Source organism: Dipteris shenzhenensis, chromosome 7, assembly GCF_047967505.1.
Source record: "Dipteris shenzhenensis isolate YYH24624 ecotype China chromosome 7, Dip_SZ_1.0, whole genome shotgun sequence".
In the NCBI taxonomy this organism is placed as follows: domain Eukaryota; kingdom Viridiplantae; phylum Streptophyta; class Polypodiopsida; order Gleicheniales; family Dipteridaceae; genus Dipteris; species Dipteris shenzhenensis.
The window spans coordinates 55,588,042-55,660,130 of record NC_141602.1 but is presented as its reverse complement, the minus strand read 5'-3'; the positions used below and the strand labels follow the sequence as shown (position 1 = coordinate 55,660,130).

General features: G+C 43.9%; 1 protein-coding gene and 1 pseudogene across 3 annotated transcripts; both read right to left on the bottom strand.

The window, feature by feature from the left end:
• Positions 1-17,640: 17,640 nt before the first annotated feature.
• Positions 17,641-63,679, bottom strand: LOC147900534 (uncharacterized). 3 transcript variants are annotated; one of them, XM_087376929.1, is made up of 6 exons: positions 63,076-63,679; positions 62,794-62,987; positions 62,288-62,624; positions 47,080-47,187; positions 18,175-18,216; positions 17,641-18,022 (listed from the first exon to the last, which is right to left on the bottom strand). In XM_087376929.1, the coding sequence occupies exons 1-5, from the start codon at positions 63,166-63,168 to the stop codon at positions 18,175-18,177; spliced, it is 774 nt and encodes a 257-aa protein (XP_087233055.1). In that variant the 5' UTR covers positions 63,169-63,679; the 3' UTR covers positions 17,641-18,022. The 3 variants fall into 3 exon arrangements, with proteins under 3 accessions (XP_087233055.1, XP_087233057.1, XP_087233056.1); XM_087376930.1 differs by having other exon boundaries at positions 17,643-17,887; XM_087376931.1 differs by having other exon boundaries at positions 17,642-18,216; positions 63,076-63,255.
• LOC147900535 (uncharacterized) lies at positions 30,761-31,510 on the bottom strand (annotated as a pseudogene).
• Positions 63,680-72,089: the final 8,410 nt, after the last annotated feature.

Sequence of the window (72,089 nt, the reverse complement as noted above, 5' to 3'; positions counted from 1 at the left end):
CCTCTTTCTCTGCTCCTTTGCTCTGGTCCAACTGCCCTCTCCCTCCATTGTGGGACCTTTTCGATGAATTTCTTTTGTCCTATAGCCTACTGCAGGCCTGCCCCCTCTCTCTCTTCTCCTTTGCTCTGGTCACCAAGCTGCTCTCTCCCTCCATTTTTCAAAATTTGTGTTGCAGCACCTCCTACAGGTGGTCTTCTCTCTCCTACTCTTCTCACTATTTCTATGCCTCCTCTTGCTCTATCCCCTCATGATCTACCTCTTCCTTCTCTTTCCTCTCTTGATCTGCCCTCTCTTGCTCTATGTCCTCTTGCTTAGTTGCCATATCCTATAGGTTCTCTTTCCCTTCTGTAAGCACTTCTCCTTTTGGTACATGTGCTCTTTTCCCTCCTATAGGCACTTTTCCTTCTGGTATAGGTTCTCTTTTCCCTCCTACAGGCACTTTTCCTTCTACAGCAACTCTTTGCCCTCCTACAGGTGCTTTTTCCCTCTTTCTTTTCCTTCTTAGATAGGATACAACTGCTCTTTCCTCTCCTACAACTATTTTTTTCCCAACTGGCATGGTCTGGAACACAGTGACACAAGGTGGCAATGGTGTGAGCTCTATAGAGTATGTTCTAGAGGCATGGCCAAGAAGAAAGTGACACAAGCTGGCAATATTGTGAGCTCTAGTGTGTTCTAGAGGCATAGTCAGGAACAAAGTGACCAAAGTGACCAAAGCTGGCAATATTGTGAGCTCTAGTGTGTTCTAGAGGCATGGTCAGGAAGAAAGTGATAGAATTTGACAATATTGTGAGCTCTAGAACATGAAAAATGCATTGGATGACTTGAACTTACAATTTGACTAACTAGATAGTCATGGAAGGTTTTGCCAAGGGTCCACATAAGCTTCCCAAGAGGAAGGATGTATTTCTTAGGCTATGTACCTTCCTTGCCTATCTTCTTTACAAGATCTTATTTTAACATAGTAGTGGGAAGTAGTGGAATCTTTGATAGAACTGAAAATGTGATTTAGTGATACAAAATCAAATATTTCATTGACATAGCCAACCTAAAAGGTGGCTCCAAAGGCAAGATAAATAAAGAAAATGAAAATTTACAAGGTGATGTACTGGAAGATCAAAGTCTTTTGGATTAAATAAAAAATTACATTGACATAGCCAACCTACAAGATTCCTCCAAAGTGCAAGAAATTATATAGAAAACATATTGCCTAAGGGTCTTACCAGAGCTATGCTACAAGGCACATAAGTTGTCATATTGACCGCTAAGTTGCTTTGTAAATATTTTCTTTTCCATGTTTATCTACGTTGAAGTTGATGCATCTATAAAGACACATGGATTTCAATCAAGTAGATGAAGGAATTTAACAATTTGGGCCATTCCAATGTCCATTTTTGGCAAATGTTGAAGGAATTTGATTGTGGCACTGAAGATAAAGTTGGTCAGGACGTCATGGGGTGTCCAAAAATGCAAAAACCCACCATGGCACGAATTTGGCCATTTGGAGGGTGTCCAAATGGCCAAATTCGTGCCATGGTGGGTTTTTGCATTTTTGGACACCCCATGATGTCCCAACTAGATTTGCCTTCTCTGCTACGATTAAATTCCTTCTACATTTGCCAAAAATTGACATTGAAATGGCCAAAGTTGTCAAATTTCTTCATCTACCCCTTCAAAATCTATATTTCTTCGTAGTAAATCATGAAACGCATCAATCCTTTACAAGGTGATGTAGGTAAATATCAAATTTTAGTCTTTTAACACTCCATCTAATCAATGTGGTGCCATGGTCAAATCCCTTCTACATATGAAATCAGAATGGCCAAACTTAGCAAACAACATTTTATTGACTTGTAAGTTACATCAAAATGTGATATAACTTTTGTGTGCAAGATGATATAAAAAAAGATGCAATATTAAAAACAACGTAATTAAATTAGACATAACAAAAGATCCACCATTTGGCCATAGATACATGAAAAATTTTAGCTTTAGATAGAAGAATATTATTAGAAATAGGTGTTTGTATTTCAAATTGTATTACAAAGAGGCTTCATAGTCTATTTCTCTTCCTCATCAGCTCTAATACACCAATAATAGGGTCTTTGAGTCCTCGACTAAGTCCTTAGAAAGATTGCTATGCTATTTGGAATCTCACATTCAACTCATAAGTTCTTATAATCGCATGTACAACACATTGGAATGGATCATGTAGGTTGCCTTGGGTCAATACTGTGAATTCTCCATGGCTTCTTGTTCCAAATGGATAGATTCTCCATTCCTGCTTGCTATTGCACACATGAAGAAAAATCATTTTAGAAATTTAAATTTAAATGGATGTAATACATCATGTGAATTCTTCTTCTTCAATCAACTTTTCAGCTTCAAGACTTACATTAGCAGCATCACAAGCTCCAAGCATCTCCTTTGCATCACCATTCCCTTCAAGTCCTGCATCACACCCAAAACAACTTGCTCATGCATGACTTTGTGTCTTTTGATATGAAGAGTCCATATCATCCATGCCCACCATTCTCATATCATCCTCCATGAAGTTCTTGAAAGAACAACTAAGGGAACCTTAGCAAAAGCAATGCACCACTGTGGATAATCCAAAGTAAGAAATAACATTGAAACACTACAAAATTAACATTTTAGCTCATATTCTCCTCTTTAGAGCACCTCCTGAGGTTCAAGATGCTTCTTTTTTTGAAAAAAAAAATCATGGATCACATATTGATCCTGCAACTATACGGTCACATGGTAACATGCTTACATATTGGAAAAACTCTTTTATATATTATATCATTCTCCTCACATCACTTAATTTTTGTATTTGTGCATTTGGAAAAAAACTTATTATCATGTGTGACATATGCATAGCATTGATATTTTTATTAAATTATGTGCTTTGGTAATCATGGGATTTGTTTGGCAAGCAATGGTGCATATTTAATAGTCTACAGTAAAATTTCAAACTCTGTTGCCTGCTTATAAATGTGTCTAAATGCATGTCTATTTTACAATGTAGACATGCTATTAAACGCATGTATAATTGCACTGGTAGACGCATTAATAACTGGTCTAATAGACACACCCATATTTTTATTAAGTTTATGAGCGCTTATAGACACGCCTACTATTTTGCACATCTATCAAGCACGCCTATGGATGCATTGTGTTGTTCTGATACCTATAAGAAATTGTGCCAATGATGGGAGTTGAGGCCACTAAGCTTATTGTCCTTTGAAAAAACCCATTTCAAAAAATGCATGTGTCCCATTGGTGTCCAAAAAGAGGCAATGTCTGCCTTGACCATTGCTTCCTCTCTCTTGGAGGGGATCCTGTTAGATATCAATGCTCCACTCTCATGTAACTACGCGGGAACTAGCTAACTCTACTTGTAAGCCCCCCATATGAGGAGAAGGCATTTGAGTAGCTTGATTATTTGGTAGATCCTGGTTTGGATACCAAATGAGGGCCATGTGTGGCTTGATGGCTGAACGGCTTCAGATAGAGTTGGCACACCGCCAACTAGGCTACATGCAAGTGCGAGAAGGCATCCCATGACTAACTGCACTGAGGGTAGATGGAGCATTTCCCGAGGCAACCCACTCTCGGGTTGCAGGGCCCGTTTGGAGCCCAAATGATCCCAGATGGCTTTAGGCCGAACGGTTCTATCGTGTGATCAGTGGCCTATTTTGAGACTGACCCCTAGTCATCCATTTTGGGCGGACAGGGTCGGTCACCCAATTGGGTCTAACCGACTATGAGTGGTGGCTATATAAGAGCAAGCCTGTGAAGCCCATTATCATCACTGGCTACAACAACCCTGATTCCTTAGCATCTAGCCTCCGTCCTCTACTATTTCCAGCACTCCATCGAAGCTTCTCGCACAGGAGCGCACTACTGGGAGGTAGCACCATCTATTGTATCAGTTTTTTTGATTCTCCATACTATCTGCTTTTCTCTCTTGCATACAAGATCTTGTTATCTGTTGACAACAGAGGTTGTATTGTTTTCTTACATAATATCAGAGCTTGGACTCTAGCAAGAAGATTTGGTAGTGTGTTTCTATTTGCGAGCAAATTGTGAGAGATGGCCCAGCCCGTAGGATTGTGAATCCCACCGTTCGACGAAAGCGAAAAGTTAGACGGCACTAACTGTCCACTCTAGAAGTTCAAGATGAAGACCATCCTAAGTGCATACGAACTTTGGGATACTACTACTGGGGTAGACGTGAAGCCGGTTGCAAGACCAAATCTAGCCAATGCAGGACCACAACTGCGGATGAGATTCTCGCATGGACAAGAAGAAATGCAGATGCACTGTGTTCTATTGTCTGCAGTGTAAGTGATTCTGTCATGGTGTTAATTCAACATGTCACCACAGTGGAGGAGGCATGGATGGTCTTGAAAAATCAATACGAGACCATGAATCAGATGCGGATTCAAAATTTGGAGACTCAACTCACGAATGAGAAACTGTCTGAGTCTAAAGCGGCAGAGAAATTCATCACCAGGGTAAAGAATCTGCAACTCTGATTGGCATCACCATCATCAGAGAGAATCTAGCACGAAGGTGCATATGGATCCTCCCACCAAAGTACGACGGTCTTGTTATGGTGCTGAATATGTAGAACAAAAATCCGCCGCTCAACTTTGAGGATTTCAGTGCAATGCTTCTGGAGGAGGAGATGCATCAAAAGATGAGGACTGGAGAAGATTCAGCTTTTTATGCTGGATCAAAGAAAGGTAAGGGTAAGGACTCTACTAACCCATCTTCTTTTGATGATAAAAAGAGAAAGAAGAAGATCAAGTGCTTCTATTGCAACAAAGCAAGGCATAAGCAGAATGAGTGCTGGAAGAAGATTGTAGATGAGAAGAATGAAGTAAAGAAAGAGTCCAGCAGCAGCATGTAGGCAGTACCAGTAGAGCTGTTCATAGCAATTGAGGAGATTTGCACGGAGGCAATTCATGTACCTGTGGATGAACCTTGGATTATTGACAGTGGTGCATCACGCCACATGACCAGTCAGAAGGATTGGTATACCTCTCTACATCCAGTAGGGAATGACATCCTGGTAGCAGTCAACAATGATGCAAAATGTCCAGCAAAAGGAAAAGGTACGATTGCTCTCAAGTTAGATGGAGTTGTAAAACAGTTGTTCGATGTTCTTTATGTGCCAGATATCAAGAGGAACTTGTTGTCTATTTTTGTGATCACGAATTGGGACCTCAAAGTTCCATTCGATAAGAATGGTGCACAGATTTTGGATCTTCAAGGGAAGGTCGTTGGTAAAGGTACATAGCGCAACAACATCTATGAACTCTCAGCTTTCAGTGCTCGAGCGGATGTGAAGAACACTAAGCTATGGCATGAGAGGTTTGGTCATCTAGACCTTAGTTCTTTAAAGGAGATGCATAAAAGTGGAATGATTGCAGACCTACCAGAAATTATAGATCTGCCTGATGTATGTGAAGCTTGCATGATGGGCAAGCAGCATCAACATCCCTTTCCTAAAGAGGCCAGTAGGGCAAAGGCTCCTCGTTCACACGGATCTCTACGGAAAGATGGAGACAGAAGCTTTGGGTGGTTCCTACTACTTCATGACATTGATCGACGACTATAGTAGAAGGATATGGATATACTTCTTGAAGACTAAAGATGAGGCTTTTAGTAAGTTCAAAGAATGGCATGCAATGGTCGAGAAAGAAAAGGGGAGGAAGGTAAAGAAGTTGAGATGAGACAAAGGTAGAGAGTTCACATCACGTGAATTTGAAAGTTACTGCAAAAGTACCCCTATGGAGGTTGACGTGAAGCTTTCAAATGAGGATTCATCACCAACGTGGATGAAGCGAAGCATAGAAAGCTTGTGGGTAGTTTGATTTACTTATGCAACACGCGGCCGGACATCAGTTTTGCGACTGGTGTACTAAGCAGTTTTTCCAATAAGACCCAGGAGAACCATTGGAGGGCAGGGATGCGGGTGCTGAAATACATCAAAGGCACACTTGATTATGGCATCACCTATACCAAGGGCAACATCTTGATCGAATCGTGTGACTCAGATTGGGCAGGAGACATGGACTGTAGCAAATCAGTAACAGGTTACTATTTCTCACTTAGATTTGGAGCTATATCATGGGTCAGCAAGAAGCAACCAACAGTTGCTCTTTCTTCTACCGAGGCTGAGTACAAATCAGCATGCTTTGTTTCGTGGCAATGTGGTTGAGAAGGACTTTAGGGGACATGGGTGTAGTGCAGAATAAGCCTACGTAGTTATCATGTGATAATTAGAGTTGCATGGCGATTGCAAAGAACCCTGTGTTCCACGGTTACACAAAACACATTGAGATTCAATATCACTTTGTATGCGAGCTATCATGGATGGAGAGGTCGACTTGGTGTATTGTCTGACTACAGAGAATGCTACAGACATCTTCACGAAGGCTCTTAGAAGAGACTTGCTAGAGAGGCATCTTCATCGACTTGGCATTGGACCGAAAAAGTAAGTTTGCTTGCAGGTGGACATTGAGGGGGGGCATTAGATATCAATGCTCCACTCTCGTGTAACTACGCGAGAACCAACTAACTCTACTTATAAGCCCCCCATATGAGGAGAAGGCATTTGAGTAGGTCAGTTATCCAGTAGGTCCTAGTTTGGACACTAGATGGGGGCCATGTGTGGCCTAATGGCTCGACGGCTTCAGATAGAGTTGGCACACCGCCAACTAGGCTACATGCAAGTGCAGGAAGGCATCCCATGACTGATTGCACTGAGAGTAGACGGAGCATTTCCTGGGGCAGCCCATTCTCGAGTTGTGGGGCCCTTTAGAGCCCCAGATGATCCCGGATGGCTCTAGGCCGTACGATGATCATAGGTCAGTTGCTCTATTTTGTGCCATGGTTCCATGGTTCTGTCGTGTGGTCGGTGACCTATTTCGTGACCGACCCCTAGTCGACCATTTTGGGCTAGGTCGGTCACCCAATTAGGTCTAACCGACTACGAGTGGTGGCTATATAAGAGCAAGCCCGTGAAGCCCATTATCATCACTGGCTAGAGCAACCCTGATTCCTTAGCATCCAACCTCTGTCTTCTACTGTTTCCAACATGCCATCAAAGCTTCTCTCACAGGAGCGCATGGCTGGGACGTAGCACCATCTATTGTATCAGTTTTATAGTAATCAAATTTTCGATTCTCCATACTATCTACTTTTCTCTCTTGCATATGAGATCCTATTATCTGTTGAGCATAGACGTTGTATTGTTTTCTTACAGATCCATGGTGCTTTTAAGAGAACCACTTTTGGACCACACATTTCGTTCCACAAGTCCTGCATCCTCTCCATGGTTCGCAATTCTTCTCGCACTCCTCTTGTGTCTTTGTCACCAACCAACTATGCCCAAATTGAAGGCCCCACATTCTTGAAGATACTACATGGGATCCAAAAGATGATTGATTTGCAACTGATCCCAATATGGAAGTTTGTAAAATATTGATAGCCTCTTTATACAAAGAGGAGGCTCCTCTCCATTCTCCCTTCAAGAGGTAATCCAATCACTTGCATTCAAAAAGGGTGGTGATGGTGGATTAAGTTGACCTTCATGTGCAAGGTAGTCAAGCGGAAGGTACTATCGAGCATGACCTTCATAAACCATTTTCCTCATATGCTTGGAGTGTTTTGCAAGCTCATTGAGACTATCATCACAAATAGGACAAGCATGGCACCCACTTATAGCAAGTCCTAAATGACACATAAAAAGGTCATTATAAAGCATGCATTTATCACATCACAAAGCATAAAATGATCGCTAGGCATAATCAAATGTGCAAGCATGTATCTGAGCACTCCCAATATCCTAGAAAGTCATGCATGGTCCATATCAAAATTCTCCTGATGAGAATATCATGGGTATGCCTTAGAGCTCTCGAAATATCAAAGACATGTATGCCTCTCCATAGGTCTAGAGCTCCTCTATCAAAGGAACCATGTAGATGTCCATATTCTTAGCCTTGTATTTCCCTGGCACAGGTATGGTAAGCATGAGATGTCCCTTATTTATTGTTAGCCATGGTGGGATACTATAATTCACCAAGATTGTGGGCCATATTGACCACGATGTTGAGCATAACCCAAAAGGGTTCACACAATCCATTGAGATCCCAGGATGTAAGTTGCATGGCTCCCTTGCAAAGTCCGACTACACATTGTCTATGTGCTTCCAATCAGCATAATCTAGAGGAATCCTCTGAGTGCATTAGTGGACCGATGTGTAGCATGCCATGTCCTATATTTTGGCGATGATGGGAAAGTGTTTTAAGATCTTTATTGGTATCTTCTCACCCTACAAGTCCTCTCCATAACACTATGGCCCACACTTCAAACAACTAACCAAATTGCCATGCCCATGAAGAAAGAGGATACAATAGTTAGGACAAGCGATGTGGATGGTGTCATAATCCATAGGAACCATTGATAAAATATTTTTCGATTCATCTCTTGATGCAAGCATGGTATTTTGGGTAGGAAACGTCTTCTGGAGCAACCTATTGCAATTGACATACACAAGAAAGTTTAAGAATGAGATACTAGTAACCGATAAAACAATTAATATCCAAACATAAATGACATAAATTATGCACTAACCTCATTAAGGCCAAGACACTTGAGTTTGACCAACCATACTTTTCTTGCAAATTCAAGATCGAGAGGCAAGCCCATAATTCTAACATTTGAGCACCATCATATAAGAGTGTTGATTAAAGGGTGATTACAACTCCCAAACCACGGTCTCAAACTCGTACATTACGTGTACATGTGACATCGTGCCTCTAAAAATAGAAACCATCATGTCCACCATATCCTTCAAGGAGACTGTCCTCAGGCTCCAAGTGTGTAGGTGCACATTCTCCCTCATTTCCCTCCTCATCTTGTATAATGGCTTTGTATAAATAGAAGGTTAGTGCGTGCAATACACACGCAATATTAATCACATACTCAAACACCATTGACTTACCAGTGATCCACTAGCACCACCAACAAACTAGAAGTACTTCTGATGACTCCCCATATGCTTGTACATGGCATGACAATAAGATGCATTTCGCTTACAACATGTGCAAGGACAAGGCAACCTCTCCTTAAGCCACTCCATGCTCTTGGGAATCGGCCCCTCCTCTGATGTCACATGCGCGTATGCATGCGTGCCTGTGTGTGCGTATGTGATGCATGATATATATTCTTGTAAAAGAATTAAGTCACTCAAAAGAATTACAAAAGACTATTTTTATTCATTGATCTGATTCCAGAGCATGATATGTTTGGTTCAACAGTCTTGCATTGGATCAATGCATTTCTAGTAGGCTTGGTCATGTAAATTTCAATTTAGTTTGTGAGAAGAGATTTGGCAAATCTCTTGCATTGTATCAATGCCTTTTTGGCAGGATTGGACATGTAAATTTCAGTTCAATTTGTGACAAAATATTTGGTAAATCTCTTCCTCAAATAGTAAAACGCATACTAAACGTGAGTGCAATTTGGGCAGGTATCGTCTCTTATTTTTACCTATTGTGGTCGGAGTCACTCCTTTCTAATTAGGTAGAAAATCTCCATCCAATAGTCATCTTTGAAATGGATGTGGGTTTGCATTGAAATTTCCATTGTCATCTTTGGATTAGACATGGGTTCCAGGCTAAAAGAGAGGTGATGGTGAACACAATTTAACTTGAAAGGGTCTAACGAGGTGGAGATAGGAGGTAGCAAGTTGGAATATAGTGCCTATATAGCAAGACCAAGGTTGACATAGGAGGTAGCAAGTTGGAATATAGTACCTATATAGCAAGACCAAGGTGGTACTAGACGTTCCCAAATATTATCTGTTGCTTGTTGTGCAACAGCTATGGTGGATCGCATGCCCTCCCACCTCCTCTTTTTCTTCTCCTTCTTGTTTTTGGCTACCTCCCTTTCTATCCCCTCCTCCATCCCCTTTGATTCCTCCCATCTCTTCTGTGAAGCCACCAACAATACCCGTTTCATCCTCTCCTCCATCTTCCTCTCCAACGGTAACTTCTACCTCAACTGCCAGATGCTCAACAAACCTAGCAAATTCCACATATCCATCACCATCTCCACCCCCTTCCACCCTACCGTTCCCATCTAGATCACCAATTGTGACTGCCCCATTCCTTCTCCCTATCCTACCATTGGGCTTTCAAGCTCTTTGACTCCTCTTTGTCCCCCTTTCCCTCTTGATCCAAGGTAGAGAAACTTCTCGATGGTTATGGGCTTGTTCCTACAACTTCAACTCCATCCTCCGTAGTGGTGACTCATGTGACATCCCTGAAGTTCTTATGTAGTTCTACTCAGCTCACAATTGTCTCCATCTCAAGCTTCTAAAAGTATCAGGCTGAGCAGCCACTGTCATTGCTAATTCCAATGCCAATTTTGTCACTGTATCCCTGAGGGAGCTTCTCTCTGATTATGTTTGGGATCCTTTACTTCCTTTGCCTTCTTGCCCCTCTGGTGAGGAGGATGCCATAGCATTACCAAATGATCATCTCAGAGCCTCAATTAACTCCACCTTGAGATTTGATCCATAGGGTGATGTCATCCTCCATACCCTTAGGGTACACCCATCTAGAATAGTGATACCATCAATGCCATCGGCATCACCCTCACTTCGTGCTGCATGCCTAGTCCCATTTGCATCAACTTGGACCGCAATTTGGTGGGTAATCTATCTACTGGAGCTTCAAATTTCCACCCTCTCATATGGATGCTATCTTTGCCCCGTAACATCTCCGTGAGAGATGATTCCAACATTTCACCAAAGAAAATGAGAGAGATGGAAAGGCATTGCTGCTAGATAAGGCCATCAGAAAGTATTGAAAGCCTGCCAAATTTAGAGGGGATAACTCAAGATCTAGAATAACCTTGAACACAGCATACGATTCCATTTGCCAAATTGATGAAAAGGATGGATCTATAAAAAATTATCTTGGAAGGTGGTTTGTTGGGAAACTAGTGAAGATTTGGAAAAACATAATGACTTTACACAATCGATCATGGAGGTGGAATCATCAGAAGGAGCACAATGGAGATTAATCCCCCAATATGTAGAAACTACTATGGATACTGCACTTCCCCTCCTCCTCCAAAAGTTAAAAGAATGGCCGGAAGTATAAAAAATTACCTTGGAAATTTGATGAGCTATATTCAAACAGAATCACTCATCACCAGCTTCCTCATGGAGATTTCTAAAGCAAAACCTGATCAATGATAGAAAGATCCAGTGAAAGAGAGAGTTATTGTGAACAATCCTATTAGTTGTTCAATGACAGGAAGATCCACTGAAGCAAAATGCGGAGATTTCTTGGCAAAGTGATCAAGGCATTATCACTGGTAGATTTTCATGTCTGGTGATCAAGGAAAGCATCGAGGGTAGCTATCGTTGAAGTCAGAACTGCTCGTGAGCTTCCTAGTGGATTATGTGGATAGTCTCTCCGATCCAGCAAGATTAGACTTGATCCAGTAAAAGCCGCTCGATGAAAGACAGATCATGTCAATGACAAAACGATCGAGATGATGAAATTTTGCAAGCTTGATAATGATAGAAATTTGAGCATGACTTTGCTTCATTGCTTTCTTGGAGTCTTGGTTGGGCATTATCCTTGTAATCGAAGAGGAGGTGGATCCTTCTTCTTTCTTGTAACCGAAGGGGAGAGAGCAAAGGGGAGGCAGTAGTGGAGAGTAGCTGAGACCTAGCTACATTTCTAAGGTGCCACATGGCATAGCTATTTGATTGTCATGTAGCACCTCAAGAATTAAGTACAAATACAGATATAGACATAAGAAGTGTGTCTTCTATTATTGTTAGGGCATATAATTTTCAAGAACACATAGTCAAAGATACATGCAATTAATAAAATGAAGGAGCCAATGCTACCTTTAAGTAAGGTTTCTTTCTTGGGCAGTCTATAAACCCCTTGGCCATTGAAGACTGTCGAGGACATTTTTTGGCTACCCACATGTTAGGTAGCTTTGGGGTACCCGTTGCAAGTGTGTAGCCACCCTAAGGGTGGTTTCACACCATGCACCCAAACACCCTCCAAAATTGGAGAGGAGGGTATTCCTCGTACATGGCCCAATGCACTTATAGGGCTTGTTTTTCCCAAGTTGTTTTGGACTCTCCAGAGGCTACAAACACCGTGCTCCAAGACTGTTTTCTATACCCAGGACACAGGCAGATTTTCTTTAGTGCCCTCTCTTTAGGCTTCGACCTTGTAGAGGAGGATAGAAGGTGCTTTTGCTTTTCATCAGGTTTCTCAGGATAGCCTAGGTATACCATTTCCTTCTTCATGTGATTGAGGAGCACTTCAGTATGGTCATTGAGATCCCCCCCTCCCTGGGTTGCCCTTGATAGCTCTAGAGGAAACCAAGTTTGATGGGGTTCCTAGAGTTAGGATCCTTACAAAGTATCCTACAATTCAAATAATCATATCTTGCTTTAGTGCCCGGATGGATCTTTCTTTTGATAGAGTGGAGGTTGTAGGTAGACAGGACCAGTGCTTTTACCAAGAATTGCCTCAGGAAGAAGAGGAGGCCCAAAAACACTTCTGGTACAGTAGCTCCCCTTTGACCTTGACAGGGGGTGGGATAGATCATGTGCTTACTCCCCGACCTTGGTAGGGTGGTAGTACTGCTCCTCCATGATAGAGTGCCCCTTCGGTACCACCGCGTCCTCCCTCCAATGCCTCACATCCCCCATTGGCACTTGTAGCACTTTGATGGATTTTGGTTTGTACACAACCTCCAGACCTATTAGTTCAAGAGGCCGCCTTCCTTGAATCCACCTCCTTAGGAGCCTTGGAGTCTCCCATTCTAGTTGTTCCTAGTGTTGCACCTCATGTAGTCCAGGATGCTTCAGCTACAGTTGCAACCCCAGTTGCAGCTTCTCCCTCAGACCCAATGGTTGTCCCTCTCCCTGTCCCAGTGGTAGGTCATTCCAATGACCAAGCATTCACAGCTTCAAATAGAAGAAGAGGCAAAGGTAGATCATTCCAACGAAGTGGTGATCATTAACAACAAAATCAGCATCAAAGTCAGAATCAGCATCAGCATCATCCTCAACAACATTAGAATACAAAAAGGAAATTATTCCAACCGAGGAAGATTCCAAGGACGAGGGAATGCATCCACCAACGTGTCAAACATTCAACACAACTATTGTCATAAGTTTGGACATTATGAAAGAGATTGCCACAAGAAGCAATACGACCAAGGCGGTCAATCCAGGAGCAATCGAGGAGATTCCCACAGAAGAGAAAATCGTCGTGGTGGACATTCTAGTCACAGTCATTATACAAATGAACATGGGAATATGTTTCTTGCAAACGAGCAAATGTAAAAAACTGATACAGTGTATCTAGACAAGTGTATCTAGACATTGATTGCAATTCAAAAGAGGATTTCAACTATCAAGTCGACCAAGCAGATCAAGATCCTTGGTACATTGACAGTGGTGCATCATCTCATATGACAAAGCATCAAGAATGGTTCACAGATATAAAACCATTAGAAGTTCAGAAGAATGTCATCTACACGACAGATAATACATCGAATCCAGTTCAAGGGACATGCATTATCCCTATGACCAATTTCACTAGTACGAAAGGATTGGTAAAAGATGTACTCTATGTTCCAAACCTCAGCAAGAACCTCTTGTCATAGTAGGTCAAATGACGGAACACAACTACCGAGTCATCTTCAACGAAGACGAATACACTATCAGAGACTGATCCACAGGATCTTAGCTAGTAGAAAAAGGAGTTAAGGAAGGACTCTTGTTCATAATGCTAGCTACAGTACCAGATTTGCATGCCATGTCAGCTCAACCGCAATAGATGCCACTATCCACAAAATGACACAAGAGATATGGACATGTCAATTTCAAAAGCTTAATAGAGCTCAGGAATCAAAACTTGGCAATTGACATTCCAAAGCTACAATTTCTTGGAAAAGTTTGTGAAGCATACTGCTTCGGTAAACAAAAGCGAACCAACTTTAGTAGAAGTACCTTTCAAGCTAGAGGTATTATTGATTTGATTCGTACAAATATATGGGATTATGCCCAAACCCCTAGCATCAATGGTTCATTTTACTACTTGACTTTCATCAACGACTACAACAGATATTGTTAGGTCTACTTTTTAAAAGAGAAACCTGAAATCTTTTCCAAATTTCAAGAATTCAAAGCCATGGTAGAAACCAGACAGATAGAAAGATCAAAGTCATGATATTAGATAGAGGAGGTGAATACATGTCTTCAGCATTCATAAACTTTTGCAAAAGTCACGGCATTCAAAGACAATTCACTTATGCAGATACTCCTCAACAGAATGCAAGAGCTGAAAGAAAGAATGGTACTTTAGCAGACAGTGCTAGAGAAATGCTTAGTAAGAAGCTACTACAAACTACTTGCTTAATCAGCTTCTGACTGAACTGATATAGGGTATGACATCTTATGAAGCATTCACTGGATACAAGCCACACATTGGGCATCTCTTCATGTTTGGTTGCATAGCATATGCCCACATACATGACGACCATCACAGAAAATTGGATGCAAAGTCGTAAATGCATCATGGTTGGCTACAAAGAAGGCAGCAAAGCATACAAGTTGTATGATCCCATCAACCACAAGGTCATCATCTCTAGAGATGTAATCTTTGATGAGAAATCTGAATGGAAAACCTCAAATACATAGGAGATAGATGCACCGATTACACAATCATCTACAGAAAAGATTGATGAAAAGAGCAAGAATCGCTAGAGGCACCCCAAGCAGAGCCACAGCAACTCAGTCGGTCTACTAGGAAAAGCATAATACTAGCTTTGTCAATCTTACTTTGTACAAGAATAATACTTGGAAATTATGCGACCTTCCACCAAGAAAGAAGGCTATAGCAAACAAATGGGTATACAAAGTAAAGTACAATCCAAATGGAAGTATTGAAAGATACAAAGCCAAACTAGTTGCAAAAGAATTTACACAGCAATATGGTCGAGACTATGATGAGACTTATGCTCTAGTAATAACAAAGATGGATTCCATACAATTCTTGATATCACTGGCAACACTCAGCAGATGGAATGTATATCAGTCCGATGTCAAGAATGCTTTTCTCAATGGCTACCTAAACGAGGAAGTCTACATGCAACAACTAGCAGGTTATGTTGAACCAGGAAAAGAGAATAAGGTTTGCCATCTCAAGAAGAGTCTCTACGGCTTAAAGCAAGCACCCAGAAGTTGGTACAGTAGAATCGATAAGTATTTTGTTGATTTAGGATACATGAAATCTAATGCAGATCATACTCTCTACTACAAAGTTCAAGGAAAAGATATTACTATTGTACTTTTATACAAAGATGATCTGATTGTGACCAGAAGCAATGATAGCTTTCATCAAAAGCTAAAACAAGACTTATCTACAGAGTTCAACATAAAAGATCTTGAACGTATGCACTATTGTCTTGGAATTGAGTTCTAGAGAGATTCAGACAGCCCTTTCATGAGTCAACTGAAATATCTTGACAATCTCTTGAAGAAATTTGATATGGCAGATTGCAAGATTATAGCCACTCCCAAGGAACAGAGTTTGAAACTTACTAAAGATTCAAAAAAGCCTACAATCAATGACAAGTATTACATGTAGCTCATTGGATCTCTTAATGTACATAGCACTTACACATATAGAGTACTATAAAGAAAAGGGTTAGATGCCCTAACCCTAACCTTAAAAGAGTTTATATATATTCTACATTTTCAACTAAAACTAGTGTACAATAAGTCATTTCTGGTATGCTCTCTAGTTATGCCTTTTCTCCTCATCTCCACTCTTCTCCTTTGCCCTCTTCATATTTTTGTCATGTAAGCCTCTGGTTACTCATAGTAAGCATCTAGTAAGAGACTATGTGATGGAAAAGAGAGCATTACACATTCTGTATCGAGTCAATGAGTAAAATGGAATGACTTTCAAGTAGCCTAAGATAGAGCAAAGAGGTTTGTTTATGTTTGTAATTTTATGTAAATGTTTAGTTTCAAAAGTTGTGCTTTTTAGTTAACAATTATTTATTCATTTTATCATTAATATTACAAGAAAAGATTTAAGGTGGTTGTGTTATTTATAATATTATGCTATGTTTGTGAACAAAACAAATTATGACCTTGGTTGTTCATTGCAAGAAAATCATCACATAAAAGGAAGCATTATATTATACATTCTCCGAGGAGTAAAGAAAATTTGCAATGGTGGCTCTCAAAGAACCCAAGATAAAGCAATTACTTGGCTCAATATATAAATATCTCCCATTTTTTACTAATTCAATGAGTCACATTGAATGAGATAGTCATGGTTTCATCAATGGATATTTTAAAATTTAAAAATTGTGCTTAAGATTGACGAGCACATAGTTTACTCTCCCATATGTATGTCCTTTAATTTCTCATAATTTGCAAGTTTTGTCTCAGCTCATGATATATTTACCAAATCTTTATTGAATAAGTTTGAGAGACTTATCCCTTTTGTATTTCAAGGTATAATACATTTTACTTTGTTTTCAAATGCACAAGTTCCAGATAGTTTGGGATTTTATTTTTCACATGGAATCATATTTAAGTGTTTTATTAAGTATGGACACTACAAGCACAATTCATAAGCCGATACTCATACACCAATATTTTAAGATGCACAAAATGGGAACTCTCTAAACTATCTTCACAACATAGCAAGCATAATACCCGTCCCTATGACACCTACACAATCATGGTGGTTGAAATGTGAAACACACTTTCAACTTTGTCCTTCATCCTTCTATGCTATCCTCTGCGTTCCAAAACAATGGTGTTTTAGGTCACGAATGTCACTAACAATATTGATTTCTTGAGGGGATCTAATCCTTCAAGAGACATGAAAAATAGAGATCACTAAGTGTGTTTCTTATGTAAGGTGTCACATTCAAATGCAAAAAAGAGTCGCCCATCGAAAGTATTTAATATGAGTTAATGTGCATAGTATGTAAATATAATTTCATTTGATCACAAATTCCCATGCTCAATCTAACAAAAAAAAATCCATTGCTATACAAAAGAAGACATTCGAAATAATATAACCGTGTAACTCAAGTCTAAGGCTAGTAAATTGTATAAGAATGGAGACATTAGAGCTCCTAAAGCGTCTGAATGTGATTCCAGAGCTTGTAAATTCTCAACCAGATGAATTTTGTGCTTGTAGGATAAGAATCTTTTACATAGGACAAAACATCCATCGAACACAACATAAAAAGTCTTTGAAAATGAACCATTGCTGGTTGATAGAAATACAAAAAGGTTAATAAAAGTAACACCCGCATACAAGGAGTCTAAAAACGATGCTGTCATCTGGACAGGTTACAAAGCCTGACTAGAAACAACATGCTGCAGAAGAAAGAACTAACAGTCCCATTTGTTTAAGTTTATAAAAGCATAATATCACAAACAAAACGAATTGAAATTGAAAAATTGAGATATCCCTAGTCTGTCCAGGATCTTTTAATGTATAGCAAATACTAGACTTATCCCACAACATAAAACATTGATTCATGAATGGCAATACTGGAAGTAACAAAGCTATTAATCACGGATTTGTAAAGCGTAAGGGCAGCATCACTTCACAAAGCTATACAGACCCTTAGTGACTTTAATAAGCATGATTCAAAGGCGAAAGATTGGGAAACAAGGTTGTAGGAATACGGTGAACCAAATGATAATAATCATGATGCTTCTTCCCAGTTGAGAAAAATATGACTGTTACCTCTACAGCAGCAATATATTTATGCACCTTTGCTAGTCATCCCAGATTCCAACAACCAAGAAAGGGAAACCTGATCAGACTTACAAAATGGCTACATAAGGAAAAGGGAAAGTGAAAACTGGGATAACCCTTTTCTGCCATTCCTCTTTATTGATGGTCTACATGTTCTTTCACATTCCAAGTAGACCAAAAAATTAGCAGTGATGAGTCAAAAGACAAGGAATTTCTCTAAGCACAGCTTTAAACATGAACACACTACTATACACGTGAAGTTAAGGAAGAATTTACTGCTGCATGAAGTGCTCAGGAAGGTTCTCACCTACATTGTGGCTCTGTCTGCAGCTGGAAGCCCAACGTCATTCTGCACAGCACATCAGCATGCAAACAATGTAATCTCTTAATAAGGATGTCTCTTCGTCAATATTAACTTTCATGAAAGATGTCTGAGAAACACCAGCAATTTGTACTGAGAATCATGAAAGCTACAGCATAAGAACAGTGTCTATTGCAATGATTGGTGATGAATGTTTTGTGACGAGGGGAGGGAGGAAGAGAATAGAACGTAGAAGAGAGTAAGCAGTCAGATAGAGAGAACAATTACTGCGAGGGATCTTGACTAGGGAGCATGTATGGGAGAGGGGTTGTCAAGGTAACAATGGTAGGAGTAAATTATTCAAACGATCAATACGTACAATTAAAATGATCTGCTGACTCAAGCCTGAGATGAGGCACAACACTCAAGGAACTCCTCCAGCCATCAATTCGTGAATTTTTTACATCAAGAAGTCCTTTGGACAGTGATATTGTATAGAAGGGGAGCTAGTAGGGGTTAGATCGAAAGGGGTGAATGATAAAAGATGGGGGATACTCCTGTGCAATGCTCTAGCTGCCAGGAGCTCTCACTGTTTGATACGCCTTGCAACTCGGTGTAAATGTGTCACATGCACCCCTGCTCTTGGGTGCAAGGTGACACACTGGCTACATTGACGAGTGTGTTAGAGTTCCCTAATAGGATATTTTTGTCATATGCTGTGACCCCTTTGTGAGCCCTTGTCCAGGACAGTCAGGCACAAGCTACATAGGTCAGTCTCTCAGCCTTAGGTCAAGTCAAAATATCAGTCCTTGTTCACCGGTACCCACTAGAGAACAGTAGGGTAGTGTTTCCATCTTAGCATTCTAGGTAGGTCTAGGTACAGCCTAGGATAGGAGCCCTTCTGGACCCCTCAAGGCTGGAACATATGAAGAGGAATGAGCTAGGGAAGGGCTGCCTTTATAGGCTGCCTTGCACCCCATCCTAGGGAGGCATTTATGGGGCAAATAGCCCAACCAGCAGCCCAAAACAGCTGACCCAACGGCGTTCCAGACGTTCCAGATGTCGGAATGCCATTCCCCGGTAACTATGCTCCGGATCTGTGGGTGACTGAAAGAGAGGCAACAATGTATCAAAGACATCTGAGGAATCAACAGTAGATGTATTGGTGTCCCTCGATGTGTAGATGTTTGCAAACCTTGGACTCCACATGGACGAGTTGTCTCCTTTTGCATTCCAGCTAAGGTAAAGCTGATAATGACCTTGCCTGTGCTGGGCTGATACAACCTGTATCCCTTGCTCTGTGCGCTTTAACCAATGAATATGCATTTTACAGCTTTGTCTTCAAGCTTGTGCCTCAGCTGAGATGGCACATGAGCATAAGCCAATGACCCGAACACCCGCATATGAGAAATTTCAGGTTTGCGACTTTGCCATGCCTCGTAAGGTGTGATAGCATTCAATGCCTTTGTGGGTGCCCGATTGAGCACATAGTTGGAGCACATGACAGCATCCAACCAAAACTTATTTGACAAAGACTTAAGTCCCTTTGAGCATGCACCTGCCCATTTCCATCTCTGATCGATTTTTCCTCTCTACCAGCCCGTTCTGCTGCGGGGTATAAGGCACTATACATTGATGAAATAATACCCCAAGCTGCCAAAAAATCAGAGAATTCATGGGACATGTACTCTCCCCCCCTGTCAATGCGTAGAGTAAGGAGCTTGTGCCTTGATTCATTTTCAGCCATGGCAAGCCAATGTTTGAAGCATGGGAACACATCAGATTTGGCCTTCATGCCATAGATCCAAGCAAATCTGGTGTAGTCATCCACGAAGGTAGAAAAGTAAAGGTAGCCCCTAAGAGATGCTGTCCACATCGGCCCGCACACAGCACTATGCACAAGGTGAAGCTTCATGGATGCACCAACTGTCCCATCCTTTAGAAATGAGAAACAGTGCATATTGCCCAACAGGCATCCCTCACAAACACCTTTGACCAGTGCATGCATGGGTGGGAGAGCAACCACCATGTCCTTGTTGGAATGGTTACCTCCCCATCTGTAAGCCCCCATATGAGGAGAGCATGGGGGGGGTGAACCTAGGCAGAAAAGATAAGGGAGGGGGCTGCCACATGGGCAACACCTCACAGGGAAAGGACAGCACATCAGCCTGTCAAAGGCGCCTCAAGGGCTGCCTGTATGGGCTCGAACGGGCCCCGAATAATGGCAGACAGGTGGCACAACTGTACGGCTGCATGGCGGGGGTCTATGGGCAGGCATAAGGCCTGCAAACAGGCCTGCAATAGGCGCAGGAATGGGCAAAGGCAGCAGCCTAAAAGGGGCTGCCAAAGGCCCTTATAAAGGGCTGGTCAGACCAGCCAACCAGGTCGGCCAGCAAGCAGACTGGTCAGCCAGGATGAGGCTGGCTGGTCGGTCCATTCAAAGGGGGCCTTGTGCCCTATAAATGGAGCCAAGAGTCAGCAGATTGGAGCAGCAGTAAGACCTACCTTGGGCCTATCTTCTCGAGGTGAAGGAGGTACATCATAGCCTGCAGACAAAGCTGAGAAAAGATAACCTTGCCTCTAGGTCCTTTCTTCTTTGTATGATACGTAATTGTTCTGGTTGGAGGATCTCCTCCATCTCGTCCACCTCAGGTGGCTCTTCTTGAACTGGTTCTATGGGTTCTGGTCCTTGATACTTCTTTAGAAAACTCACATGAAAAGCGGTGTGAATCTTACAAGTCTCGAGCAGCTCTAGTCAAAAAGCGACTTCATTTATGGCCTCACTAACTCTGAATGGTCCATAATACCTAGGAGACAACTTGGGTATACTTTCTCTTTTCCTTTCATCTTTCTAAGTCGTGCTTTTTCAAACTTTAGTAAGACCCAATCTCCTTCTTCCGGTGCTCGTCTGCTACCTTCTTTTGCTTTTGTTGAGATCTTTCAATTACCTTCCGTACTTGAGAGAAAGTTGTATCTAAGTCTCAGACATACTGGTCAACTGCAAATACCTCGTCCTTTGTTCTAAGGATAGGTGGTAGAATCACCTTTCCATAAATAACTGTGAGAGCTTGCGACAGGCAAAAAGAAAGAAAGAAAGAAAGTCTATTAACGTCCATGGAAGACCAAGAAGTCTATGGGACAACATGAAAACCAATTAGTGCATCAGCTTAGGGAGGGTAGCTCCCATGAAGTGCATAAAGCAGCTCCATTTATTTAGAGCACCTACATTATGACTTGGAAAGAAACATAATCGGCCATACATTAATTTAGGACTGAGAGTCTTTTGGCTTGGATTTAAACTCTTAATGAGTGCTACGCCCTCACGGTACACTGCCCATTTTCCATCATTCCTTCCAGCCTTGACCTTAGCTAATTCCGCTGCCTTATTTTTCAATTGATCTCGTGTAAGTTCTTCAACTATCCATATCTTAGTTCAATTCAACTTCTAGGATTGTCGGAGAAGCTTGACTCGTACATCCCATGAGTTAAGCGTAATGATAGCATGACCTTTAGACTATAAGATACGAGTTGCTCTGGGTTCATCGTCATCATCAATATTAGGCATGGTTGCTTTGATATGTGCTAAGGTGTCGCTCAAAGAGTCCTCCTCTTTGCACCATCCTTTGTCGAGTCTCCCTATTCTAATCTTCAAAGCGTTGTCACACCTAGCTGCATGTTCTTTAATCTCTTCCTGAATGTCAGCCTTGTTAACCTTTGCATCAAACTCCACAATCACTTCCTTCTTTGCGGTCTGTACTTCAGTGTGAACTAGGTCTTTGACTGTGGAGACTAGCTGGGGGGTAGGGGGGGAAGCCTTGTAAGATTTTACAACCTCATCGATGATTGCCAACCTCATCGATGATTGCCTGCTTGCCAGGTCCTTCTAGAACCTGAATTCTAGCTACTACATCTGCCAATTGCATCTTTAACTCTCTTGAACCTACTCTTGTAGATAAAAAATATGTTCATGGTGTCCAATGATGGGTCCGTCCAGACCTCCTCGTAGGTATGTATGTGCATACAGAGAGGGTGTCATAGCTGCAACAGTGGCGTATCGGGACCTATTGCTTGAAATGATTGGGGCTGAGGGGGGCGACTTCAAGGAGAGGCTCGGATATTCCTTACTGGCCATATCTTCTGCTGCCCCCTGTCTGCGCTAACCCCCTAGCTAGGCTGGGGGTTCAGCCCAACTAGGGGTTAACCCTGGGTTGGGTTGACCTCTGTCAAGGTTCGGTTAGGTCAGAATTAGCCGAGATTAGGTTCACTGGTGCGGTGCTGCCTGAAGGTACGGAACGAAGAGAGAGAGAGAGTGCAGGTACAAGACGAGTTGATTCAGAGTAGTCACGTCAAATCTTAGATAAAATGAAAATACACAAGTACAAAGTACTTGTACCTAGACCTAGGACTAAGTGTCCAAGGTGTCACATAGGACCAAGTGTCCTATGTGGCCTAGAAGGCACTAACACTATAAGTGCCTACACTTATGCCTACAAGGCACATACCATGGCCTATAGGGCATCACTAGAACCACCAGAAGATGGCCTACAAACCCCCCTCCATGGGATGGGCTGAAGTACTTTGGAAACGTCTCAGAATACCTGGTAGTTTCTGGTCATGGTGGCACATGTTCATCCAAAAGGATATAGCCACCATGTACAAGGAATGTCAGATCATGTAACAAAGTAAACCAAGTGTAAAGCCTGTCGGAAGACTTCGAACTTGGGACAAGGAAGTGCCTTTGTAAACATATCTGCGATGTTGTCCTCTGTGGGAAGATAGGACAACTCTATGTCTCCTGCTGACAACCGCTCCCGAACATAATGATAGTGAACTTCAATATGCTTGGTACGCGCATGAAACACTGGGTTACGTGCAATGGCCAAAGCACTCTGGCTGTCAGTGTAGACAATAGTGGAGGATGTCTGGCAAATACCAAGATCTGTAAGTAACTGTCGAAGCCAAACACACTCTACTGTAGCGGTGAAAGCTGCCCTATACTCAGCCTCACAGCTAGACATGGCAACTGTCGGTTGCTTCTTGCTGAGCCAAGAAATACATGAATTGCCAAGCAAAAAACAATTGCCAGTATGTGACACTCTGGTGTCGGAACATCCTGCCCAATCACTATCCGTGTAAGCATGCATGGTAAGTGAACCCTAATCACCGTAGAAGAGGACTAAATCCTGAGTGCCTCTAAGATATCTGAAGACTCTCTTCACTGCCTGCCAATGCTGTGAACTGGGGAGCTGAGATACTGCATACTGCAAGTCAGGTCTGGTATGACATAAATAAATAAGGCATCCAACAGCCTACTGATAAAGAGTGATATGACATGGTGGGCTCCCATCATGAGCTGAGAATTTGAAGCCACGATCCACCGGAGTAGAAGAGGACTAAATCCTGAGTGCCTCTAAGATATCTGAAGACTCTCTTCACTGCCTACCAATGCTGTGAACTGGGGAGCTGAGATATTGCATACTACAAGTCAGGTCTGGTATGACATAAATAAATAAGGCATCCAACAGCCTACTGATAAAGAGTGATATGACATGGTGGGCTCCCATCATGAGCTGAGAATTTGAAGCCACGATCCACCGGAGTAGAGATTGGCTTGCAATCCTCAAACTGAAAACGATCAAGGAGCTCTCCAATATACTTGGACTGAGACATCACGATACCCCCCTCAACATGAGCAAACCGAATGCCCAAATAATAATGGAGCCCCAATGGCATGCTTGCCAGGTGGGAGATCTACTAATTCCCATGTGTCATTTTTGGCAATAGATTGTACCTGAGCTTTCATTGCATCCATCCACTCTTTGCTGTCAAAAGCATCTTTATGGCACAAAGGCTGATCTTGTTTGCTGTCCCTCAAGGTATCAAGAAGCCATCTGGGAACTTGCCTTTGCTGTCTATTGACAGCTCTTTCTTCAATGACTGCATCATGAGTGGTGGGATCATTTTGTGCCGGAAGAGAAACCTGCAAATCAGCATGAGGTTGAGGCTGATTATTGCTTAGTGGAGGGCCTGCAGGAGGCTCATGTTGCTGCTCAAAATCCTCCTCTGATGATGGCAGAGGTAACCAAGAGTCAAAGGCATCAAACATGTTAACATCTGGCTTTGCTTTGCAGTCCACAAGAGGAGAAGCTGAATGTTCAGCAAAGATCACATCTTTGCTGACAATAATCTTCCCAGTATTTGGTTGATATAACTGATACCCTCTGCTCTCTTGGCTGTAACCAATGAATATGCATTTGATTGCCTTGTCATCAAGCTTATGTCTCAGCTGAGATGGGACATGAACATATGCAAGAGACCCAAAAACTTTCATATGTGAAAGTGAAGGCTTCCTGCCTTTCCATGCTTCATAAGGTGTAATAGTCTTTAATGCCCGTGTAGGTGATCTATTCAGCACATAGTTGGCACACATTACTGCATCAAGCCAAAATTTATTAGGCAAAGACTTGGCCTCAAGCATGCATCTGGCCATCTCCATTGTGGACCTGTTTTTCCTTTCAGAAACAGGATTCTGCTAAGGAGTGTAAGGAGTAGTGCATGAGTGAATAATGCCCCGTGAGGATAGAAATGCATCAAACTCCTTTGACATATACTCACCCCCCCTATCTGTGTTGAGGGTGACAAGCTTGTTTCCTGATTCATTCTCAACCATATTCAGCCATCTTTGAGAGCGTAAGGAAACTTCAGATTTGGCCTTTAAAGGATATACCCAGTAATACCTTGTGAAATCATCAATGAGAGTCATGAAATACTTGTATCCTCCAATGGCATTTGTCCTCATTGGGCCACAGACATCACTGTGTACTAACTACAATTTCCTTTGTGAGAGTTTTGGACAATTCTTTTGAAAAGGAAATCGATGCATCTTACCCAAAAGACAACCTTCACACACATGTTTGGAAACTGTGTGAGTCTGAGATACATCATTTGCCATCTGTTGTGAATGTAGCTTTGAAAGAGCTCTATAATTGAGATGGCCCATTCTCTCATGCCAAAGATGAGTTTCAGCAAGCTGTGAATCTGAAATAGCCAATGCTTCAATAGAAAGTGCAGCTGAATGATGGTCAAGGTGATAAAGCCCTTTTTGCAAAGTGCCAGTGAGAACTATGGCATTGTCATTACGAAGATCATACACTAGGCATCTGTAGCCATCAAAAATTACTCTGAAACCTGAAGTAGCAATTGCTGAAATTGAAATCAAGTTGACTTCAATGCCAGGCACAAAAAGAACATTAGTCAGAGTGACAGGATGGCTGGAAATGGATGTGAGCTGCACATCTCCAACACCTTTTACAGCATACGAAGCATTATTGGCACATGTAACAGTCCCCCCTCGAGGTGCATCAGTAGAGAATGAAACAACTGTCTGCAAGATGTGACATGCTTGGAAGCACCACTATCAAAGTACCAGGATTGAGCATCATTAGCAGTAAAGAGTGCATCAGCTTTGGAGGGATCAAATGAGCAATGGACAGCCCATGCCCAATCATCCTCAAGAGCATGTGCATGTGAAGCATCTGCTGGCTCATGGGATTCAATGGCATGTGAGGCATTAACTGTCAATCTTGCTTTCTTTATTTCCGAAGCAATGCGCTTCCTGCATTCTGAAATGTCATGTCCAGGCTTGCGACAATAGTTGCATCTTTTCTTCTTTCCCTTATCTGCTGTATTTTTAGATGCATGGGAGGAATTGCAGCTGCTATGTGTAGAGGAATTGCAGCTGCTGTGCGCAGATTTTGGCTTGCCCATAGGCTTGGAAGCCTTGCCTCTTCCTGTCTGCTGTGAAGCAAATGCATGATCAGGAATAATGGCTTGTCTGTTAGCTCTACTTTGCTCTTCCGGCAAAAGCAAAGTAACTAGCTGGTCAAAAGAATAGTGGTCTGGATTACCCATGGCCACTAATCGAAGGGTTGTAGCAAACCCTTGATATGTATCTAGCAGTCCATTCAATGTGGTACTGACAAGCTATGAATTTGGCACCACCTCATCAATGTTGGCAAGCTGTTCCATGAGGTCCTTGACCTTTATCAAATATGCATCCATTGACTCACCTTCATTCATATTCACTTCCTGTAATTGCCTTCTCAAATATGCAACACGAGCTTCATTGCGTATCTGATAGGGAGAAGCCAATTTATCCCAAGCATCCTTTGCTGTCCTGCAAGACCGGATGTGTGGAATAATGATTCTCTTGCATGATAAAGCAATGCAGAAGGAGTTACCCCCTGCAGAAGAACCAGCAGTAGAAACAACCACTGTAGCATTGGCTGGCCTCAGATCAGCCCCAGAAACAATATTCCACAAATGCTTTGCAACAAGAATATGTTTCATGAGATAAGACCACATCGGATAGTTGGTACCATCCAACTTATCATCTTCACAAAGAACTCCAAATAAATCTTGATTGTTCCCAGCCATAGCAAATGTGATACCCTGAAAAAGACCTGAAAACCCAAAAGCCTCAAGGCTATCACTGCAAAAAGCTGGCTGTCCCAAAAATGACAGCAAATATCTGCAAATTTCTGACCCAAATCAAAGGGCAAATGCATATCTGACCCAAATGTGACTGTGACAGGCAATGTTAAACTGCAAAAACAGCAAATTTGGCAAAAGCCCCAAATTTATTGAGGGCAAATAGGCCAAAAAGAGGGCAAATGTAGAAAAGCCCCAAATTTTGCTGAAATTTTGCAAATGTGACCCAATGTATGATAATCTGACCCAATGTCCTACAAATGTAACTAAATGTCCTGCAATCTGACCCAATGTACTGCAATTTAAACAAGAAATTGTAGACTAAATCCCAAAACTCCAATATTCTTGCAAGAAATTGCAATCAAAGGAGGTGAAAGGAAATGAAAGCCCCAAATTTGCCAATGTCCTGCAAAAGCCCCAAAACTGCAAATGTTTGTAGATGACTGCAGTGAGACCAAGAACCTGATTCAAGCCAATTCCAAAACAGGTACGAAACCTGTGGTGAAACTGTACGGAATACCCAGATCAAGTACAAGTTGTATGACTAAAGGTACGTGTGTACGGGAAGCTGGTACAAGCTACTAACGACTGATCTGTAGGTACGGTGCAAGTACCTTGTACAGAGTTCCTACGCAGGTACAGTTGTACGGCGTAGGTACCTTGTATGGAGTTCCTACGCAAGTACAACTGTACGGTGAAACTACCTTCTCCTACGCAGGTACAATTGTACGGCGTAGGTACCTTGTACGGCGAACTGAAGGTACGGCGATGCAGGTACGGACGTGCAGTACAGCAAAGCGACGCGCAGGTACAGACGTGCAGTACGACAAAGCAACGCGCAGGTACGGATGTGTAGTACAAATGCAAATACCAGGCCTTCCGTACGACTGTACAGAAGGGAATGCAGTTACACCTTTTGTTTGGGAAGCTGGACTCCTAGATCTTGGACAGCAGCTGAAGAGCCTCGAACAGGTTGGGAATGTGTCGACCAGCAGGGCAGAAAACTCCCAATGAGCAATGGAGGACTCGGGGGCTGAGGAGAGCTGAAAGACTAGAGCAATACCTGCTCTGATACCACTGAAGGTACGGAACGAAGAGAGAGAGAGAGTACAGGTACAAGACGAGTCGATTCAAAGTAGTCACGTCAAATCTTAGATAAAATGAAAATACACAAGTACGAGGTACTTGTACCTAGACCTAGGACTAAGTGTCCTAGGTGTCACATAGGACTAAGTGTCCTATGTGGCCTAGAAGGCACTAACACTATAAGTGCCTACACTTATGCCTACATTTCTTGAGCATGTGAGAGAGATTCTTGATTCAAAGTTTCCTTCATTAAGAGTTTTTTCATTATTCTTCTTTGAAAGATTTCCGCCAGAGAGAGTTTTGTGACCATTCAAGAGTCTATTGTGCAAGATATTTCACTCATTTCTGTTGACTCCAAGAGAGAAATCTTTTGAGTTTTTTTTGTGAGATCGAGTGAGACTCCTTCAAGAGGTTATGAGTACTTGTGAGACTTTGTGTGAGAGAAATACGACCTCCACTTCATCTACATCATAGCTTCTCCAAGTAACGTGTTCCACGGCTGACTACCACTTCCAAGACTACAACAACCATAAGGAGGCTCCAAATCCCTGCATCACCATCAAGGAGCTGGCGAGTACCTCCTACCTTCAATGACCGCCTACTCTATAACTAGTCAGCTAGCCAACTATCAAATGAGCTACTCATCGGTAAAGGCACCATAGGAGCTCACCTCCAAGTGCTAGCAACAACCGACAACCCATGCTACTACCAACTACCAATAACTCCAGATTGGACCTTGGAGCTTAGCCACAACTCGGATGTACTTGAATCACGTGGGATTCCAAGCATTTGTGCTTCTCTTGGCTTTTCTAGAGGGCTGTTTTGACCTTCTGGTAAGCAACATCTAAACTTTCCACAAATCTGTCCGCTTCAAAAATCTTCTCTTTCGTATGTAGAATGGGAGGTACCTTCCGTTCTCCTGCCACAATTTCAAAGGGAGATTTTCCCATGGATGAGTGTACAGTGTTGTTGTACACGAACTCAACAAGTGGCAAAAATTGCTCCCATTTCGATTGCTCATCCGAAACATAGCATTTGAGAAGATCAAGGGCAGTGGAATTGGCTACTTCGGACGCATATTCTCAAAGATACCTCTCTAAAAAAGACTTGTCATCCACGGGTCTCTATCACTAACAATTGATTGAGGCATCCCGTGATGTTTAAACACATGAAACATAATGAGTCTCGCCATCTGGTCTGCTGTAATTTTCTTTCTGACGGGATTGAAGTGGGCCTGCTTGCTATATCTGCAAATAATGGTCCATATCCCATCATGTCCAGATGGTATACGAGGAAAATCAAAGATAAAATCCATGGCAATGCTCTGGCAAGGTCGATCGGGAATAGGTAGAGGCTGCAGCAGTCCAGCCGGCTTCTGCCTATCATATTTCACCTTTTGGCAAGTGATGCATGTCCTGACATATGCCTCAACATCTTTCCTCAATGAGGACCAAAAGAAATAGTGCTCCAAAGCTTTGATGGTGGCATCAATGCCTCTGTGTCCTGCATAGGGTGGAGCATGACTTAAATCCATGAAAAATCAGCATCATTGGCATATTGATCCTTCATGGCATCAAGCTCATCATGATATGCAATGGTCACTGCTGAAACTTGTGGCTTAACAGACACTGCATCTGGAGTGGGCTTGCGTGAGAGTGCATCTGCAACAACATTCTTCTTCCCAGGCACATGCACAATCTGAAAATGAAACATAGAAAGAAAATTTGCCCACCTCATATGCTTCTTAGACAACTTTCTCTGAGTGAGAAAGTACCGCAAAGATTGATGATCGGTCTGAACATGAAAATCAGCACCCAAAAGATAATGCTTCCAGGTCGAAAGAGCATGGATGACAGCCAACATCTCTTTCTCATAGATGCCAAAATTCATTTCAGCATCCTGGAGCACTCTACTCTCGTATGCCACGACTCTTCCATCCTGCATAAGTACCCCTCCTACGCTGTTCCCAAATGCATCTGCTTGGACAGCAAAGGGTTTGCGAAGATCTGGCAAAATAATCACAGGATCTGAGCAGAGTCACTCCTTAAATAGGTCAAAAGCTGCAATTTCTTTGGGACCCCATCTAAAAGTGACCCCTTTCTTTTGTAAGGCATGTAAAGGAGATGCAATCTCTGCAAAATACCGAATGAACCTCCTGTAGTACAAGCACAAGCCCAGAAAGCTGTGTACTTCATGGATGTTCTTCAGGTGTGGCCAATTCTTGATGGCCTCTACCTTGGCAGGGTCCTTCCTAACTCCATCCTTGGAAACAATGTGCCCGAGAAAATGGATCTCATGCATGAAGAATTCACTTTTCTTGGCATTGACAAGCAGCTTATTCTTCCGTAGCTCCTCGAGAACAATTGCCAGGTGCTTCCTATGTTCAGCCTCATCCTGAGAGAACACGATGATGTCATCGAAGAAAGTGCCAACAAGGCTCGGTGCTCTCTAAAAATCATGTCCATCATTCTGTTGAAGGTGGCAGGTACATTGGTTAACCCAAATGCCATGACAAGAAACTCGTACAGACCAAATGTGGTACGAAAAGGGCATAATATAGAACTCTTATGTGTCCACGTAGCTCTGAATATGCATCCGCAGCTTGCCTATCACCGGAGTAACTAACTGGCTGAGTCCTAGACAAGCCATATCTGCATCACACAAAGACCCATCTCTTCTGCCCTTATTCCTAACTTTCCAGCCAGCTTTGGAGAGATGAAATTGGCCTTGGCTCCCAGATCGAAAAACATCAGAGCTGTCTGGTCTCTTATCTTGCCCCATGCCCGGCATAACTCTGTAGCATCTGTATTTTGAACAGCCCCAATCAAGTCAGGTGGGCTTGGGCTTTTTATTCTTCTAATCAGTCCTCTTTTCCTCCTTGTGCTCACCTACTAGGAGGGAACTTCCGCTTCTTATGTGGGCATTCCAAAGCCCTGTGGCCTTCCTCCTTGCAAATATAACACTTGTTGGCATCATAAAGAATTTGCTTTTCCTCATCAGACATGCAAGTCGGTACTCACCTCTGTCCTCCAACAAACTTTCCCTTCATGGGCTGCAAAAACTTTATGTACTTCTTAGGGGATTCCATCTTGCTGCCCTTTGACCTTGATGTCTCCTGTGAGCTTCATTTGAACCCAGAAACTTTCCCTTGCATTAGTGCATAAGCTGTAGTAGCATTCTCAACCAACTGAGACATATTGGAAACCCTTGTCTTCATGCAGTAGTCCCGAATCTCCTTTGGCAACCCGCAGCAATATCTTTCAATTTGCTCGGACAGCGGTACATGTCTGTAAGAATTCACTGGCAATAGGGCTTCCCAAAACTTCTTATTGTAGTCCTCCAAATTTCTGCAATTTGCAGCATCCAACCTGTACCAGGCGGTCATGATATCCACCTCAAAAGTGGTAGTGAGCCATGCTGCTGAGAAGACCTGCTTGAATTCGACCCAAGTGGTAGGTGCTCTGCCTTGCAAGAGGAGGTTGGACCACCATTGGAGCGCATTGCCCTTCAAAAAGGTGGCTGCCTTTCGGACTTTGGAGGATTCTATGAAGTGTCCACCTGAGTAGGCAGCATCAAACTGTTGCACGAATGTCAAAGCCTTCAATCTGTCTTGCATCCCATTGAAAGTCTCAAACTTAACAGTTGCCCCTCCCTCCTTGTAATCTTTCAATTTGCCTTTAGGGGCGAGGTTGTCATAAACGGGGGGCTGTAAAAACGGTGGGGGCATCACTGCTCCCGCATTCTGATCCATTCCAACCGTACCCATGGTGGGTTTGGCATTCCAGGTCCCACTCCTTGCATATGTGGCATATTCCAAGTATTGCCGATTGTCCCAGGCATTCTTCTCTGCATTCCAGGCTGCATCCCAATGTTTGAGTACATCATATTGGCATTTGCAGGGGGCATTCCCCCCATCATAGGTTGCTGGAAATTCTGCATTCCCGGCTGCGTGCTGCCCATAAAGCTACCTGGCATTCCGGGTGCCTCTGTGGATGGTGCCACCATTGCCTGAAAAACTGATGCCCCTCCAAAATATCATGGATGCATTGTGGGCTGAGGAAGGGCTTGCTGTCCCTGATTGACTGAATGAAAGTTATTGGCATTACCCGCTACAGGGGTGATTGAGGGCATCTCTAACGGCTGTCCACCGAAAGAAACATGCCTAGGAGTCTTCTTATGCTTCTTATGTTTCTTCTGAGATGACTTTTTGCTTCCAAGGGAAGCAACCATAGGGGGAGGAGCTTACATAATCTCCGTGACAGCATGTTGCAACTGCGATAGGGCTCCCGCTACACTTTGCATTTATACAAGCTCCTCTGCCTCATCTACCTCATCCTGTGAGTCCACCGTGGCATGCTCAGGAAAGACTAGATGTGCCCCACTGTCTTGCTGGTCATCACGCCCGCTAGTACTGTGCTCCTCTTCAAAGCACTCTGATGCTCTGTCTTCGCCTTGCCCCTTCTGCTCTGAAATGGTCAATGACCTCTCACGGTGTGACATGCTTGCTAAGATTGATGGCTATAGCAACAATTGCACTGAAGGTGTCCTTCACCCAACACTACTAGGACTCACCTCTATAGGAAGATGGTGACAATCCTGGCAATGGAACCACTGAAACCGGCCTTCGATAAACAAAAGGGCAGTGATCTTCTTCTACTCAGTCATAAACTTCATAAATGGCCACAATGCAAGCTTCAGTCACTTCAATCACTTAGCACAACTTAGAAACAAGCTTCAACAACAACAAAGGTGAGGCTAGAATGCCCTTGCTCAATGAAAATAGTACACAGTGCACCCACTGGCCCCAAATGCCTTGGCACCCCGTACGTTATTTATTTAATGCTTCTGAATGGAAATGCTTTACAACAAGGGCTCAACTCTGCACTGTTCCTCTCTGCAAATCCTCTACTTGTCTTCAAGGCATCTAATCCAAGTGCACCACTAGAATTCCCACTGGCAAGGCATACTCAGGCATTCAATTCTGATCTGACACAACTTAGAGACATTCAGGCATCCAAACCGCTGGCAAACTGAGCTCAAGGCAGCCTCAAGGCTATCACATGCATCCACACTATCCTTAGGCCTTTCACAAGATCACCATTGCCTCTGGGTGCTTGCTAGAAGCTGTAGCAGTCCTGAAAGGACTGCAAACAACACGCATGCACTGCAAAAAGATGCAAAGCAAGAAAATACAAGGAAAAACATAACCTGGAACCAACTCCCGCTGTCTGTGGCAGAGGGACGAGCTCCTTCCTCACACCTATCCTCTGTCCAAGCTCCCCGCAGGGTGCTGGTGTCTTCCAACGATCAGGAGAAGAGAGAGATGAAGATAGAGAGCGGAGGGCGAACAAGAAAGAGCTGTAGAGGAAAGATGGTTCACAGATTTGCCCCAAAATGATTGCCTCGGGATCTGTGCTTGAGTCCTCCTAAGAGAAGGTGCCAAAAGCAACAGGAAAAGTTCCTCCTGCAGCCTGCACTAGTCCAGAACAGCTCCAAAAACCACCACGTAGCCGAAAACATGTGCACAAAGGTCCAACACAGCAAAAGACAACCCCAAGCACCTGCTGGAGGCAGCTGAAAACGTATGCACGGATTCTGTCAGCCGTGTGGACGTTCGTACAGTCCGTACGAAAATTTTCAGAAAGTTCAAAAATGACTTCTCGCACTTCCTAGAAGTGCGTACTAGCCTTGGAACAGTCAAAACAGACTCAAAAAGACTTAAAACAGGCTTGAAACAACTCAAACAATTCAAAAATTGCACAAGAACAACTGAAAACGTCCAACACCTCTAGGAGAGTGAGGGGAGAGAGATGGAAGGTGGGGGAAGGGCATGCATACACATGCATGACAAGTGGCACCTCCTCCTTGCCATTTGCCCCTTCATTAAAGTCCTAACCCCCATACCAAGGACAACGTTGGTTGTCCTTGGGCCCAACTTTTAGACCCCTCTTTTAAAGCCTTTGCCTTGCCCCTAGGACCTAGTGGTACACCTAGACTTTGCCCTTAGGAACTTGTAGGAAGTGTGCACTTCCTCTAGCCAATCCCTCACAGCCAAACCATTACAACACTTAACCATAGTTAACCCTGGGTTAGGCGTAGGTTGAGTTACGAAGATACTTTACATCACTTTTCACGTCCTCGTGACACAGAGAGAGAGAGAGAGAAGAAGAAGAAGATATTATCGTCCTCTGAAGACCAAAAATCGGCCTATGGGACCTGAAACAATACAAAACCTTACATACATAAAGACTCCTCCCTCAAAGGGGAGGGTAATAAGAGAAACTACCTTTATGTCTAGGTGAGTTCCTGTGCTTGAAAAGCTTAGATACAAATGTTCCTAAAGCTGAGGGTGACGCCTTATGTAGCAAATCAGCCAGTCTGTTATGTCCCTCAAGAAGAGAGCTGAACTTTTTCCTGATGTGTGCATAGTAAGGGCATATCATTACCATGTGTTCTTCTGTCTCTGGCATACCCTGGTCACATAATTGGCATATTCTGCTCTCTCTTGGCATGTCTTTCCATCCTCCTATTTCAATTTGCAGCTGGTGTGATCGGGTGCGAAGTGAAGCCAAAGCCCTCCGCTTATGCGTTGCCATAGGTGTGCAAATGTACTTCTGCGTGGCTGACTCCTCTGCCGTATAAGTGGGCCAATATTGGGGGTTGATAAATGTGCAGTAGTACTCGAACTTATCTCTATTTTTAGCTGTTTGCCATTTCCTGTGTAGTGCATTCAGCAGATCACAATGAAAAGCATCTTCATCTACCTCCTCTGGTGAGTAGTTCAAGTACTCCTCTACCTCCCACTTCCTGAACCAATTTCTCAAATCTAGAGCCCATCCAGATGCCAAAATCTTGCTCTTGTTTGTCTTTTGGGGCTTTTGACTTTCTCCCCATGCCCTCTTTGGCAGCCTTTCAGCATCCATGCCTTTGACCTTTGTAATGTATCTGAGTACCTTCTTTAAAGCATGTAACTCTACGGGTAAGCATCCTGTCTCTAGAAGTAGCAGAGAGTAGGGTGTAGTAGCCTTGATGCCAAGGTGTCTCCTAATAAAAGATTTCTGCATTTTTTCCAAATCATTCCATTTCGAGGATGATATACTCCCACCCCACACTTCTACTCCATAGAGCACTGTCTGTATCACATATGCCCCAAAAATCATGTTTCGTATATGCCATCTTCTTGTATTGCTATTACTGCAGTCATTTTCAAATTGGTAATACTTTCCCCATCCAGCATCAAGTCTCCGTTGCACACAGCTGCTCCATTTATTATTGGCTGGAATTTCAATGCCTAGGTATTTGAATGAGTGCACTGTATCAACTGGTTGACCCATGTATGAGATTGAGGGTGGCTGTATAGTTTTGACTGTCATGAGTTTAGGCCTCTAGTATTGTACTATATAGCTTGGCTAGAGTGGAACATACCATAATGGTTCTATAGTTTGATAATTGATCGTGGTCACCTCCCTTGTAAATTGGTTTGATCCAGTTCTCTTGCCATTCTATCGGGAAGCCATATACCAATGCTTGGTTTAATGCCATTAGTATGTGCCTTTGCGTGTGCTCGTTGGTCCACTAAATAAGTTCTGCCGTGAGATGTAGAGTGTCTGCCACCTTCCCGATTGCCATTTTCTTTAGGCCATCTTGTACATCCTCCAATGAGAAAAAGCCTTGAGTGTTGCCAAAGACAGACATGCTCACCATGGGCCGAGCCTTAGGATGGGTGTAGAGCTATTGAGCATACTCAAACATCTCTTTTTCTGTTAAATCTCCCATGATGTCATTTGGCTTTTGTTTAACTCCTCTAAGGAGAGACTAAAATGAAATCATTTAGACTTCACAAGCAGTTGTAGCTTGAATGAAGGACTTGAAAACCTAAAAGCCTCAAGGCTATCACTGCAAAAGCTTGTTGTCCAAAAATGACAAGTGAGCAAGGATTTGCAAGTATGGTTCCATTTTAAACGGGAGGTTCATTTCAAGCAATAACATCAAATGAAGATATGTTAAGCTCTACATAGAGTGGTTTGTGATCTGAGTCAGGAGACTTCGGGCCAAGTGAGAAATTGTGGACAAGATTACAAGCTTCCACATGAATCAATGCATAGTCAATTACACTAGCCCCCCCGCTGGCAGGGAAACAAGCAGGGGAATTGGATTTTGGGAAAAGGGCTGTCCCATTTACCACCAACATGTCCATACCATTCATCAAGTGCTCCAATGCTGTGCCATGTGCGTTCACCACTTTATCCTCCAAGCATCTACACCAACCGGGGTCAATGTCTATCTCCTGGTCCTTTATATATTCTTGCTGTGTGTGATATTGAAATTATGAGTCTCCTATGCGTGCATTTAAGTCACCAATAAGTATAACATTTCCTTGTTTGCTGAGCATGGCAATATCTAAGCATAGGTCTCCAAATGGTTGGGATGGATCAACCTCATGTCTCTGGTAAGAAGGGGGATTCTCTATGAGGGATGTAGCATCCTGCAATATACAATGGCGGATGGCTTGGCCCGATGGCTTGAGTTTTCATCGCTCTTTCTTCCTACTCGGTGTGCCCCAAAGACCACAACCTCTTGCATGGCAAAATGCTCAGCAAAAAAGTCCCCAACATCCTTTGCAAGTGAGAGGGGTGTTTCCTTTTCTTTTTCACGTAGGCCCCGTATGACGATATTCTGTGCTCTTTTTTCTGTCTCTTTGTACTCATTGGCATCCATCCCTTCTGATTTTTTTCCCTTGTCTAAATGTGCATCTGTTTGTATGTGCCCATTTATCACCTTACTTGCCCATGTCCCTAAGGTGCCTATTTCTTGCTTGCATTCTAATTGAGGCTGCTGTGCCATATTTGCTCCCATATTTTCCAAGGTCTGTTCTAGCTCAGCAACTTTCTCCTCTTGGATGACAGTCTTTTGCTCCAAACTGTCTATGGAGCTTTCATACATGGCTACCCTTTGCCCCAAATCTGCATTCTTGTATTCTAGATGTTGGCATTTCAGTGAGAGCTGATGTATCTCTTGTTGTTGACGATCCATTGTACTTTGTAAAGCTGTTAAAAATGCCCAGATTCCAGCTTCATGAGAGAAGGTGTTTGTTGCATCACCTTGGGCTGACATGAGTGGGGCTGTTAGAATGTTCCCTTGTGCAGGAATGAATGGGGCTGCCTGTCCATCTAAAATAATGGTGGGTGGCTGAGACATTTCTGTCACTTGCAAAGCACTTGTTCTAGTTGGTGTCAGAGAGAGAGAGTTTTTTATACTTGTACTACCTCCAGAGCTCTTTGCCATGGGAGTGGAGTGTGCTGCTGAGCCACTTGATTAATCCTGTGGTGCATCAAGAAACTGACGATTGGCGACACGCGCGATAAAAAACAGGTGTAACAGGTATAGAAGTACCAGGGGCGATTAGATGGCGCAAGAGGATCCTGACGGTCAACCGCGTTGCAGTTTTACTCCCCTTTTGGAGCTGATGGTGGCCTCAGATTGGCGATCCGAGTTGAGGAAAGGCTTTGAACTTCAATCGCGATCGCTGCGCACGGCAGATAACAGCAGGACAGATACCACAAACGTGTATGGAGATTACTAGCGCAAAAGGATCCTGACGGGTAACCACGTTGGGGTTTTACCCCCCATTCGGAGCTGTTGGTGCAGTCCAAGCCGCCATCCGAGTTAAGCTAATTAGGCAGCAGAATCAGAGGGGAGAGGAGGAGAGAGGGAGAGAGGGAGAGAGGGAGAGGGGGCTGGCGAGGGGAGGGAGAGGGGGGGCAGCGAGGGATAGGGGGGGCTGGCGAGGGGAGGGGAGGGGAGAGGAGAGGGAGGGGAGAGATATGGAAGGTGAAGGAAGGGCATGCATACACATGCATGACAAATGGCTGAGCGGTGAGGGAGAGGCTAAGCGACGGAGGTGGAGAGGCTGAGCGATGGGAGAGGGAGGCTGAGTGACGGAGAGAGGGGCTAGCAACGAGAGAGGGAGGCTAGCGACGGAGACGCTGAGCAGAGAGGCTAGCGACAGAGGTGGAGAGGGAGCCTGAGCGACGGAGAGAGAGGCTAGCGACGGGGGAGGGAGGCTGAGCGGGGAGGCTAGCGACGGAGGTGGAGAGGGAGGCTGAGCGACGGAGGTGGAGAGGCAAAGCCAAGAAAGACGAAAATAACAACAACAAAAAAAAGCAAATGACAACTGAATTTGGAGGATGTGAACACACGTTACAACCGAAGTGGACTCGGGGTAAACAGCAAGGCAAAGTTAGGACCCGCCTCAGCTTCTTCAGCATCTATCTCTACCTCAACCTCAACTCCCGCTACAGTGTCAGTTTCGTTTTCAGCTCCAACCTCAGCTCCCTCTATCTCTATCTCTACTTCGACTTCAGTCCCCGCTTCAGGACCAGCTCTAGTTCCAATCTCAGCTCCATCTACATCTACGATCAGTGACATACTCATGCCCATGGCGCCGGTTGTTGTTCCCTTTCCCTCTTCTCCTGTTACAGCTCTCACACAGCTTTTGACACCTACTTCCAAGGTGTCATAGACTGTGCCACATTATGCTTCACTCTCCCCTCTCCCTCTCAGTCAGCCCATCCTCCCACACCCCGTTGGGACTGCCTCACCCATTCCACTGTCATCTCCGTTCCTCACTCAGCCACCGTCCAATTTTCGGACTCAGTCCCACTCTTTCATGCCACAGGCACCACAGTTTCAGCATGGACATGGGTGGACTGACACACCAGAGGCGCGTGAGACCCTACTCACGGAGATACATAATTTTCGTGAGCGTGAGATGGAGCTGGCTCGCTTCGCACGGGAGCAGGTCCGCTTCAACCAAGAGCAGAGCCACATCATACAGGAACAGGCTAGGGCCATTCGGGAGCAGGCGGATCTTATTCAGGGACTCAAACAAGATATCATGCAGCTCCGACAGGAGGTCACAGCCATACACACTGTCCCAGGAAGTACCCCGGTGGTCGAGGCACAGATTGCGAGTATGCGATCTGCTATTGAGGAGACTTCCAGATGGGTTGACGTGGCCAAACGGGAACCCGCAAGGGTCACCGTTTCGGCTACCCTCATGGAGCAGCAGCAGAGAGCCAGTAAGGCTCTCAACATCAACGTGGCGGGATCCCACGCACTGAGGCTACACCGATGGTAGATGCGACTGCGTTCATGACCACTACCCTGGGTGTGGATGCGCACAGGATAGAGAGGGCATGGCGGGTGGGGAGAGATCCCAACCGAGAACAACCCCTGATCATATGATTTCATGACACTCAGGCGCGACTTTCAGCTCTACGACGCAGGTCAGTTCTTCGAGATCATCCAGCGATCTCTATGGATGAGGATCTCACACCTCTACAGGTTGAGGAGAGGCGCTCTTTGCTACAGCAACGGGATCAGGCCCGAAAGGAGGGGAAGTGGGCAATGGTACGAGAGGGACGACTTCTTACACGCCCCCGTAGGACACCTGCCCCCTCCCCTACATAGGGCAGCAGGGCCTATGAGACTCAGATATCCGAGACCCTATCCTGCACCATTTGGAGCTGTAATGGTACCTTATGGTCAGAACCAGGGAACTTCTCGGAATCCTATACAGGCCACGACATAGTCTTCTATACAGAGACACATCAGAGTCCAGAGCGCCCTCTCCCAATAGTCAGCGGATATACATGGGAGTTTGCCTACAGAGATGAGACGAGGGGTACAGGAGGAGTTCGAGGTTCAGGTGGAGTTGCAGTCCTTTTCAGATCCACACTTCGGGGGATCATTTCAGTAGAGCAGAGAGATACACATTCCAAATTTCTTTGGATCCAGATACGACACATGGATAGCCAGGATTTATTTGTCGCAGTTTGCTACTTCCCCCCGGAGACCTCCCACTTTGCCAGAGATATTCGAGGTGATGATGAGACATCCCCATTTGCTGTCCTTTATCAGTCCATTGTTGACTTTTCTAGCCGTGGAGAAGTCCTTCTAGTGGGGGACTTCAACGCGAGGACAAGGACCCGTCAGGTATCACTTCTTGATTTCAGAGATGATTCCACTCTACTAGCAGATGTTGACCTTGAGGAGGCACGTATGCTACGGGTTTCGGCTGACAGGCAAGGTCCACTTTCATCCTATGGACAGGCCCTATTAGACCTGGGCAGAATACATGATCTCATTATCTATAATGGTCTTGACAGATGGCCCGCTTCAGGTGGTTTCACATGCTTTCCACATGGGGGGGGCTCCACGTTTTGTTGATTACATCATGGGATCCCCTGTCTTCACATCTCGCATTACTACCTTCACTGTAGCACCTCTCCCCCCAGGGGCTGATCACACATACCTTTTCTTTCGCATCTCCACCTCCCCTCGCACAGCACCTTCCACCCCACTCAGAGCTTACTCCACCTACCACGATATACGCTTTGATCGGGATCACTCACCTTCTTACTCTGGCCGTCTGTACATACTTCTCGCTTATATTGACTTCATACCCCTTTTAGAGGATCGCGCTGCCCTTGTCACCCGCTCACTACACGAGGCTGCCATTCACGCCTTTCCCCACCCCACCCACCACCCCCTGGAACCGTACCCTGTAATAGTTGGTACGATGATGAGTGTAAGGCCTTACGCCGTCAACTCAGATTCGAAACCAAAAACAGTCTTCTGAGTGCACCAGATACGCTACGTGAATACCGTAGACTGATACGAAGGAAGAAACTAGACTTCGTTCGTTGAAACGAGGAGGAGCTACTGAACATTTTATTTAGTAACAACTCTAAGGACTTCTGGCGGAGATTTCTAGAAGGACGGTCCCCTCCGCCACTCACTGACACCCAGATCTGGTTTGATTATGCACGCACACTTTATCACATCCCAAATCAGCCAGTCCCTAGCCTCTCACACATGCCTCGTCCCACATCCTGCACCCTCTTCACTAGAGGAGGGGTAAAGGATGCTGTAATGAAACTTCATAATGGCCGAGCGAAGGATCATGAGGGACTATGTACTAAGTTCATTGCATATGGGATTAACCTCCTAGCCCCGATCTTAGCAAAGCTTTTTAATGAAGCGGTCTGTTTGGGATTTCCACACACTTGGACCATTAACACTATCTCACCCATCCACAACGCAGGGGATCCCATGAGCCCGGAGAACTACAGGACCATTATGATTGGATATGTCATGTCCAAGATTTATGCATCAGTACTTGACTCCGAGATTAGCAGACTTGCAGAGTGTCGAGGACTCAGAGCAGCAGGACAGGCCAGATTCTGGCATGATCATGGAACCATGGACCACATTCTGACGCTCAGATGTATCATCGAGGAGGCGAGATCACGGAAACAGAGGGTTTATTGTTGCTTTGTGGATTTTCGCAAGGCATTTGACACAGTACCAAGAGCCCACCTCATATGGCGCCTACAGGACTTGGGTTATGACCAGGAGATCATTTGGGCTGTCATGGCACTTTACGAGAAAGTAGGATCCGAGTGGACAGACGAGATCATGAGTACCATCGGGGTCAAACAAGGGTGTCCTTTGTCACCTACCTTGTTTGGCCTCTACATTGACGAGCTTGAGATAGTGATGCAGACACAGGGGGGTGTAGGTTGCTCTCTTGCAGGCACGTTGATCCAGATTTTGCTCTATGCAGATGACGTGGCTCTCTTGTCTTCCTCAGCAGAGGGGCTTCAGAGACACCTAGACGCACTACAGTCCTTTTGTGAGTCTCATGATTTGAAGGTCAACCTGGGTAAAACCAAGGTCATGATCTTCAATACATCTCGAGCCATCATGCGTCAGGAGCAGTTCACATTCGCGGGGTCATCTGTTGAGATAGTTTCATCATACACTTATCTTGGGGTTATCTTCTCCGGACCGAGCTTCACTATGAGACCCACGATGCAGGCACGCTTGAGTAGAGGGTATGCCTCACTGGCCAGGCTAGAGAGGCAGTGCTTCCGCTCACACTTTCAGGATCCACGCACCAAGGGGTTGCTTTTTGACTCCTTGGCTCGCCCAGCGGGGATGTACGGCAGTCCTTGTTGGGGACCAAACTTGTCGGAGACATAGTGGGCCCGTGTGGAGCGGCTACAGGTTCTCATGCTATCACGGATGATTCGTGGTAAGTCATCCGTTCCTCACCAGATCATTCAGGCTGAGTTTGGGTCACCCCCTTTACAGCTAGATGCTGTATTTCACGTCATCACATATCTGTACCGAGTTAGGGAATATGGGGATTATACCTCCGAGCGTAGCAGGCTACCATGGATAGCTTTATCCTCTTCTATGGCACTTGCAGCAGGAGGAGATCAGAGGTGCTGGTATGCACGTACAGAGAGATGGTTTGAGCGACTGGGGCTCCACATGGATAGACTACCTCCCTTCCAGTATAGCATGGATGCTCCGTTCTCTCCCCTCTTATCACACGAGGTCAACCAGGTTATCCGTGAAGATCTACTGCAGCTACACACTTTTCGGACCTGGTTGGAACCGAGTGAACTCCCCCAATGAAGCTTAGCTTCTACAGAGATCACTTCTTACATATCACAGCGGAGGGTTTCATTGACCCACCAGGATACACACAGATTCACCTACCCCACTCGATGAGGATCTCTCTTGGGCAGTTCCGGGTCTCTTCACACAGACTTCGCATCGAGAGCGGCAGAGCAGAGCGACTACCCAGGGAGCGGCGCATATGCACACTATGTGACATACTGGAGATTGAGAAAAAGGAGCATTTCATCTTCAGATGTCCTGTGTACTATGAGATCCCAGGACGTTTCCACTGCCTCTTCAGAGATAGTTATGGGATTTTAGCCCATTTCCTCTCCTACCCAGACCAGCGGTGTTTGACAGGTTTCGTTCATGAGGCACTTAGACACCACGAGAGGATACTCCGAGCACAGAGACAAGATCAGACTTCTTCCTCGGTTGATCCCTCTCAGAGCTCTATCACGGAGTTCTTTCAGCTAGATCACATGGATCCCAACGAGACGAGGCCTCGACATGACCGTGACCTGGAACCCGTGACCCGACAGCTCAAACAGAGGGTCGACACACAGATCACACTTGGAGAAATCCCCTCCTTGTTTAGAGTTGGAGCCCGACCGACGGGGGTCACAGTAGCCCTGGTTAGACATAGAGCTACGACCAAGAGATGTGCCAGGACCGCACCTCTGAGTGGCCAAGTCCAACTTTGCAAGAAGAAAGGTTCCCTACAAGGACAAGCCCCTAAACCAAAACCAAGTCAAGGAGGGAAGTCTAAGACTACTTCTCAAGCTTCTTTGACAAGTATTTTTGTTAATGATATTACTTGCCCTCTATTTTGTAATTGCACTTTTAATAATAAATTGTTTGGCCCTCGTGATCTTTTATGAGCTTATGAAGACGTGAGGGATCAACAAGTACACATTCTCAACAAGACGTGAGGGTGGGAGTGCCCAATGAAATTCGTCTTAAACGTTGTTGGGTCAATGTGCTTACTAGCCCAATGTTGCCACTAGGTCACCGCCTCACCCGTAAGATTAGGGGCTGCAAGCTGGACTTTGTCTTGCTCATCTTGAATCCACGCTAATAAAAAATGAGCTACAAACTGATGAATAGATTCCAAAATTGCTGAATGGTCACACTTACCATCATACTTAACAAAATTTGGAGTGGACCGAGTCAGTGGTGTTACCTTTGTCGATGACGAAGCTGTGGCGGTGACGGCTGTTGCACTCAAAGTTGGCTGCATAGTGGCTAACATCTGTTTGAGTTGGAGAAGCATCGCCTCTTGGTCTAGCTTTTGTTGCCTCTCTGCCTGGGTGAGCTCTGCGCGTCGCAGTGCCTCCTCATTTTTGCGTTCCAAACGCATCAACAAGAGCAATTTTTCGAAATCTGTGGTTCCTCTTTCTTCCAGCGGCTTTTCTGCTTCTTTTTCCTCCAGACGTTGTTTTGTCTGACCCAGTTGTCTTCTTCTTTCTTCTAGCTGGGATGAATGTTCTTCGAGTCACTGTAGAAGTACCCGATTCTGCTCTAGAAGGTTCGCCATCACTTCTTGAGCACTTGTAGAAGCGGATCTTGTTGGTAGTCTTTCTCCTCTTCAAAGTCTTGAAGTGTGAATCCTTTTCCTGACCCTTCCATAGCGCTTGATTGTGTGTCCTTTCCGGATCTCAACACAACCATACACTCGCAGTAGTCAAGATGGATACAAACCGAAGCTCTGATACCAATGTAGCATGCAACGGTAATCTAATCATGTAATTCACAGCAAGACCTTTAAACCTTTAGCGAGGAATTAGCGTTGTACACCATAGAGAGAGAAAGGAGATGAGAGTAGAGAGAGAGTAGAGTCGACAACCGATTGGGTCCCTATACCCACTGAGGGCCCCCTCCCCCAATCAGGGGAGAATTCGCTTTATACTTGGAAAACTGAGAAATACAAAGAACACTCTTCGAGAGAGCACGGAACACACTTCTGAAGAGCTCACTGTGCACACGTAGAGTAGACCCAAACACCTGAGAGGAAACGCCGACCAATACTAAGACCTTGATGCTGTCCACGACGATGTAGGACGCTTCTGCAAGGCAAGGGAGAGGCTTGTGCTACAAGGTGTCTGTGTGAGTGAGAGAGTGAAAGCTAGGAGTGATAGATCCTATAAGAGAGCTGAGAGATGACTGAAATAAAGAGCTGAGAATGAGCTGTGTAAAACTGTAAGAGATAACTGAAAAGAGCTGCTGAAACAGACCCCAAACCTTACTCCGTTCGCTGTCCCGACTCCCCGTCTGATGCGCTGCGTAAACACCTTCCTGGAGGGCTGAACTGATGCCAAAGGCTGAGGCTGGTCAGAGGGACACAGGGGTGACTGTCAGCCTGTTCAATGGGGGCTGAGGAGGAGCAGTAGAAGTTTGAAGTGCTGGGAGAACTGAATGAGGAAAGAGGGCCTAGAGACCCCCTATTTATAGGGCTTTTGGGGCTGGTTGGCTGGTCCCTTGGCCCCATAAAGGCAGAGGCCCCATAAATGGCAGCCCTAGGCCCCATAAATGCAGCCCTAGGCCCCATAAAGGCAGCCCTAGGCCCCATAAATGGCAGCCTAGGGAGGGGTGCAGGGTAGCCTATAAAGGCAACCCTTCCCCTCCCATTCTCTTCACTTGTTCCAGCCTTGAGGGGGCCCAAAAGGGCTCCTATCCTAGGCTGGACCTAAACCTATCCCTAAACCTAAGACAAAAACACTACCCTACCGTTCTCCAGTGGGTACTAGTGAACAAGGACTGATCTTCCGACTTGACCTAAGGCTGAGAGACTGACTTACGTAGCTTGTGCCTAACTATCCCTAGACAAGGACTCACAAAGGGGTCATAGCATACGACAAAATCTCCTATTAGGGAACTATTACGCACTTGTCGATGTAGCTAGTGTGTCACTTTGCACCCAAGTGCAGGGGTGCATGTGACAAGACGTGAGGGATCAACAAGTACATATTCTCTTTGATCCAGGCAGCTCTCACAATATTGTGAATTATGAGCTTGTGTAGAAGTTGGGGCTGACCACAACACCTATCTGTCACACCTACGAGGAAACGCAGGAGTGAGTTCTTAGAGGGGGAGTATTTCATGTGCATGGACCCTATCTAACGTGTGCTTTAGACGCACAAGACTAGCTCAGGAAGCCTGGGGAGGCTTGGGACTAGGCAAGTGATTCGCGGGTAAGTTGCAAGGACACAGATGGATTAGCGTAGTTCGAATTAGGCTTTCTGCTATTTTTAGCTGCACTCGGCTCGAGCCTATATAAGGAGCCCCAAGGGTTCAATTTTCAGTGCACAAGCTAGAAAGAAAGAAAGAAAGTTTATTAAGGTCTTTGGAAGACCGATGGGTCTATGAGACTGTAAAAATCATGATACAACAAACTGTGGTAGTGGAGCTACTAAACGACCATCCATACCAATGCAAAATGCAAAATGTCCATGGTCGACTATATATCAATCTCAGCATCATCATCATCAGCGGCAACAAGATATCAGGATGGATGAAGCAGTGGAGGCATGAAGTCGCAATAGAGTGTTGTCGACCACTCAGAGGTGCCGTCCTGGCACGTCTCCTGGTCGGCTCTGCGTCTGACCAGAACTATTGTGACCCGCACCTGCTTTCTAGCGTAGCCCAAGATCCAAGGCCCTTGGGACCACTTGGTGGTATGAGACGCTAGGATGGTTGGGATCTGGTTGGGGTATGTGCCAATAGCTCAGCTCGTGGCTCGGAGGGGATGTCCCAATACTCCAGTCTTTCCCTCGCGGATGTCATGGTTGGGTGGTGAGCTTGCTTGCACCCATCTATGTTGTTTCTATGGTCGATTCTGTGTGTTTGTTTGCAGATCTGGGATTCCAGGAGTATTGGAGGTTGTGTCGAGGTGGAACTACAGGGCTGCATAGACGCTAGTTTGGGAGGGCCAAAAGAGCCCTAGAACAGGTTGGCCGAAGGGCAAAACTGCTTGGGCCAATGGCAGCCTGCCACGTGGCCAGGCAGGGCCTGCAAAGGCATCAAAAAGTCCGCTGGAATAGGCTGGGGGATCGGCCAATTGGCCCCCACAAGTTGGTTGATTTGGGGGCTACGAGTCCACATGCAACGATCTCTACTGACAACTTGTCAAGGGTAAATTGCTCTCTATGCATGACTGTCCTGGATGTGTTGGAGATCATGACCTTGCTTTTACCAAGTTTAACCTTCAGATCATGTGTGCCACAAGAGGGGTGAATTGCATCCAACTATCGTTGGAGGCTCACACATTGCTTGCATAAAGGAAATCTGAACACAGAGCCAACAAAGTGTCTCGATAAAAGTCTCAAGCTCATCGATGTAGAGATCAAACAAAGTTGGTGACAATGGGCAACCCTGTTGTCAGTTGACCCCAAACATCCTCTTGATCTCCTCCATCCATCCTATAGCCATTGAAACCTTGCCTAAAACCCTCTCATAGAGTGCCATGATGACTAGCTAGACAATCTTCTGACCGTATCCCAAATCCTACAAGTGGTTGATGGAACAGGCCCGCAGCACTATGTCACAAGCCGTGCGGAAGTCCACAAAGCAGCAATAAACCTTCAGACTCCATGCTCCGCCCTCCTTAATGACACAATGCACCCACTGTGGAGGGAACCAAAGGTTCCTATCAATCTCTAAAAGGCTACTAATAAATCTAGGAAAACAAGAAAGTCATTGTCATTCCTAAAGAAATCCGATATTGTCTTCCTATCCATTTTGTGTTTATAAAATGTGTTCTTATTCCGTCAAGGAATTCTAGCAAGATTGTCTTTCAAGACACAAGCTCCCTTATATATCTACCATCATGTTTTTTAAATATCCCCATACTAAATCACTTACCAAGGAAAGACGCCGTGCAGATTGGTTACTAGCTGCATGTGATCCAAGGATGTCATGTGAAAGGTTGTATCCATATAGACCTGATTTTAGGACACCGTCCTCCTCCACCTAAGAAAAGACGGATGTCACTTGTTCAAATACAGCACAAAAAGCTATGGAGCAATAGTGTAAACGCAAAATGAGAAAGTATGCAATTGACTCATAAATGCTACCATCACTTTTCCATATGAACATATTAAACAAATATCACACACCGATGGGGAGGTAGAGAAGGAGAGGAGCTTGTACTAAAGTAGACATGAGAATATATCCTAAATCATGTAGCACACTGCACTTGTGTCACAACAATCAGCCTGGGTATTGCAATACCTCTCGCCATAATATATGCATGAATTCAATCTATAAAAGAGCGTTGCATAATATATCATGTGAAGCGAATCTTTATATATACTAGCCTATGTATGTATCGATTCGATATATAAAATTGTATATTAAATCATGCAACGCACTGAAGCATTAACAAACCAGTTTTGGTGGTGCATTACCTCTTAAAGTGATATCTGTAAATCTCCATTGTATCACTTCATAAAGCCAGTGGCGGCGTACGTCTTAAAGTGATATACATATGTATCCATTCTATGAATTGGCCTACAAGATTCACCTGATTGAGCCAGCGGCCGTGTAAGGACCATGGTCCTCAGTTCAAACTTGAGCAACGTAATTTGGTCACATTTAAAATCTCGATGTACCATAGTTACTGGAGGTTTCCTAGACGACGTATGCACACAATTGCTAAGTCTTTGTTGTGAGTTTTCATAAGTCCTTGTGCTGTCACGTCATACATACCTATGTGCATTTTCATTCTGTATATTTTGTGTGCCCAATTACTTTTGTCTGTGTGGATTTTTCTATGTTGACACAAGTTCTACACAACCCCCCTGTTCATAGTTTTCTCGATGTGTATATTAGCACCGTGCATGCATGATCTCATAAATGAGATGGGGCTGGTCTAATTGAATGGTGGGTCCCTCGTCAAAGGCCCAACTAGCTATTTAGATCCCAACGTACATGTAAGAATGTAAGGCACTTAGCCAAATCGTATCATTTTCATCAATGCTATCCTGTCAATTGCACCTTTAGGACTCGCACTTGGTCATGGGCATGAGCATATGTTGGTAGACATTGTTAGAATATAGAGACTTGCTTGCTACAGCCAAACCAGCGCAGCAGACATGTTGGCACAAATTATTAACACTCAAGATTACACTCAATACATCCACAGAAAAATAAATCAAGAGCATTTACAGAGCTAAAATATCATGCAGCTAAGTAAACAGCCAAAAGTTACATATATATGACATCCACAATAGGAGAGATCAAGTATACAACATGGGCCTCAACTGTACCTCACATCTGCAGCAGATCCATCACCAGCCATTTGGCTAAGTTTGAGGGCCTCAGCAGCCACTGCGAGATCTCCTAGTGGACGCATACATTGACACTAGATCCTCCTTATATCAAGGAGGGAGGACCAGTCTGTTAAACAGACCCCTCAAGCTGGCTAAGTCGGCCTGTAATAGAATCCCAACCAGATTCGTTGGCCCACCTGACCAAGTCTGTAACTACACCCGACCTGATCAGTGGTGTAGCCCCAACTGTGGCCTATATAACACCCCATACCCTAGCATATACGCAGGGCCTTTCTAGCCACTCAAAAGAATCCCTGTTTGGGGCCATGGAGAGCACCATTGTAGATCTACTTCATGACAGTCCCACATGGACCGTTCAGCCACAACCATGGGTCCAACGAAATCCAACAATAGTCCCTCTGCTGCAAATGTGGCAGCCAGTTATGCTGAATTTGATCTTTGGTTGTACCAGAAAACTATTGAGTGAAGTAGTAGTGCCATCTATCAAATGCAATTTCTTTTGACCCTTGTGATTTTTCTTGACATAGGCAAGAAGATGGAAGAAATGAATCACCGGGTCAAAAACTTGTTGTAGCATTGATGCATATCCTCAAGTGAAAAAGTGCTTTTAGGTTGATGAAAATTTCCAGAGTATCTTGCTCTTTGAAATCCACAAAAAATTCCACATTACCGGCATCAACTACATCTGAAGGAAAGATATCCACCCGTAGCTCGAAAGTCAAAGACGCAACAACCGGAGAGGGTAGCTGAGGCTCAACTCCAACCAAGGGAGACTGCTGAACTAAAAAGGGCTCTTAGGAATCAGAGCCGGGAACGGGTTGACAAAGGAGTCGAAGGAGACAATGAGATCAACTGTTTTCCTTGAGGGTGGACGCGTCTCCATTCTTTTTTATTCCTTGGCTGCAGCACCTTATCTGACTAGAGAGGAGTAGAAACCCGAGGGATGGACAAAGAGCCCTTACATTGGCAGATGGACATGAGTTTAAGGGGCATGTTCGAGCAAAATGACCAAGCCGACGACACTTGTTTGGAAAAGAAGCAAAAGATAAAGGAATTCGAAAAGGATGCTCCAAACCATAATATATATCCAGACATGAAGGTACGGGTTGCTCCATAACCCACAAAATGCAAATTCAGATATCTTTGCTGAAGACTGAAAATTTCCGCTTCGGAAGATGCAACACTCTCCCCAAAAGAGCTGCAATAGAAGAAATGTGTGGGAGCAGAGGCACTGGCAAGGCTTTTAGGATGACCCAGACCGGACAATAATGCATGAGTTTTTGAGCCAGGTCAAAAAGAGGGTCCCAAGCCATAACATAAGCAAAATATCGAATTTATGAGTCTTGTCATGCTGAGCGGATGTACAAAGCTGAGCAGCCTGCTTTTGTTTGCCAAAACATTGTAGTGGAGAAGATCGAACCGAAGCAGGAGACTAAAAGTAAACGGTGCCTGTGGAACGACCTTGACAGGATTGGGCGGATCGACAGGGTTGAAGGATGGAAACAAATTTATGGAAGGGAACGATTGTGATGAGACTAAGCGGATCAATAGGGTTGAAGGCTAGAGACGAGTTTACAGCGAAACAAATCGAGATAAAACCATAGAGTCGTTGAAGCGCTAACAGTTTTCAGATCTGGCTGTAGATAAAGGTTGGGACGGAAAAGGCAACGATGGAGCAAAGACATCCTCAGTGCCAATGCTATTGAGGCAATTTTGTTGAGCGCTCCTATGGTTGGGCTTGGACCTATGGCCGAGACCCTGGCCTTCTATATGGCGGATCATAGGTTGCACATGAAATGTCTTCTAAACGGGCTCAAGTGGTATGGGAAGCATGGGTTAGATGTGGATCTATGGAGAAGTCGAGCTATAGCCCACGCTTAGAGGTGGATGGGAGGATCAAGACTGCCTGCGCTTGATTCTGGTCAATTGATATCAAGATCTCTGGTTAGTGATAGGATCCTTGAGCATTGATTTGGGAGTTTCTGTTAGAAACCCACCAACAGAGGGTATGCACAACGGAAGACTGATAGAATAGCCCAGGAGCTCACACAGTGTGGTGTGGGGTGTGGAATCACAAGCTTCTTAACTTAATGTGCATCAGATAGATCTGCAGACTCATCAATAGACAATGAGCCAACCAAATATAGAAACCACCAAAATAATATATTTCCGTCCAAAGCTATGGGCACAATACAAAAGAGAGAGATCCAGGTCCCACCAATGGTGTGGTCCTCTGATCTTACCACAAGGTACTCCTTTATGCCGACTATCTCTAGACTTGAGCCCACATGCTCCACCTGGAGTGTAAGTAGACTTTGCGTCTAGATCCCTTCGACCTTGCTGTCTATAATGAAGGGGAAAAAGAGGCCAAGTTAGAGGCCCTTTAGGGAAAAAATGTGGAGGGACTATATAAGTCTCAATCCACCCCCTACGATGTACCTTTTGATGTGACATCTAATCCTATCTACTCTCCCTCCCTTCTTCCTGCCTACGCTCACTCACTCTCCCTCTCTCTTCCCTACTCCCTCTCAATCTCTCCCTCTCTTTCCTACCTCATTCTCTCTCTCCTGCCCTTTCCTCTCCCTCTTCCCCTCTCTCTCTCTCCCTTCTGCTCCTCTATCCCCCTTTCTCCAAATCTGTCCTACCCCCTTCTCTACATTGGTATCAGAGCTATGACTCTGGCCATAGACTGCACGCAATAGGGGCTCGCCAGCAATGCATCGCAGTTGCAGCAGTGCTAACAAACAAACCAAAGGGAAGCAGCGCTACAGGACGTTGTACAAGTGGAGCGTGGAGTAGAAGGGACAACTGATCCACCTATCCCTTTGCCAAGCCAAATCAAAGGAGACATATCTGATGAGCTAGAAGAGCTTGAACTAGAACGACGCTCTAGAAGGACATCTTAGAGAACTAGCCTCTCCTTCAACCGAACAAAGCATGGCTAGCAGGAACTTTCACGAGCCTACCTGTCGACAAATCTTCGTCTTCGCAACTAGCGACGAACTAAGCCATCAACGAATCAACAAACTAAGCTATCAAGCTAAGCAGCAGCGTGCCTGACGACCAACGCTGCTCCGTCTAGAGCTGCCCAACCAAAGCACCTCCTAAATGCTACACCTAAAGTGACGAACAGCCCCCCCGACCCGCTATCCGGATGACCTTAGTCACACAGCCCGAATTCGCCCGCGCCACCTGCTCCGCCGCTTCGTTGCACCTCGTGTCGCCAATGGCCGTTGCTTAGCCACGCCACGCTCCTCAGTCCCGTCGTCACTGCTCCAGCTCCCCCGCCATCCCTGCTTCCCTTAGCCAACCACGCCATGCCCCGCCCCCCCTGCCCCGCCGCGTCGCCATCGTCATTTACCCTGCAAAAAAAAACCTTAGCCTTTCTTCTTTCCTAAGGTTCAATATTCAGGGTTAGTTGGGTCAGGTTAGGTCTGGCTAGTTTGGTTAGGTTTAGTTAGTGGATTTAGTTAGGTTAGTAGATTGGGTTAGGTTAGGTTTAGTCAGTTAGGTTTAGTTAGTTTAGCTCTAGGTTAGGTTAGTACTAACTAAGGTTAAACGCTAGGTTAGATTGGTCTAAGACACTGTCTTAATAGTCCTAAAGGTCCTAGGTTAGAGCTGTCCTAGGTGACTTAGGACCCCTTTCCTCAAAAAACAAAAAACAAAGAAAAACAAAAACCTCACAATTCCAGCCTCTTTTAGGGGCTTTCCACAGCCCTATTTGGGCTCATTTGGACCCCATTTTCGAAGCTTCTTCGACGACCCTTCTTCCGAGCCTCTCCATCAACATTTTCGTGCTGAGAAGAGGACTCTCCTCTCTCCCAGGGGTGTGGGCTGCCATATAAACCCAAGCCAACTCCAGGCATACTCGTTGGTGCGGTGAAGGGAGCACTAGCCAAATGCACACCAATGGGTCGGCCCAAAACAGACGGCTCAGCCTGCATAGATGCAGAAAGCTGAGAGCCAAAAGATGGCCTAACATCCTGCAAGAAGGTGCTCTATGGCACAGAAAATGCATCATCTATGTCCAGATAATCCCCAAGCTGGGGTACATGCAATGGTCTAGAAGATTGATGCTCATAGGCACGACGGGCATCTGCCATAAAACCTCTGCGTGGAGCAAACAAAGCATCCTGACTGTCTGAATGGTCCCCTTGCTGGGGTGTGGGCTGCTTACCCTTATCCAGCATAGCAATGGCAGATGTGATCTGCTAACCAATTTGATGTCCCATCTGGACAAAAGCGGTATCCTCCATAGCCATGGCTGTGGTAAGCTACTGGCTGAACTCTGTCCTATCTAGCGGAAAGCACCTTGGAGCATAGAGGAAAGGGCATCCAGAAACTACGTCTACGCTGCCTGTACTTCCCGGGATACAAGAGAGAGAGGCTGAGTGGAAGGAACCTCTGCAGGCACTTGCTCATACTGAGCAATCTCATCAGTGTCATGCAATATATCCTTAGGGACACGCTTCGGTGCCATGGTGACTGGCTCTGGAGAGAGGAGCTCGAATGTAGACAAGGAGAAATGGATAACAAAACCCTGCGTAATGAGCACCTGAGAGGTATGCCATCATTTTGGAGAGATGCATTTGGCAGAGAGACCCAGCCCGGGGTTCATGCACCTATCGCTCCGCCAACAAGCACATATAGCCAAACGCAGCCAGTGCATCACATGGCAGCAGCTTCCACGTAGCACTGGTGGGCAGGTGGTGGGCAGCAAGCCACTTTTGATGACATGTTGGCACATTCTTTGCGTTCATACAGGGCCCTACCTAAGGCCATCAAACTTGAGATGCCCTTCTCCGATTATGTGAACCTCAAGCGTGATGATGCCCGCATTCAAAGGGGACACTCACACTCCCAATGAGTTGGAGGAGTGGCTCACGAAGCTGGAAGACTATTTCTGCTTCTACCCCAAGTCTGAGGAGGAGCGCATAATTTTTGTAGGTATGGATATGCAAGACTATGCCCACACATGGTGGCAATACATGAGGGATTCGCCTTAAAAACCAACCACTTGGAGGGGTTTCAAAGAATCAATGGTCACTACATTTGTATCTCCACTTGTATTGGATCAATACTTGGCTGAATTTTATGCCTTGTCACAGACCAGTACGGTCCAAGAGTACTTGCAGCGCTTTTGGAGGCTTTCCCTATTTGTGCAGGACATATCTAAAAAGGGAAAGCTGTTGCATTTCATCCATGGGTTAAATTCTTCTCTCGCTGCAGATGTGAAGGCACACAACCCTCAAGCAATTGAGAGGGCAGCTCAGCTTGCACAAGTATTTGAGCCCAAATATGTTGGCAAGCATAGAAATGCCATGGGCAGCTCGCATGCTACGGGGTATGACGCTGAGTCGAAGTCTAAGTTTGCTGAGTGGACTGACAAGAAATCTGCGGCAGCACCATTTCCTCGCTTTCCTACTGTCTTGGGTAGTAAGATGCCGTATGTCATGCCTTACAGGTATCCTGATGCCAAGCCTGGAGGCAAGCCTACTGCTGGAAATGAGCAGGCTGAGATAAAACAGCATACACGGGCAATAATGGACAGCAGAAAGAAGGCCAACTTATGTTTTAAATGTGGCGAGAAATGGACTCATGAGCACACGAATGTGTGCAAGATGCGCAACAGTGGTACTGCCAAGCTCAGCATGATCATTGACCTCTCAGATGACGAGGAATTGTTTGATGCCCCAGGTTCTTTGGATACGTCTCAGGATGAGATAGCAAATACACATGATGCAGATGAGGCTCCTGACAGTGGAGCCACGAAGGGCACTGACTTTCCTTTTGATCCGGGTGTTGCTGCTGCGCATGACACTCATGCTTCGCATTCGTATGAGATTCTGCCCACTGGTGGCATGAGAGGCCGTAGGCCAACACTCTTTTGTGGAGCATCACGATGCAATACCTTTTTATGCACGTGAGGATGCAGGTGGTAATGCTCCTATGAACGAGGATGAGGTTTATTGGGATGCCCAGCCAACACTTTATACTATTTCCATGCATGCCCTGATGGGTGGCAAAAGTGTTGATACTATCAGATTAACAGGCATGATTAATGGCAGGATTGTGCATGTGTTGGTGGACAGCGGTGGCACCCACAGTTTTGTTAACTGCAAGACTTTACAGAGGGTGGGACTGATTGCTACTAAGATAAACCATGGGCTGAGAGTAGAAGTGGCCAATCGACAGCATATGATCAGTAGATCTTGTTGCCAAGATGCAAGGATGACTATACATTTGCACGTGATCTCTTGGCACTTGACATGGGCCCAATAGATGTTGCCTGGGCATGTTGCCTGGGCTGTGATTGGTTGCAATCACTGGGCAAAATAAGCATGGATTTCAATGCCTTAACACTCAGCTTGTCCACAAGGATGGATCAGTTACATTACATGGTATTGCAGCTCCTAAATTGCAGGTCATTTCGGCAAGGCAGTTGGCCAGAGAGCTCAAGAGGGACAGCGCCATATATGCATTAAATGTGTCAATAACTAAAGAGGGTGGCACTCCCCGTGTTGATGATTGTGATATGCAGAGATTGCTCTCAGAGTTTGCAGATGTGTTTGCTGATTTGCCATCACAGTTGCCTCCGAGAAGAGATGTAGATCATGCCATAGTCCTGGAACCTGGCAATAAGCCAATCAATAAGGCCCCATACCAACTCTCTAAGGTAGAACGGGAAGAAGTGGCAACTCAAGTGAGGGACTTACATCCCCTGTGCTCTTGGTAAAAAAGAAGGATGGTTCTTACCGTATGTGCATTGACTACAGAGACTTGAATAAGGTCACCATCAAAAACAGGTTTCCAATTCCCAGGATAGATGACCTGTTGGATGAACTCAAGGGTGCTCAATTTTTCACTAAGATTGATTTGAGGTCCGGCTATCATCAGATTAGAATGAAAGCTGGGGATGAGCACAAGACAGCCTTTCGCACAGAGAGTTCAGGGTGATGCCTTTTGGATTGACCAATGCACCAGCTACCTTCCAGGCACTCATGAACAAGATTTTGCAGCCTCTCCTTTTCAAATATGTGCTGGTATTTTTTGATGACATCCTCATTTACAGCAAGGATATGCAGGAGCACATCAGACATGTAAAGCAAGTGCTGGAAATTTTGAGGTTGCATCAGCTTTATGCTAAATCCAGCAAATGCACTTTTATGGCACCACAGATTGAGTACCTTGGTCACATTGTGAGCAAGGATGGCATTCAAATGGATCCTGCAAAGGTGAAATGCATTGAGGATTGGCCGCAGCCACGCAACCCTACTCAGTTGAGGGGATTTCTACGTCTTGCTTCCTTCTACAGGCGCTTTATTTGCAAGTTTGCCAAGAGGGCAACCCCTCTGACAGACGTTTTAAAGAAGGATGCTTTTATGTGGTCTACAGATGCACACCTCAAATTCGCCCTCACTCACGCTCCAGTGTTGGTATGCCCTGATTTTTCACGTACTTTCATTGTGGAGAAAGATGCCAGTGGGAAAGGATTAGGGGCTATGCTAAGACAGGAACATGGGGTAATTGCTTTTGAAAGCAGGAAATTGGATGCCAAGGAACTAGATTATCATGTGTATGATCAGGAAATGTTGGCTATCCTCCATGCTTTCAAAAAATGGCACCACTACCTGTACGGTAGCAAAATCAAGGTTAAGACACATCATAGGACACTCAGGTATTTCCTTACGCAGCCCAACTTGTCAATGAAGCAGAAGAGGTGGCTGGCTAAGGTTCAGTCTTATGATTTCGACATCCAGTATAGAAAAGGGAAAGAAAACGTGGTTGCAGGTGCCTTATCCTATATGTGGGCTTGCAGTTTGTCTGCCATTTCTACCATCTACCAGGAGTGGATGCATGGTATTCAGGAAGAATACATGCAGGATTCTAAGGCAGCTTCCATATTTGTGGAGTTACACAAGCCATCGAGCAAGGGGCATGCTGAATTTAAGCTGCATAATGGGCTGTTGTGTTGCAAGGACAGAATTATTCAAAGTACCGACTGCTGGTCTTACAGGAAATGCACTCATCTCCTCTGGCAGGACATGCAGGTATTACTAAGACATATGAAAAGGTCAAACAGAGCTTTATCTGGGATGGCTTGTGGCGGGATGTAGTTAAATTTGTCAGTGAATGTTCGCCCTGCTAGCAAAATAAAGTGGACAGCCGTTTACCCGCGGGTCTCTTGCAGCCATTACCTATTCCAGAAGGCAAATGGACTCAGATTGCTATGGATTTCATCACAGGGTTGCCTTCCATAGAGTGGGGATGGGATAGCATTTTTGTGGTGGTTGACAAAATGACAAAGCAGGCCCATTTCATACCCACTAAGACCCATTATTCAGCATCACAAGTTGCTTGGCAGTTCATCGAGCATGTTTTTAAGCATCATGATTTCCCTCGGGAGATTGTCAGCGACAGAGATGCAAAATTTATGGGTCACTTTTGGCAGGAATTATTTACAGCAATGGGTACTTCTCTTACACATAGCACTGCTTACCACCCTGAGATGGATGGACAATCAGAAAGGGTGAATAAATGGCTGGAGGAGTATTTGAGGCATTTCTGTCATGACACACAGAAGTCTTGGGATAAGTGGTTAGCACTTGCTGAATTTTGTTACAACAGTACCAAGCACATCTCTATTGGCATGAGCCCGTTCGAGGCTATGTATGGATGCGCACTGGGTATGCCATCTTTAGTTGCAGACATGGCTGTGAAAAATCAGCAAGCAAGAAATGACTTGGAGAGTATGGATGCCCTTCTGCAATTGGCTAAAAAGAAAATGCAAGATGCCCAAGCCAAGCAGAAGAAGTATGCGGATGAACACAAGAGGTATCTGTCTTTTGAAGACGGGATTTATGTGCACTTATGCCTCCATAAGAACCGTTATGCCTTGCTGAAGGGTAACACCAACACGAAGCTTACTCACCGGTATTACGGTCCCTACAGGATCATCCGCAAAGTTGGCGAGGTGGCGTATGAGTTGGAGCTACCTAGGACCTCTAGGATTCATAATGTTTTCCATGTGTCCTTACTGAAGCCACATATCGGACAGCATGTCCAAGTCCTTCCTGAGCTACCATCTATGGACGAGGAGGGCCACATACTCTATGTTCCGGAGTGCATCATGGGTTTCAGGGATCACGTACTCCGAAACGAAGTTTACACCAAGTATCTTATCAAGTGGCAGGGACTCCCTAAGGATGAGAACTCATGGAAGCCAAAGAGCATTGTCCAGGACAACCCCTATCTCCTACCGGGCTGATTATTATTTGCTCTTTGCTGCACCTGTTTAACAGCCCACATATGAAATTTTGAGGGCAAAATTCTATGGGAAGGGATGGCTGTAATGAAGGGGAAAAAGAGGCCAAGTTAGAGGCCCTTTAGGGGGGAAATGTGGAGGGACTATATAAGTCTCCATCCACCCCCTACTATGTACCTTTTGATGTGACATCTAATCCTATCTACTCTCCCTTCCTTCTTCCTACCTACGCTCACTCACTCTCCCTCTCTCTTCCCTACTCCCTCTCAATCTCGCCCTCTCTTTCCTACCTCATTCTCTCCCTCTTCCCCTCTCTCTCTCTCCCTCTTCCCCTCTCTCTCTCTCCCTTCTGCTCCTCTATCCGCCTTTCTCCAAATCCGTCCTACCCCCTTCTCTACACTGTCTTTGCACCAGCCTAGGTGGGCAGCACTCTGAGCTAGGTGTGCAGCTCTACAGCCCACTTGTCTCCTCCTGGATAGAGGCCAACAGGTGGCTGTTCTGCTGCTCCTTCTCCCTGAACTGCTGCTCCAAGCGATGATTTATGAGGGCACAAGGCCCTCCCTTTTATAGGCCCAGAGGGCTGGCCAACCAACAGACCCAGCAGGCCCAAAATGGCCGACCTGCTGGTCGGTCATTCTGCCCCCTCTGGCCTGCAAAATGTGCCCCTTCTGGGGCTCAAAACAAGGGCCCTCTTGGCCGACAAAACTAGGGCATGAGCCCTCGTTTCAAGGCAAGGGCCCAGCCCCTAGGTCTGCCCTATATAAGGCCTGATTGGCTGCCTCCAAGCAGCCCAACCAGCCTCTCTCCTGGCCGACCCATGTGCTGGTCTGTCCCACCTCTGCTGCGCCCTTTCTTGGCTCCCTGATCTGCCCACACGTGTGTGCCTCAGCTTCGTACTGTTCCGTACTACTGCTGACGTCATCCGTGAGCTCATAGCCTCTTCTCTTGGGTCCCTGCTGCTGTCCTCTGCTTCGCCTTATGCTACTGCTGTTCAGCCAGGTCTCCCTCCCCCACGCTCTCCTCATATGGGGGCTTACAGATGGGGAGGTAACCTTTCCAACAGTTTCATCATACTTACTAGAAGTCAATTATCCAATAGAAAGTATGAGGGCATTCGTGGATGATCTTGACAAGAATGATCAGAAGTATGTGATGATCATAGATCCTCGTGAAAGCCTAACGTCCGCAGATCTTGGTGTTCAATTGCATAAGGCCTTGTTTGCTGTTATCACAGGATTTCTCACTCAATCTGGACCTTTGCAAAATTATCAAGTACGAATCCCACTACAGCACCTATCAGCACGGCATCGAGAAGAACATCTTCCTCAAGCAGGCTAATGGCAACATCTACCTTGGCCAAGCCTGGCCAGGTCTTGTTCTAACCCTAATTGCTTGCATCCAAACATCAATTTGTTTTGGACAACAAAGATCTCCAACTTCCACATCATTCCTTCAGATGGCCTTTGGCCCGGACATAAATAAAGTTCGCAACTTTTCTCCGGCTGGGGTTGCACCTTGCTGCTTGACACTGCCTGCCCCATTCCAAACGCGATCAAACGACCTGCTATATCAAATGCAATAGACAAAGTGCTACTTGTTGAATGCAATATACAAAGTGCTATGTGCTGAATGTAACGTCCCGAGAAAGGGTACATTCCTTGATCTTATAATATTTGGAGAGGAAGCGTGCCAACTCTTCTCCATACAAACATGTGGCTATGTGCTGAAACAAAGTGCAATGTGCTAAATGCAAAATGCTATGTGCTGAATTCAAAATGCTATTCGATTATCAAATACCATAGCATGTGCTTTCAAAATTATAGCTGCCTTCCTGGATCTAGTTTTCACCCTTGCAAACTAGCTTTTCTTTGCCTTTTTAAACAGCTGCATGTGAATGTAATTTTGACATCCAATTGAGACACATTCCATCAATTGATGGTTCAATGACACAAAAAATCTGATTGAATCAATCTTAGCTACTGGAGCATATACCTTTGTAAGACTAGAATATATCCAATCGTACAAATTCAGATTTTTGTTGTTCTAAAGTCTGAAATTTTTTAGCTGTCGGGGCTTCTGCACCTGCATAACATATTTCGATGTAGTTGAACAGCTGATCAATTTAGTTACTAGAGCATATATTTCTTCAGAATCTTCTCCATATTGCTGTGCATATCGTGTGCAACAAGTCTTGGTTGTCTGCTATCAAAAGTTTCTGCCCTAAGGGGCGAATCATAGAAAAAACTAAGGAGATCTATGAGCTGCACATGTGGCAGCCTGTGTGCTACCCAGATGCCAGCCTGGTCTCTCCCTCCAGCCCAAAGCTCTTTTTATTTGGAGGTTTACAAGCAGGAACTTAACCCATATACCTTCTCAATGAGTCATTATGAGCCGTAACCGACTCTTTGAACTGCTCCCTGGAAAAGAGCACTCAGGAACACATCCAGCACATCCACCATGTCTGGTCCAAACACCCATACGGCATCATCCAGCATCCGCTTCTGATGGCGCAATCTACATCATCTAGAAACCAGCCATCTTGAGCCATGCTGAGTAACTGGTCCATGATGTCACCCTCCACGTGGTAGCACCCATCTGACAGATCCCTTCATGGAAATTACCATCCAAAAACTCTAACCATCTCTGAATGAATGCTCCTTGAGCAATCCTCAGGTTGGGATCTTTGGTCTTCCAAAGGTCCAACCATACTCTCCACTTCTGGCTCTCTTGTCTCCAACACACAGTGTTTTACAAAGTCTGCTCTGTGAATCTCAATATCTAACATTCTGCAGCTTGATCTCTTTGACAACTAACCGTGACAGCTTCGTGAGGCTCCTCAAAAGTGAGTGGCTTGGAGCTTCAATAGTTGGTTATTCACCAAACCCCTGAAATACTAACTCATTTGTGTCGACCTTCTGACCTGTAGTTTCTATATATACCTTTGTAAGACTAGAATAAGTCCAATCATACAAATTTAGAATTTTTTGTTGTAGTTTCTAGTTGATCCCTGATAACCTTGACCTTAATCACATGCCCAGTCACCAAACCTCTTTCCTCCATCTTCATTGTATTCAACTGATTTTGGAGCATAATAGTATTGTTTGCTTGTATAAGCCTTTCAGTATGGTTCCAGGCCTCCTCTGAAGTATCTGTCAAATCGATGTGCGCGATCACTCCATCTATCGTCGTGGCAATGATGGAAGATAATGCCGCCTCATCTTCCTCCTCCCACTCTTCTACCTCTATTGGGTACCTCTATTGGGTCAGCTAGTTTCAATACCTTACCCGAGGCATCCACTTGATCCTTGGGTTTCAATTATGCACCTGTTGCCACCTGTTTCAATTGGAAAGAAAACTGACACATGGTACATTCTACTCACCCTTACTTTTCTTGAAGCACACCCTCTACGTTGCCCTCACTCCCATGTCGATCTGTGGATCCTTGGAGCTTAACCACTTTTCTCAGCTCTTACACCTATGAATTGTAAAGCTGGCTCTGACACATGAGAAATCTAAGCATGTACCTCTAGTTCATATCCTGGATTCGCACCATGTTAGAACATGCCGCGGAAAATAAATCATCCGCGAGACCACACCTGAGAAAATTCCAGACCCTACTCGAAATGTGCTCACACATGTAAATGAATACCACGCTCAGATCTGAGATGGACAGCAAGATGTGGCAACCAAAATATCGAATACAGATGTCCACTGAAAGGACCAAAACATAGATACAAAAGTCTGCTCATTATCCTCACTACATCGACCGCGGGATGCTGCTGCACTAGTGTTAGATCTGAGGTCACATACTATTGCCCTATCACGGCTCATTCCTGTTGCGTGCCTCTCCTATGAGGTCTTTATAAGCTAGGAAGGAGCCCAAAAACCTCCATCACCACCCTTTCTTCCCTGCGGTGATCTGCTCACTAGGCGAGCCTTCCACGTAGGTTAAGTAGGGTCAGAAGATGCATTCAGCTCAGCCCATTGCACACTGCAAGGAGGCCACTCAGGAATGCACCAAAGGCACTAAAGAGTTCCAGCAGAAGTGCGGCAGCAAGTGGTAAAGAATCCAGCCCTTGTACCATCAGGACTGCATCTGGGAATTAGAGAAGGTGAAGACAGCTTTTCCAGCTGGGTGCAGCAAAGGCATCAGATCCAGCAGCAAACAGGTCCGCCCTAACGGTAGGATCAAAATTAAAACCTAGAAGGAAATCAGTGAGCTGCGCATTTGGCAGCCTGTGTACTGTTCACATGGCAGCTCTCTCTCCCTCCATGTCCCCCTATTTCTCTAGAGTCTCCCCCATGCTCTCCTCAGTTGGGGATTTGCAAGCAGGCAGTTGACCCATATATACTGACAGTGGAGGATTCTGGGATTTCAAGACCGTTAGTTGTATTTAGGTAGGTGTGTAAGGGACCGTTATTGTCAATCTTAGTGAGCACATCTTTAGGTAGAGATTTAACTGTTATTAACCAATAGCATGTACAAATGAATCGCGTGCAAAAAGAAGCCGACCTTAATAGAAGTGCCATCATCTGAAGGGCTAAAAAGAGATGCGTAGTATGCAGGATTATAAATGGAGCCACCAAGAACTTCGTCACCGAGAGATGACTGACGAGTTGTAGTGCGAGGACTGGACGTAGGAGTGGAAAATCCAAAAGCCCCAATTCTGCCCTCCAGATCCAGAGGCTGATAGAAACCTCCATGGTCGGAAGTTGCACCCAGCCTGTACATCTGTAACCACACGAAGGCAGACAGAAATCGTACAAGAAGCCCTGCTATTTGCATCCAAAGCACAAGCTGTAGAGAGAAGGTTGTAAACTTTCCAACGTCAACCTGGGACGGCATTTGCCTGCATATCAAGAGAGAGAACCACTTTGAAAAAAGATTCATAAATAAGAATCTATTACTTGGCAAAGTTCGAACAGCGGTAGATTTCAATAAGAAACTAAAAGTTGCATACAACGTAACAGGTGCACGACAAACCAGAATCCCATGCAACGAATGAAGCTGGGACTTACCGTATCTCGACCGAAAATAGAACGAACCAAGCGATATCGAGAAAGAGCGCGCAAACAAGCAAAACCCCATACGTCCGGCCTAGCGCTTGGCTCCCACTCTCAATTGCAACGAGAGCAAATAGGGCAATAGCCAAATTCGCCAGAAGGATCCCCGTGTAGGAGGCACCCAATGAGCCAATCAAGGCGCATCCTATCTGCAAAAAATGTCGCCAAAGCAATGTAATCTTGAGGATTGCAAACTGACAAAGCAGATGTTCGAAGAAGCGAAGCACACAGGAGCACCTGCAGGTAGAGCAGCAGAACGGCAAGGGATTGCAGGTTATCGTAGGCCTGAAACCATGCCCTGATCTTTGCTCGGGCTATCGAGCACAGCATATTCTCGCCCTCTCGCTCGAAAGCGCCCGGCGATGCAGCATAAACAACCACAATGGGATGCGCATGCAGCTCCAACAATCTTGTTATCTATCAAAAGCATCCAAGAGCGAACTCCGTGTGCCGCGATCACAGGTTACTTACCCAGAGCGGATTGGCAAGAAAAACGGGACGTCTCCTCCCGATTCTTGGAAAGCACTGCTTTAGCCTACATCATCCTCTTCCTTGCTGCTGCAAAGCTGTTCATGCGAAGGACTTCTATAGCTGACCTGCTGAAACATCTCTGAATTCTCCTCCCCTTCTGCTGCCGCTGCAATTTCACAAAACAAAATCAACGCAGCCACTACCTCACATCGCGCTCCGTCCCTGAACAAAATCGGTCATCCATCTGCGTCTCACGAGGTCGCAATAGCAACAGCTGCCTCGCCCGCATTTGCAATTTCTTGTTCGGTGACCTTCTTCAAATGCTCCTCCTCGATTTCTCTGCGATGTCGCATACATGCAGCTGCCAAAGAAGCTTACTTTACGCCGTCAAAAATGTGTTTGTCTAATCATTAATCTGCAACGCTCATGTGAGTGCTTATTTCTCGTTCTTCAAAGTTCACTCTCATGTGACTTGATTATTGATACTATTATATTGCATTTCCTCTTATGGTCATTTTGGACATCAAGTCCACATTTATGAGGACCCTTGGATATAGTAGAATATGCTCGAACTATGCCTACTCAGGCTGGGTTCACACCACCACTAGTGAGGCTCTGCCCGGTAAAGAATTCTTTGTTGTCATGAAGTCTTGTGGATCGGAAAGAATTTTGTGCATGTTCTATGATGAATGTTATGTTTGCATGTATGCCATCAAGTGGTCGGTCTGCTCCATATGTTGAGAGCCATATATTGTTGTTGGTTCTTGTAGCTCCAATTGGAATTGAAAACGATGCATCATATTTTGCAAATTTGTTGACTTCGATGTTTCATTACACATGTCAATGTTGAAGTCACTTATTACGAGTTGGTGGTGTTGATAATTAGTATGGTTTCCAAGTATGATACAAACTTATTGTATTTTGTGGATGGCAGTCTGTAGATGTTTAAAATTTTGTATGAGTTATTAAGTGCGGTTATGTCGATGCTTGTAATTTCTATCCCTTGTTCAGTGTATGTAAGAACGTTATTGAACGGTAATTTTTTCCTGATTAGAGTCAAGGTTCTGGATTGCGAGTAATTTGGTATTGTCTAAAAATTGGAAGGAGTGTATGCTTTTGGATATTTTGTTCTTGTTTCCTGCAAACAAATTATATCCGAGTCCATTAGGTGTCTTGTTCCTTTGATGTCCATTTCATACTTTGCTAGAGATCTCATGTTTAGGGATTGAACCAGAATTTGTAATTCGGGTTAGTTTTTAATCTCATTTGTTTGATTGTCTTCCATGATGAGTGTACCTTTGTCATCATTCGATTTCCTTTTTGACGTCGTTGTAGCAAATACAAGTTGTTGATAGTTTTGATTCTAGATAGGGCTGTGTATGCTAGACCATGACCATGCACACCCTTCACTGAGAATGTTAGTTTCTCTAAAGTTAGTCCTTGTGCTTTATGAATTTTTATTACCGCTGCTAGTTGTATCGAAAATTATTGTTATGTGAGAATACTAGTCTTTGAAGATCCTAATTGAATCTCCTTTGTGACTCTAAATATTGGTGTCCATTTCTTTGGGATGTTGTGTGTGAATGCGGTCGCCTTAGCATTTTGTGTTTGTAATCCTATACGGAATAGTGTCCAAACTATGTCTTTGTTCATGTGAGTTGTTGCTATCATAAAGATCCCATCAACACTGTTAACGAAGCCATCATGTTGATTAATGTTACCAGAACATACGCTACTGTGGTATGCAGCCCATTTGTTGCTTTCAAATCTTCTAAAATTTTGGAGTATCTTGGCATAGTTTCGGAGTAGTGATCTAATGCTTTGAAGATATGCCTTGTTCCTGTCGCGACAACTGCAACACGAGTGCAACACTTTGTGGTTGTGTTTGTTTGTTTGAGAGTTGGTGTAGTAAAGATGCGGGAAAGTGTGTTCTTGTGGTACTGGAAGCAAGCACATTTGGTTAATGTAATTTATGTCCGATTGTGTTTGCATGCAATTTCTGAAGCACTTCAAAGCTTGTACAAAAGTGCTCTCATTTTGCCTCGTAGGCCTTTGCAGCTCATAGCATTGCAATTTTGTGTGCCTATCACATCAACACCTCCAAACTAGTGGTTGTGATTTGTTTTGAACGTGCGCATCCTGAGGTCTATGAAGTTGAAACTTGAGCGTTCTTTTTCCAACTAATGAGATCTCAGTTGAGCTATGCAAAGTCTCCGTAGGTTATCACATCAACACCTCCAAAGTAGTGGTTCTGATTTTTTTTGAACATGTGCATCCTAAGGTCTACGAAGTTGAGCGTTCTTTTTCCAACTAGTGAGATCTCAAAAGAAACAAAAGGTTGTATTTGCTCATACAAGGAAGACATTGTGTCAAGCTTATCTTTAGAAGGGGATGTTAAGTTTTTGGTATGCATCGGCAAGTGTAGGGTGGAGTGGATTGTTGTGTCATCGATATTGTGTGAGGCTTTCCTAGTGTAATCGAGCATGAGTACAATTGGCAAGTTGTAGTCTATGTTCTATAGGGTTTGCTTGTAGTGACGTAGCAGGCCTTGCACGAGCAAAAGTAGGGATTATGTTTTGCATGTCCATGCTCAACCCGAGAGGAAAAAGTGAATCTTATCATTTGGATATAGCCTCTTACACAACATCACATCATCAAAGAGATCGCGCTACTGTTCGTTTAAGAAGCATCATTGTTGAAAGTATTCTTGATTGTCCAAGAGAATTTTTTTCCCACACAAACAACGAAATGCTCTTTTATTGGTTGTTTTGCAAGGATCGCATGCCTAACCCAATGTCGTAAATTTTTTTGCTATTGTTTTCGTCCTCATTACAACTCATTGTTGTTTGAGTGGTTGTATGCTGATGCAAATGTTGCTAGGCATACATTATGTGTTTCTTTTCTTCTAGTGTATTTGTCAATTTTTGATTGAATTACACAATATTTCAGTGGAGTTGTTTGGAAGTTGTTGAAGCTTCTCTTTTCTTTTTAGCACGAATGCCCTATGATGTTTCTCATTTGTGTTAATAAATTGAAAATCGCTTGTTGCTCTATGCAATGGTAAAGAAAGAGTGATATGTGACACAAGCTAGGTGCTCATTTGCTATGCATGAAGGAATGTGTTCTGCATTTTGCGCATTCATTCTTGTGTAGAAGAGCTTTCTTGCAAGCATGTCCTCGTTGTTTTTCTTAGTGCTTCTATAATGGTGTCATCCATTTTTGGTATGTATGATGTGCAATATGTGGTTGCCGCATATGGATCCATAAGGAATTGTATATCCATATTAGATTGCTATAAGTAAATTATTTTTATAATGAGCATTAGTGTCTATAGGATCTCACCTAAGAAGCAATGTTGGTTTTGTTATGCTTGATTTTATTAAAAGTACATATGGTTGCAAGTCCATTTGCAAATGAGCTAGCCATTTTCTTAACTACATGTTTGAATCAATGTTCAAGGTATGAAGTTCTTATACAACTCTCTTATGCAATTCTTCATATTTGTTTCTTTGTTTTCCTTGCAGAGGGGTGAGTATCATTGTTTCATTTACTGGTGGCTTTGGGTATTGGAAACAACAAACTTTATGTTGTTTTTTTGTACATGTTAATGCATGCTTGTGTCTCTTTCATATTTTCATTCAACAAATGTTTATAACATGCAATATTTTCATTGATGAAAGCCACTACTTTGGGGATATTGGTAGAGTCATAGAGAGGACCATTTTTGACCCACAATATACCATGATCGTGCTAGCTGCCTCGACTTTGGAACTCTGTCACAAAAAAGTAATCTACAACATTTCCAATTAATGTTGGGTCTTGCAAAATTAGAGATAACATATGTTGGAGCTTGTAGATATAGTATCTATTGTTATGTGGTTCTATGTTGTTATATGAATCACAAGTTGTTAGTAGCATCAATACCAATGGATCCCAAAGGCTCTCAACACATGAGAATGCGACAAAGAATGTAGGTGGACCCAACTGTCGCATCATTGTTGTGAAAGCTTGCTTGCACAACTTCTCTTTGTAGTCTAGGGATGTTCTTAGGCCCTCAAAGTCTCGATACCCTATACTTGATTTTAAGGATACTCTATAAGTTTGTGTTGTCTTTTACATCTTAACACAGAGAGTTCTATTTTGCAACATTCCTTTCCTCAAACGGACCCATATAGATTGCATTACTTATTGAATAAGAACTTTTATTGATTTGAAGAATAAGTTTGCAATGTTGCGATAGAATTTTAAAGACTTATGCATTACTTCCTAGTTCACAATGTCCAAGTATGTTAATCTAGCATTGTGGACCACTCTAGGGCAATTGAAGTAAAGTGTTGGGAAATTCAACTCCTTGCTATATTTGTCTTGGAAAAGACCAAGGGGTTTGGATTTTCTGTGCGGGCCACGTATGTTGCTTGTATTTTGAAGTCCACAATTTGCTCCACACTTGTAAAATTATGATTTAATGTGTCCATTTTGATATTCTCGTTGTCTTCAATTGATCCATTGTCCTCATCCTCGATTATAGGATTCTCCTCATTGGAGAAGTTTGCCTTTAGCACGTGTTTGTACCACTCATTGTTAATAGTAACATTGTTCACTATATACAAAGGTGCTTTAATGAGTGTGCCAAGTGCTTTCATAAGTGTGTATGGGAAAACTCTCCCTATTGCGTACAAGGATTTATACTCTAGTTTCTTCTTGATTCCAATGACCATTGTAGCTTCTTCTTCTAGGAAACGTGGGAGAACATGTTGAATTTATTCGTGTCTGCGAGCACATTAACAATGCTTCCTGTAATGCCAAGATGCTGATTGTACATCATTTCCCTTATTTTTGTGAATGCAATTCTTGGATCTTTCAGTCGTTCCACTAGGTCATCTAGTAGCTCCACTGAACGAAGTGGTTTGTTTAATTGTATTTGTGAGGGCACAAAATAATTTGGGGCACAATTTTGTTTTATTGCTTCGTTGCAGTCAGTACAAATTCTATGCTCTTTTTTTCTATATGTGTCAATTGCAAATTTTCATTTGCTTGCTATCCATTCAAAGACATCCTTTTTTACATAGGTACTATCTTTTTTGAAAACGATTCTTTCACAAGACAAACAATTGATCGAAGGTGTGTCTTTTATTCCTTTCATGTATGTTTTGACATATTTATTACATTCTTGAAACATAGTTGCATATTTTTCTTCGTTCACATTATCATCAATGGATATTGTTCTCTTTTGTGTCTTTGTATTGCTGAACAATCATAGAGGTCTCATTTCTTTCAGCATTTTCCTCATGAGATGAAACATTTTGTGCCCAATTGTTCAAATGAATTTGAACTTTTTCTAATTTGATAAACTTTCCTTTTTATTGAAGGTAAGGATAAATTCATTGATGGTATGTACATTTCATAATTTCTATCGTTTCCTTCAATGTTCTCTTTTCTTTCTTGAAGCATAGTTTTCTCAACTTTAGTTCCATTTCAATAGTCCACACTTTTCTTTTGTATGTTCTTTTTTTGGTTTGGTAAACATATATATGTCGATGCTATATTAATATTTGCATGGTTATTATGTTCGCGAGGGAATTCTTGTTCTCAAAAACATGTCGTCCTCATGGAAACTATTCAATTTTAAAAGCATAGGGTTCAACTATTGTAGAGAAGAGGAAAGTGTCAAGTGGGGAGAAGAGGAAATTCAAATTTTGCAAGCAATAGTAATATGATTGCATGCTTGTTAATCCAAGATATATTTTGGAATGATTCAACACATCAAAGAACTTTCGATTGCTCTTTTCAATATTGTTTGAATTCATAATTTGTTCAATTTTGCGACATATGTAATTTCTAAAAGCATTGGTGGTTATGTGAAAGTGTAGTATGTAAGACATACATGCTAAAGGGCACTTGTTTGTAGGAAAACCACAGACAAAATTTGCATCTATTTGAATGTCAAATGGTGGGTTGTTTTGCTCCATTTCTTATGTGGTTACTTGAGTGAAAGAGTAATGTGTTAGTAATGTCAAAATAAGAGGGACATAGAAGAGAAACTTTAGGTTGTGAGTGCACCAATGATCACAAGAAATATTTTTCAAACATAAGCACAAAAACTTTATTGCTTTCAAACATGCTACACAACATGGCATGAAGACATTGGCGTTCTCATTGTATCTGCTGCTACTGCTCTTTAGCTCTAGGAGCAATGCACGCTGTGACCTTTCCAAACATGTTGAACAAAGAATCGACTGTCAACCTTCTTATTGAATAAATAAGATTTCAGCAGGTGTGTGTTCTCCTCAAGAAGATAGGTGAATGGCCGAGGCATCTTCAACACTTTTTCAACTATTGTGTCCTTCAAGATTACCTCCACAGAAGCAACTTCAGGAGTGCATATAAGAGCCTTCACTTTGGGAATTTTGGTCAAAGTAGTTGTTTTGTTACAAACCAAGCAGTACACTTTCTCCGAGTCGCTTGAGACCTTATTTTCTTTGCAAACGGAGCAAGCTGGCTCATACAAGGAGGAGTTTATTCCAATAACAAAGAGTGTACCATGAAATTATTCAGTAATGAGTCAACCTGGTTCCCATAACCAATTTGTTGAATATGAGTGGTGAAGACTTGAGCCACAAAGAGATGGTGCGATTTGGATCTTTTATTAGAGCTATGATGGTGATGTCCAACATATTTAGCACTATGGGTTGCGTGTTCTTCTTACAACCCACCTTGTGTAAAACAAATTGGGCTTCATTAAAAGTCTTGTATCTTTCTACAACTTTGAGGTAATCGGAGCACCGTTTGCTCCAAAAAGTCAATTGTGTACCCAAGTGACACAAATAACGGTTTTCAAAACATAAGAGAAAGCCAATAATGCAATATGCATTAGCTACATAGGAGGATGCTCACTGTTATAAGATCTCTTGTAAGCTCTCCTTCACCAACAATGATCTTGTCATGTTGTTTGTATGATGTGCCTAGTTTGATCATCGTTACAACCAATGTCGCTAGAGGCAACTGATTGCCCTCCCATTTATTAATTAAATTCTTACACTTCTCCTTGTATTGTGGAATACTGCCCTCTAGATATATTTCAAAGACCATACTAAAGGCTAGAAGTCTCTCAATTCGAGTGGATGGATCCAAGGCTATGATATCCTCAGTCATCCCACAATCACTTCTTGGATTCTGGGTACATACGGAAAAGTTGGTGACTCGAATACAATCACCAATGTCGAGGATCCTGACAAAGTTACTATAATATAATTCATCAATGTGCAATGTGTTGAACCCAATCCCCACCCTATCAACAAGATCTACCTTCAAGCACTTTAGGTAGCTAACATTAGACAACATGTGCCATATTTATTCAACACTTTCCCATCCAAAACAAAGATTTTAATGGAAAGGTCAAATTTTGACGCCTTCAAAGCTTTCACTCCAAGAGCAAGGATATCATTAGCTATCCATTTATCGACTTCATGCAAAATAGGGAGAGAAGGCAAGGTCTCAAAAGATAGATTCACTTCTGAATTTTCTTCCTTCACATTCACTATCTTAGGCATCTTCTCATTAGATATAGGTTATTCAAACAATGTTCTCTTGGTGGTAGATTTTATGGGAGAAGCCCTTGGGTTTGGAGGTAGCTAGAAATGATGCAGCCTCATTAATAGTGAAGGACTAGCAACATGGATGGTCATGGGGGAGGTTTCAAAGGGGACATTGTTGCTATTCTTTCCATCGCAACCTCCAACTTCAATTCACAGAAAAAGAAATACTATCGAGACATTTAATCCCAATTCGAACTTTATGCTATTAACTGTGTTTTCTCTTTATCATATCATGCAGTCATCAATGCAAGTAGTTACAACTGTAAGAAACAAAATCATCATTTTTTATCTACAAATTCTAGCCTCTTACAAACTCACTGAAAAACATGCAGCAAATTCAATTGAATACGAGACTTCAATTTCCAAATTCTTTATACAACCCTAACTTCAGATACGTTGATGATAATCTACTACTTTAAAAAAATCATTGTTCTTCTCCTACAAGTGCAATTGTCACATACACTATCTTGGTGTGTATTTCATATTGATAATGCTGCAATTACTACAATAGTCTTTACAATATAACACATGCCATAAGATATTCCTAAACCTTAATCACTATGGGAGCATAACCTCACATATCATAACTTGTTGCCAAGCATAACCTCATATATATCCATCATAACTTGCTGGCATGTGACTTAAAAAAGAACTCTAAGTCTTTATTGTGCAAGACATCCTACAAATTCTTTGACCCTTCACAATTTTCATGTCATTCCAATTACATATGTGACTGCACTTTTTGAAATCTACATACTAGCTTCATACCACTTGAATTACAAATAAAGTGTAAGTCTTCCTACTACTTCGACACTATCTTAGCTTCTATAAAGATGAAATGTTCAGTTCATGTAGAATGTGGGGGGTTTCTATCCTTACTTATGCAATCAAGCAGTGACACACCTTTCCAAAATAGAGAGGAAACATACAATCACAAAATCTAAGCAAGGAAACATTCACAATATATACAAACAATCATCATATAATCTGTATTAGAAAAGAAGCCATGTGCATTGTGCCATCGTTTCCACACAAGCATCAACAATTACCAGTGTAATCCTCACATAAATATTCTTCTAAAACACGTATCATACATCACTACATGAAACTCAACCACAATTTAGGCAATAGTTTACGTAAGCATACCATCGTTCAAAAGTAAGGAAAATATCCTAACACATCATA

Bases quoted from the DNA above. Each gene is read 5' to 3' on its own strand.
- LOC147900534 (XM_087376929.1), bottom strand. From the start codon at position 63,168: ATGCTGTGCTCGATAGCCCGAGCAAAGATCAGGGCATGGTTTCAGGCC. The intron at 62,988-63,075 runs GTGCTCCTGTGT...CATTTTTTGCAG, and splicing joins TTCTGCTGCTCTACCTGCAG to ATAGGATGCGCCTTGATTGG. The intron at 62,625-62,793 runs GTAAGTCCCAGC...CTTGATATGCAG, and splicing joins CTATTTTCGGTCGAGATACG to GCAAATGCCGTCCCAGGTTG.